Raw genomic sequence first — 72089 nt, 5'->3', positions numbered from 1 at the left:
AAATGACACAAAGGAGGCTAAGTATATTCCAAATAGAGAAATCACACGTCCCACTTGCTTGACCACTATACCATGTCCTAAGAGAGAATTTAAGGCCCTTTTTGGATCGATATAGCTAGAAATTTCGACCTAAGTATATTTTCCGCTAGTTAAGCCCCATCGAGCCTTTCATTAGCCCTTTCATAAACCACAAATCCTTTACCCTGTTACAAAACAAAACAAAATAAAAAATTCAACCTACCCAATTTAGATAAGTCCGATAATAGAATAAGGAAGAAAGAAGAAGAGAAAACACGTAAAACAAAAAGTTAGTTAATTGCTTCAAAAAATAAAGAAAAGAAGTTTCCATCCAAAGAAAAGAAAAATAAAAATAGAAATAAAAAAAAACTCCAAAAAAATAGAATAAAAGGAGTCAAAAGCCAAAGAAAAAGAAAAAAAAATATGGCCAAGGATGGATCAAAGTGTAGAAGCAAAAGTAAATAACAAGGTTTTCTCTAGTTACATAATATGAAGACTCTATTATCTCAGACTTGTCTTTTTGAATATCCGTTTCCTTCATTCTTAAACCATCTCCTAATCCCCGCAACACCTAATAAAGACCTCTAGCTCAATTAGGAATAGGCTAGTGGGATAGTAAGTGGTAGATGTGTTTGATCAATTTCGGCTTCCTTGTGTGTCATGGAGATTGTAAGGTAAAGTATGCCCACTGCACACTGGAGTAGCAAAACTTGAGTGGAAAAATCAGAGTGATTTTTGTCTTGACTTTTATGTGAGAACCTACTTAAGGGCCGCTTATTCCAAAGTTTGAAACGGACTGTTACTGCATTTCATAGCATTACTCATTGTATATATGTTTATTCGTAGATGATTGATTATTATGCATATATTAGCTTAGGTTTCAACATGATTATTCTGTATTCATTGCTAGTAAGATGTATAGATAATTGAGACATAAATAAGGAAACAATAGTTTTATTTCTTAGTCGTTGTAGTATAGATGAAGTTTGTGAGTACCTTCACTGGAAAACTCTCACGAGGCTATAACTCGTCCACTAGAGAATTCCTAGTGGTTTAAGGCCTTGTTGCATATGGTCAATCCAATCGCACTCAGCGAAACGAGAGTAGATATAACTCCATTTTTGGTCACTTATTCTAATTTCTCATTTTTGCTTGAGGACAAGCAAAATGCTGTTTGGGGGTGGTTTGATAAGAGCCCAAAACTGTAGTTTTAACCCCTTAACAATCGTGACTTTTTAGACCAATTATGTGAATAATAAGTAAGAGTTAATATTGATTACGTGTTTTTATGCATTTCAGGCTTCAAAGTCCATTATGTGCAGAAATGTGCCACTTTAGCGAGATAAAGGAGCAAAGGTCGGTTGCTAAGGAGTTCTGTTATTAAAGGCAAATTTTCAAGAAGACAAAGCCTTTGTAAATCCCGGTCAAAAGCTGAAAAGTCAAAGTCCACGCGGGCAGAAACAGTGCACAAAGTCAGTAGAACTTCCGAAGACCATATCTTTGGACTCAGACCTCAGAATTGGGCCTACCTTATGTCAAAATGACCGGATCAAAAAGAGCTTTCCAATGGTCCAAGCCTTGGCTTAATCAGAGGAGCAGAAATGGACGAAACATCTGTCGAAGCTAACTACAGCTGAATAGCCCATTTTGGACTAAAGAAATTGGGTTTTGGGCCCAATTTTCCGGCCCAAAACATGGCTCCAAGCCCATGCACGATTTTTGGATCTAAAAGTATAAAAACAAAAGCTTGACTTTTTGTTAGGTAGTTAGGTTAGGAAGCTAATGTTAATGGAGTTTAGGGTTAGAAAAAGATAGATCTAGATCTAGTCTTTTTATATCATTCAATTAGTTAGTTTAGAATCATATTTTAGTTTTTAGAAGAAAATATTAGTTCTTCATTTCAATTTAGATTATTGCTTAAATTCTTATTTAGATTTAGTTGTCTTAAATTCATAATTAGTTATTCACAATCTTAGTTCTAAATTAGTTTTAATTTCAGTTTAATTTAATTATGTCTTATTGTTATTATTGTTCTTGTGTTGGGATTGCTAGTATAGAAATTTCACATCCAATCATTACTCTCACCATTGTTCCTTTTGGGTTTGATTAGTTGAATTCGATTTAAGTCTAGAGAGTTAAGAGTGGACGAATCCTTACTCATTATATTGCATGATTATGTTTTGAGAGTAAGAAGAATTGATTTAAATGTAAGAACGGTAAGATTATGTATTAGTGTTGTTAACATTAATATTTAGGATTCTACTATTTTTACGGTTATCAGGGGCATAGAAACACGTGTAATTAAGGCATCTGCTAGGATATAGATATGTATAATATGCATTTGTTTTTTAGTTAAAATTTCAAAATTTCAAAAATATAAATAAATAAGTTCATGCTATACACTTAGGAATATTGGTATTGTTTTCCTTCTCTATGCTCTTAACAATCTAAAAGTCTTACGTAGCTTTTGCATCAGAATAATTGTTAGGAACTTAGGTTAATATGTAGGTAATAATATTTGCATCTATCTATAAATATATTACATGAGTATCTATGATTGTTAGCAGTAAGTTTCTGAAATCTAGGCTAGAGTACTTATTCTACAAATCCTGTGAGAATATAGCCTAAAGCCTTATATGAGCGAAACATTTGAGAAATGACACAAGGGAGAAGTAAAATCCGGATAGAGAAATCACACGTCCACTTGCTTGATCACTATGCCATATCCTAAGCGAGAATTTAGGCCCTCTTTGGATCGATATAGCCAGAAATTCAAACCTATAAATTATTTTCCGCTAGTCGCCCCTCTGAGCCTTTCTTTAGCCTTTCATAAACCACAAATCCTTTACCCTGTTACAAAACAAAACAAAATAAAAAATTCAACCTACCCAATTTAGATAAGTCTGAAAATAGAATGAGGAAGAAAGAAGAAGAGAAAAACTTGTGTAAACAAAAGTTAGTTAATGGCTTCAGAAAATAAAGAAAAGAAGTTTCCATCCAAAGAAAAGAAAAATAGAATAAAAGGGAGTCAAAAGCCAAAGAAAAGAAAAAAAAAAAAATGGCTAAGGATGGAAACAAAGTGTAGAAGCAAAAGTAAATAACAAGGTTTTCTCTAGTTACATAATCTGAAGACTCTATTATCTCAGACTTGTCCTTTTTGAATATCCATTTCCTTCCTTCTTAAACCATCTCCTAATCCCCGCAACACCTAATAAAGACCTCTAGCTCAATTAGGAATAGGCTAGTGTGTGGGATAGTAGTAAGTGGCAGATGTGTTTGATCAACTCCGGTTCCTTGTTGTCATTGAGATTTTAAGGTAAAGTGTGCCCATCGCACAATCGGAGTAGCAAAACTTGAGTGGAAAAATAAAGTGATTTTGTCTTGACTTTATTGTGAGAACCTACTTAAGGACGCTATTCCAAAGTTTTAAAACGGAACCCGCTAGGCATTTCATAGCATTACTCATTGTATATATGTTTATTGTAGATGATTGATTATTATGCATATATTAGCTTAGGTTTCAACATGATTACTCTATATTCATTACTAGTGAGATGTATAGATAATTTAGACATGAATAAGGAAACAATAGTTTTATTTCTTAGTCGCTTGTAGTATAGATGAAGTTTGTGAGTACCTTCACGAAAACTCTCACGAGGGGCTATAACTTCGTCCACTAGGGAATTTCTAGTGGTTTAAGGCCTTGTTGCATATGGTCAATCCAATCGCACTCAAATAAACGCGAGTAGATAGAACTCCATTTTTGGTCACTTATTCTAATTTCTCATCTTTGCTTGAGGACAAGCAAAATGCTGTTTGGGGTGGTTTGATAAGAGCCCAAAACTGTAGTTTTAACCAGAATAACTTACCATACTATTAGACCAATTATGTGAGTAATAATTAAGAGTTAACACTGATTACGTGTTTTTATGCATTTCAGGTTTCAAAGTCCATTATGTGCAGAAATGTGCCACTTTAGCGAAATAAAGGAGCAAAGGTCGGTTACTAAGGAGTTCCGTGATTAAAGGCCAAGATTCAAGAAGACAAAGCCTTTCTAAAGCCCGGTCAAAAGCTGAAAAGTCGTCGCGGGCAGAAACAAAACACAAAGTCAGCATAACTTCCGAAGGCCATATCTTTGGACTCAAACCTTGGAATGGGGCCTACCTTATGTCAAAACGACCGTCTCGGAAAGAGCTTTCCAATGGTCTAAGCCTTGATCCAATCAGAGGAGCAAAATTAGACGAAAAGTCTATTGAAGCCAACTGCAGCTGAAGAGGCCTTTTTGAATTTGAAAAAAGAATGGGTTTTGGGCCTGATTCTCTGGCCCAAAACATGGCTCCAAGCCCATGCACGATTTTTGGATCTGAAAGCATAAAAACCAAAGCTTAGCTCTTTGTTAATGGTAGATTTTTTTAGTAGAGAATGGTAGATTTTTTTAGTAGAGAATGGTAGATAGAAAGTAGCTTAAAATAGAAAGTAGCCATTAGAATTGCTTCTAGATCTAGATTTAATTATTTTAATTAAGTTTAGTTTCAAATCCAATTCTTGTTTTAGATTAAACTCTTAGAATCATTACTCTTAATTAGTTTGATTAATAAAATAGCTAGTTTGTTAATTTCGATTCTTGTCATTTACATTTGTGTTAGATCTGATTTCATTTATTACTTGTTATTCAATTCTTAGTTATTAATTAGATTTTATTTATTGTTTAATTTAGATTAGTAAATTTCAATTCTTTATATCATGTTTAGTTTAAATTTAATCAGAAATGATTGCGTAATGATTCTCGGCTAAACCTCCATTAGAGGGGGTTTAGAAGGCTTGATGAAAGCTTGATTCCGATTATCGTAGAGTCGTTAAGTAATTTCCTTTCCACTCTAGAAACGATTAGTTCACCATGAGGATGGGTTTAATCGTTCACATGCTAGTTATGAATTGGTAGGAATGCCATGTGTAATTAGGGATTAGGAAGAACCAATTGTTTGATTCAATTCCCGATTCTGACGATTAAATCGTTAATAGGATTAAGTTGAGTTAAGTTGGAATCAATCCCCCTCTAACTCCTTTATAATCGAATCAACGTAGCATTCCCATAGTTATTTTGATAACCGACTAGTTGCATCTTGTGGGTAGTTGCATCGTAGTCTAGTTGCCACTTCGTAAATCTCTCATTAGACTTAGAGTAGAGTAATTAGACTAGAAAACACAGCATGCGGAAGGACTAGGAGTGGAACGAACTTCCTACTCCACTATATCTCATAGGAATGAGAGTAGAATCTTTGATAAAAAATAGACACGTAGATAGTTTTAGTTTACTTACGTTTTGAGTTCATCGTTCATTTCGTAGGTAAACTATTCAATTTTATCTTTTATCATTAGTGTGATAGTGAGTGGCAGATGTGTTTGATCGACTCAAGCTTCCTTGTTGTCATTGAGATTGTAAGGTAAAGTGTGCCCACTGCACACTGGAGTAGCGAAACTTGAGTGGAAAAATCAGAGTGTTGTATCTTGACTATTATTGTGAGAACCTACTTAAGGACTCTATTCCGAGTTTCAAAAACGAACCTGCTAGGCATTTCATAGTATTACTCATTGTATATATGTTTATTGTAGATGATTGATTATTATGCATATATTATCTTAGGTTTCGACTTGATTACTCTATATGCATTGCTAGTGAGAGGTATAGTTAATTTAGAGCATGAATAAGGAAACAATAGTTTTATTTCTTTGTCGTTGTAGTATAGATGAAGTTTGTGAGTACCTTCACTGGAAAACTCTCACGAGACTATAACTCGTCCACTAGGGAATTCCTAGTGGTTTAAGGCCTTGTTGCATATGGTCAATGCAATCGCACTCAACGAAATGAGAGTGGATAAAACTCCATTTTTGGTCACTTATTCTAATTTCTCATCTTTGCTTGAGGACAAGCAAAATGCTGTTTGGGGGTGGTTTGATAAGAGCCCAAAACTGTAGTTTTAACCCTGGAACAGTCATACTTTTAGACTAATTATGTGAGTAATAATAATTAAGTTAACAACGATTCATTTGTTTTTTATGCATTTCAGGCTTCAAAGTCCATTATGTGCAGAAATGTGAAACTTTAGCGAGATAAAGGAGCAAAGGTCGGTTACTAAGGAGTTCCGTGATTAAAGGCTAAGATTCAAGAAGACAAAGCCTTTCTAAAGCTCGGTCAAAAGCTGAAAAGTCGACACGGGCAGAAACAACACACAAGTCAGCAGAACTTCCGAAGGCCATATCTTTGGGCTCAGACCTCAGAATGGGGCCTACCTTATGTCAAAACTACCGGCTCAGAAAGAGCTTTCCAATGGTCTAAGTCTTGATCCAATCAGAGGAGCAGAAGTGGACGAAAAGTCTGTTGAAGCCAACTGCAGTTGAAGAGGCCTTTTTGGACTGAAAGAATTGGGTTTTGGGCCTGATTCTCTAGCCCAAAATATGGCTCCAAGCCCATGCACGATTTTTGGATCTGAAAGTATAAAAACCAAGGCTTAACTCTTTGTTAATGGTAGCTAATTAGACCTAAAAATATAGATAATTCTAGATCTAGATTTAATTGTTTTTAATTTAGTTTAGCTTCAATTCAATTCTTGTTTTAGATTAAACTCTTAGAATCATTGTTCTTAATTAGTTTGATAAATAAAATAGCTATTTGTCAATTTTGATTCTTGTCATTTACAATTGTTTAGATCTAAATTCCCTTATTACGTAGATAGTTAGACCTAGATTAGTTAGATTATTAATTTAGTATTTGAATCATTGTTTTATTATTCATTAGATTAATAAAATAGTGTTCTCCATAAGTTAGTTTCATTTCCATTAATTGTTCAGTTTCAATTAAGTAGATTCAATTAATTGTCATTATTAGTTTAATTCAATTATTGCATTAGTAGTTTTGAATTGAGTTTAAACAAGCAAAGTTTCAATCTTTATATCATGTCTTGTTTGAATTCCTTTGGGAATGATAGTGTGATGATTCTCGGCTAAACCCCCATTAGAGGGGGTTGAGAAGCCTTGATGAAAGCTTGATTCCGATTATCGTAGAGTCATCGTAATTTCCTTTCCACTCTAGAAATGATTAGTTCACCATGAGAATGGGTGTAATCGTTCACATGCTAGTTATGAATTGGTAGAAATGCCATGTGTAATTAGGGATTAGGAGTAACCAGATTGTTCTGCAAAGCAGTTCAATTCGGATTACGACGATTCATCGTTAGTAGGATTAAGTCGAGTTAAGGTGGAATCAACCCCCCTCTAACTCCTTATCATAGAATCGATGTAGCATTCCCATAGTTGTTCTAATAGTCGACTAGTTGCATCTTGTTGCTTTTTCGTAAATCTCTCATTAGACTTAGAGTAGATTACTTATACGTAGAGAACACAGCATGCGGAAGGACTAGGAGTGGAACGAATCATCTACTCCACTATATCTCATAGGATTGAGAGTAGAATCTTTGATAAAATATAGGCACATAAAATAGTTTAGTTTACTTATGTTTTGAGTTTTATCGTTCATTTCGTAGGTAAACTATCAATTTTATGGTTTATCAGAATGTGAGGAAGCGTTTCAAGAGTTGAAGAGGTATTTGGGCAAGGCTCCATTGCTGTCATGGCCAGAGTAGGGGGAGAAGTTGTATCTATATTTGGGGGCCACCGAGTATGCGGTCAGTTCAGTTCTCGCCCGGCTAGTGGATCGAGTGGAGAAGCTAGTGTATTTTCAGAGCAAAACATTGTTGGACACTGAGACGCGGTACAACAGAATGGAGAAGTATTCCCTTGCTTTAATCTTTTCAGCCATGAAACTGAAACCATACTTTGAGTCACATTCGGTGGTGGTGGTGGTGACGAACCTGCCTCTTAAACAAGCATTAAGGATAGAAAAGTCAGGCAGCGGAGAAGGTGTAGATAGTCGCAGAGTTTCTGGCAGAGTTCCCCACCGAGGACCCTACATGGGGAGAGGAGATGGTCAAGGAATCAGAGAAGGACGTGGAACCCGATTTACTAGACCCTTGGGATAAGAAGAACGGGTGGAGAGTATTCGCAGATGGATCTACCACGGACACATGAAGTGGCATAGGGGTTGTGGTGGTTACACCTGACAATAACAGAATAAAACTGACCATGAAACTAGGATTCGCATCATCTAGTAACGAAGCAGAGTACGAGGCTGTTATAGCGGGATTGAGAATGGCGGAGGACTTGGGAGTAAAAGAATTGACTGTGTAGTCAGATTTGAACTTGGTGGTATGCCAGGCAAATGGTGGGTTCACTGCTCGATGTTCGCGAATGGCGAGGTACTTGAAAGTAGTGCACCAAAGGGCCATCAAGTTACGAAGCTTCAGTTTGTACACTTGGGGCGCGGTGAGAATAGACACACAGACGCTCTGGCGTACATGGCCGCAACCATGCCCGGGTTAGAGGAAAGAACAATACGGGTAGAAAGACTAGAGAAGCCAAGCACAGAGGAGGTGATAGAGGTGTGCCAGGTTACAGAAGAAGAAGGGGGATGGATGGAGCCCATTAAACATTTTCTAGAGGGAAAGGAGGTGACCGATAAGAAAGAAAGAAGAAGGTTAAAACAGGCTTCTCAGAGATACGTTTTGTTGGAGGGGGAGCTGGACCGAAAGAACTGCAATAGGCCGTTGCTGAAGTGCTTAGGGCCGCAGTTAGCCTTAGAGGTATTTGCAGAATTACACGAGGGGGATTGTGGAAGTCATTTGGCGGGGAGAACCACTACACACCGATTATTGACACAGGGTTATTTCTGGCCCAACATGAAATGGAATGCAGTGGAATTCGCTAAGAAGTGTGACAAGTGTTAGAAATTTTCACAACTGATATTCGCACCCGCGGAGCCTTTGCATAATGTCTAAAGTCCGTGGCCTTTTGCCATGTGGGCGATGGATATCGTGGGTCCATTGCCCATGGCTAGCAGGAAAAGGAGGTATATGTTGGCGGCCATGGACTACTTCACCAAGTGGATAGAAGCTGTACTGTTGCAATAGGGGAAGGAGGCATATGTGATTAAATTTCTATGGGAGAACATCATATGTCGGTTTGGGCTGCCATATGCAATCATTGTGGACAATGGGACACAGTTCACGAGAGCAAAGGTGATCGAGCTTTTGTAGGCATATAAGGTGAAATAAGGGTTCTCTGCTCCCTACAACCCCAAGGACAATTGCCAGGCATAATCTTCCAACAAAACAATAATGAACAATCTGAAAAGGAAGCTGGAAGACAAGAAGGGCGTGTGGGCAGACGACTTAAACCATGTTCTCTAGGCTTATCGCACCACACTTCGGACAACCACCAAGGAGACCCCATTTGCCTTAGCATACGACGTCGAGGCCATGATCCCCTCAGAGATGGTGGCTGCTACTAGGAGAACCAAGGCTGTGGAGGACAGATCGAATTGGTGCATCTTGGCAGGAGATTTGAATTTGGCAGAGGAGAGTAGGCATTTAGCTCACATTCGATTGGAGGAATATCACCGGCAGTTACAGAGGCAATACAACAAGCGGGTCAGACCGCGGCAATTCAAGATAGGAGATTTGGTGCTTCGCCAGGTTACTCTAAGCACGAAGGAAGAAAAAGATGGGAAGCTGGGTCCCAATTGGGAAGGGTCGTACACTGTGGTGGAAGTAGGTGGGTTTGGTACTTACAAGCTGTGAACAAGGGAGGGCAAACTGATAGAAAAGCCTTGGAATGTAAGAATGTTGAAAAAAATTTATAATTGAAATGTAATGAAGTTACAAAACAATGTAAGGAAGATCCAGCGCAGAGTACTCGAGCTGTTTGTAATTATATAAAACCACAACACTTTTGGGAAATGAAATTTGTTTGTTATGAATGATGTCTAAATGAGAATGTGACCCGTGGAGGGGATGAACCCTTCGCAGGCACTGGAGCTGGAGCTGGAGTTGGCCTTGAACAAGATGAGTTGTTCCACAGGCTTCACGGCTTGACCAGGCCCGCGGAGTGGGATGAGCCCTCCGCAGATTAGAGGATACATGGGGCAAGGAGAGTGACTTCAAAAGGCTTCCACGTCTATCATAAAGAGAAGTCGTGGAGGGGATGATCCCTTTGCTGGCGCTGGAACAGGAGTGAGCCTGGAACAAGATGAGTTGTTCCAGCGGGCTTCACGGCTTGATCGCGCCCACGTAGTGGTATGAGCCCTCAGCGGATCAGAGATACAGAAGATACATGGGGTAAGGAGAGTGACTCCAACAGGCTTCCACGCCTATCAGAGGGAGAAGCATCGGAGGGGATGGGCCCTTCGCTGACGTTGGAGCTGGAGTGAGCCTAGAACAAGAGGAGTTGTTCTAGCAAGCTTCAAGGCCTGATCAGGCTAGCAGAGTGGGATGAGCCCTCTGCGGATCGGAAGATACATGGGGCAAGGAGAGTGACTCAAAAAGGCTTCCACGCCTATCATAAGGAGAAGCCGCGGAGGGAATCCTTGGCACTGGAGCCGGAGTAAGCCTGGAACAAGATGAGCTGTTCTAGCGGGCTTCATGGCCTGATCGGGCCCGCAGAGTGGGGTGAGCCCTCCGCAGATCAGAGAGGCAGAAGATACATAGGGCAAGGAGAGTGACTCTAACATGCTTCCACACCTATCAGAGGGAGAAACTTTGGAAGGGATGAGCCCTTCACTGACGCTGGAGCTAGAATGAGCCTGGAACAAGATGAGTTGTTCCAGCAGGCTTCATGGCCTGATCAGGCCCGTGGAGTGGGATGAGCCCTCCACAGATCAGAAGATACATGGGGCAATGAGAGTGATTTCAAGAGGCTTCCAAGCCTATCATAAAGAGAAGCCGCAGAGGGGATGAGCCCTTCGCTGGCACTGGAGCCAGAGTGAGCCTCGAACAAGATGAGTTGTTTTAACAGGCTTCACGGCCTGATCACGCCTGCGAAGTGGGATGAGCCCTCTGCGGATCGGAGATGCTGAAGATACATGGGGCAATGAGAGTGACTCCAACAGGCTTTCACGCCTATCAGAGGGAGAAGCAGTGGAAGGGATGAGCCCTTCGCTGACAATAGAGTTGGAGTGAGGCTGGAACAAGATGAGTTGTTCCAGCAGGCTTCACGACCTGATCGAGCTCACGGAGTGGGATGAGCCTTCCGTGGATCAGAGATGTAGAAGATATAGGGGACAAGGAGAGTGATTCTAATAAGCTTTCATGCCTATCAGAGGGAGAGGCAGCGGAGAGGATGAGCCCTTCGCTGACGCTAGAGCTGGAGCGAGCTTGGAACAAGATGAGCTGGTCCATCAGGCTTCACGGCCTGAGTGAGTCCACGGAGTGGGATGAGCCTTCCGCGGATTAGAGATACAATAGGCATAAAGAGCAAAGGAATTTGCCTTCATCGAAATGCGCCTGAAGGAAGTGTTGAAAGCTTCAGAGGGAAAATTTTAAGAGTATACTAAGGAGAGGGCTAAGAGCTGACCAGAGACTGGGAACATTACATGAGGGTGTGCTTTGCAAGTTAGACAATTAGATAAAGTTTAAAGATAAGAAAGATAACAGGCACATAAAACAGAATTTAACATCATAATCATCAAACATAGAACAAAACAAGTATCAAGTTTGTAGCAGTATTGTAATACAAAGATGTCTAGGGAATTCCTTAGGTGGACTCACCATCATTCATATTGTCGCGGTTGCCACGGGGTCATAATCAGTGACTGCCATGGGGGAGGGATTTTCCTCTTGTTCTTCCAATACTGGGTGCTCTGGGATTACTTCAGTGGCCGAAACAACTTCCTTTGCAACCTCAGGGGATTCAATCATCGGGTGGCAAGCCTTTCAGGGAGAAGTCGGCCCTCCTAAGTGAGTCGCGAAAGCTCTTCCTAGATCTTATTGGCCACCCTCTTGATCGGCTAAGGCCTAGAATTGGTCGCGAAGAACAGTCATGTCAGCTTGGTGCTGCTGTAGCTGTTGGGCAGTGGCCTCCTGATGTTTCTGACTAAGGGCATCCACGACCTCCTGGTGTTGTTGGGTAAGGGCGTCCAGGTTAAGCTGGTGATGGTGGAGAAGCACTTCCCTCTGATGACTCAGGCGCTCATTGACTTTATCCATGTATTGCGCATGAGATGATTCCACGGACCTTAGCTCATCCTGTGCCTTAACTTTAGCTAAATTGGCAGCTTCGAGATCTGCTTGGAGACCAGCATTGACAACTCTTAAGCCAGCAGGGCCGTTGAGTTCTTGCTCCAGGGATGTCACCTTATTTTTTGTGCTGAAAAGGTGGCGGATCATAAAGAAGATGTCTAGGCTCACCTGAGATTAAAAAAAAAAGGAAGAGAGAGAGTGTCACCCTTTCCCAATTGGTGTACAGTGAAGTACGATGCTAATCAAACGAACCCACGTCTGCATATGCTATGTCCTTGGGCAAATGAGAGTTATAAAACAAAGAGGAGGCTATGGCGGTGTTGTCCAGAGCGGAATCCACTGTATTCAATCGATGGTCCAACACCTTGAAGATTGGACAGAAGTCCTTGACCATGGCAAGTTCGGGTGCCGGGGCGGTGGGTGGCATTGGTTCTTTGCTAGCCCGGCGTGTGCGGGGCGAGGAGACAGCAGAGCGAGAGGGTGAAGAGGTAGGGACTGGTTCCATAGAGGTAGATGCCTGCTGAGTGGTGGGGGTAGGCTCATTAGATACCTCAGTCCGCTGCCTCTTGGAGGGAGGATGATCAACATGAGTTTCCACTTCACTGGAGGGAACTTCCATCACCTCGTCCTCATTGGAGTCACTATCGAACAACTTCTGTTTATGAACATCCATGTCAATGGAAGGTGAGTGAGGAGAAGTATATTGGTCATCCTAGGTAGAGATAGATCGGTATGATGGGATGCGTTCAGGGGGAGAAGAATGGGGAAAATCTGGAGAATCAAGAGAGGCGGGGGAGTGAGGAGAAGGTTGGAGAGGTTGGCGGCGCAAGGTATGGGGGCGAGGCCTATGCTTGTGAGAAGGGGAGGCTCAGGGCTTACGCTCCTTGGGAGGGGGAGGACGGTAGAAAGGTGCAGATAGACCACCTATATGTTGCAGATTGGGGATGGGCAGTAAGGAAGTCCGTCACGGTAGTGTGATGAATACCCAGTTGAACCGCCTGAGCAGAACCAAGGTCGCAAAGTCGTTGGAAGATAGGGCAAGAGATCCCAGTGTAAATTTGGGATTTTGAGTCCTGTCGCCAACCTGGAAATAAGAGAAGTTGTGGATTAGTGGATAACTTGTAAAGTGCAATAGGAAAAGGGAAAGATCTAGGATACTCACCATCGGTGATGAAGGTGAGATGATTTAGTGTTAAGGCAGAAGGAAGGTCCGCGGATAGAAAGTTGCCCGATACATATAGCAGGTAGTGATGCCACACCTTGTCAGAGGTAGTGACACGGAGGACGAATGATTGCTTCGAAGGATGTACACAGAAGGACTGGTACCCGACACCTACATCTTTGGTACTCTTCTTGATGTAGTATTGAGAAAAAATATCACGGCAAGTTATCTTGGGTTCGCCGGTTTTGTTATATGAATTCGCGGCATACATAATCCTCTAAAAATTGCCGATGCCTTGGCAGGGGGGGATGTTGAAATGATTACACACCTCAACTTCAAGGAGTGTGAGTGGAAGCCGCAGACCGGCGACAATTTGGCCTACAGTAACAACAAGATACCCCGGGCGGCGGGGAAGCAAGTGAGGGTAGTGAGTGACGGAAGGCACGTGTTCCAACTCTATGTTGGTTGGGATCCCATATGTCGCCCTAATTGTTGTCAAATTAGGTCTACGAAACTAGGATGGGGGTGGTCGTAGAGTGCCCTGGCGGCCCGAGGTGGATGGGGCCGCATCAGGAGCCAGAGGGGGTGGAGATGCTACCTCAGTAGAATGGGAAGAGGAGGAGGCACCGGAACCGGGGTCCAACATCGGAAAGGGAGATGAACCAACTCTAGCTAGATGCAGAGGTAACTCAAATACAGTACAACTTAAAGAGGATAAAGCCTAGGAAACTTACTGAGCAAAGGGGAGAATGAGGTGACGAGCCTGGAGGAAGAACCCGAATGAGGAAAAGGCTACTAGAAAGATCACAACGGAAGGGATCACTGTGGAGGTGCAAGTAAACCAAAGAAAAATTGTGAAGAGAAGGTAAAATGGAAAATAAGGCAAAAAGAGAGGGAGAAATAGATAACAAAGTAAGGGAGGAAGGAGAAGGAGCGAAGTTTAAATAGGCTGAGGGAAAAAGGCTAAATTCCAGGGGGTGATAAAATCGAAGGGTCGGCTGTAGCTCCAGCCAAAGGTTGACACGTGGAGGTTCGAGAAACGAGGGGTTGTAGAAAACATGCGTGATGATTACCCATCCCATCGCACACGTCTCGAGAAAAGCTGACCTCAAAATAGAGAAATGAGACGGTCGGAATTCTCGACCCTGGACCAATTAACCGGTCGCGGAGTCGAGAAGGGGCATTTGTAGTAGCCTAATAATGAATAATGGACTAGGTCAGTGGAAAAGGCAGTGGGGGCAACATAATAAGGGCGTCGGGGAGTATGGGATCATGTCAGCGGAATCCTAATCAGCGGATGGGGCACGTGTACGGTTGAAAGATGAACCGAGGGATAGGGGAAGAGACGGATGACCTAGCTGGGAGTGACCCAACATGGGGATGGACACCAAGTCAGCAGGACAAAGATTGGAAGGCAGGTTAATAAAATAACCTGGGGGCAGGAGAACAAAGCCGCGGAACCCTAGGTTGCGGACGTGGCCTAGGTACGGCAAAAGGGGGTGCCATCCGATGAGAGGACAGGTGGACGATCCAGAAAAGAAGTGAAGGGGTATAAAAAGAAGAAGATAAGGAGAGAAAAATAGGAGGCCGCACAGTGAGAAGAAGAGGGGAAAAAGAAAAAGAGAAAAAGAGAGAAAAGATAGGGAGTTTGAGGGTGTAAGTGAATTTTTTTATCAATTTAGGTTTTTAAGTAATTAGGTTCTTACAGGATATATTATTATGGAATAAGTATTATGCAGTATGCACCACCTCTATACTTAGTTAGCAATTTTGTGTAATTAATATTTGATTCAACCTATGGATTGTGACAGTGGGCGAATAGTCTTTGCCAAGGAGCTACTATACCGCTTCCTATGTCATTGAAGGTATCTGCTATCACAAATATATTTTCTTGATATAAATGTATTTCCCTTAATTAGACAAAAAATATATCCATGAGATATCCTATGAAATCAGTGTTCTCACTTCTCAGTGATGGGCTGTAACGCCTCTAGATCCAACATACATCTCAAGGACCTGAAGACGTATCTTGAGGCATTGAGTGTCATCATAATTTTATAAAAATTCGACAGAGTTTCCTCTGTAATTTCAATATTTCAAATACCTAAACCCTGTCATAACCTGAAAATCAAAATAATAAAATCCTCATAGATCAACCCTTCCAAGTGATAAAAGTAAAATAATTAGTCTACTCACGAAATGAACGATGAACTCAAAACGTAAGTAAACTAAACTAATCTTAAAATGCCTATATTTATCAAAGATTCTACTCTCAAGTCTATGAGATATAGTGGAGTAGAGTGATTCGTTCCACTCTTAGTCCTTCCGCATGCTATGTTCTCAAGTGTAAGTACTCTAAACTTAAAGTCTAATGAGAGATTTACGAAAAAGGTAACTAGACTACGATGCAACTACCCACGAAATGCAACTAGTCGACGATGGGAATAACTAAGGGAATGCTACGTTGATTCTATGATAAGGAGTTAGAGGGGGATTGATTCCACCTTAACTCGACTTAATCCTATTAACGACGAATCGTCGTAATCCGAATTGAATCGCCAGAACAATTTAGTTCTTCCTAATCCCTAATTACACATGGCATTCCTACCAATTCATAACTAGCATGTGAACGATTAAACCCATTCTCATGGTGAACTAATCGTTTCTAGAGTGGAAAGGAAATTACGATGATTCTACGATATTCGGAATCAAGCTTTCATCAAGGCTTCTCAACCCCCTCTAATGGAGGTTTAGCCGAGAATCATTATGAAATCATTTCCGATTACATTTAAACTAAACATGATATAAAGAATTAAAATTTACTTAATTAAACAATAAAGAAATCTAATTTAATGACTCAAATGAAATAAAGACAGGAATTAAAATCAGATCTATAAATTGAAATGACACAATTCGAAATTGAGAAAACAACTATTTTATTTATCTAATCAATCAAGAACAATGATTCAAAGACTTAATCTAAAACAAGAATTGAAAATGGAACTAAAGCTTAATTTAATTAATGAAAACAGATCTAGAATTCATTAATGGAGGCTACTAATCTACTCTATTTCTAGGTCTAACTATCTACCATTAACTATCTACCATTAATAAAGAGCTAAGCTTTTGTTTTTATACATTCAGATCCAAAAATCGTGCATGGGCTTGGATCCATGTTTTGGGCGAAAAAACCCAATCTTTCAAATCAAAAGGCCCTCTTCAGCTACAGTTGGCTTCAACAGACTTTCCGTCCACTTTTGCTCCTCTGATTTGGACCAAGTCTTAGACCATTAGAAAGCTCTTTCCGAGCGGTCGTTTTGACATAAGGTAGGCCCCATTCGAGATCTGAGTCCAAAGATATGTCCTTCGAAGTTCTCACGACTTTGTGTCTTTGTTTAGGCCCGCGTCGACTTTTCAGCTTTTGACCGGGCTTTTAGAAAGGCTTTGTCTTCTCAAAAACTTGGCCTTTAATCATGGAACTCCTTAGTAACCGACCTTTGCTCCTTTATCTCGCTAAAGTGGCACATTTATACACATAATGGACTTTGAAGCCCTGAAATGCATAAAACACACGAATCGGTGTTAACTCTTAATTATTACTCACATAATTGGTCTAAAAGTATGACTATTAAAGGGTTAAAACTACAATTTTGGGCTCTTATCAAACCACCCCAAACAGCATTTTGCTTGTCCTCAAGCAAAGATGAGAAATTAACATAAGTGACAAAAATGGAGTTCTATCTACTTCTCGTTTTAGAGTCGCGATTGCATCGACCATATGCAACAAGGCCTTAAACCACTAGAAATTCCTAGTGGACGAAGTTATAGCCTCGTGAGAGTTTTCCAGTGAAGGTACTCACAAACTTCATCTATACTACAACGACTAAGAAATAAAACTATTGTTTCCTTATTCATGCTCCAAACTATCTATACATCTCACTAGCTATGAACAAGAATAACCAAGTCAAAACCTAAGCTAATATATGCATAATAATCAATCATCTATAATAAACATATATACAATGAGTAATACTATGAAATGTCTAGCAGGTCCGTTTTCTCAAACTTCGAATAAATCCTTAAGTAGGTTCTCACAATAATAGTCAAGATACAACACTCTGATTTTTCCACTCAAGTTTAGCTACTCTAGTCTTGTGGGGCACTTTTACCTTACAATCTCAATGACAACAAGGAAGCGGAGTCGATCAAACACATCTGCCACTTACTATCACACTAGCCTATTCCTAATTGAGCTAGAGGTCTTTATTAGGTGTTCGCGGGGATTAGGAGATGGTTTAAGAAGGAAGGAAATGGATATTCAAAAAAGACAAGTCCGAGATAATAGAGTCTTCATATTATGTAACTAGAAAACCTTGTTATTTACTTTTTGCTTCTACACTTTGTTTCCATCCTTAGCCATATATATATATATATATATATATATATATATTTTTTTTTTTTTTTGACTCCCTTTTATTCTATTTTTGGAGTTTTTATTTTATTTTTATTTTTATTTTTCTTTTCATTGGATGGAAACTTTTTTTCTTTATTTTCTAAAGCAATTAACTAACTTTTGTTTACACAGGTTTTTCTCTTCTTCTTTCTTCCTCATTCTATTCTCAAACTTATTCTAAATTGGGTAGGTTGATTTATTTATTTATTTATTTATTTTGTTTTTGTTTTTGTAACAGGGTAAAGGGATTGTGGTTTATGAAAGGCTAAAGAAAGGCTCAGAGGGGCGACTAGCGGAAAATAATTCATAGGTTTGAATTTCTGGCTATATCGATCCAAAGAGGGCCTAAATTCTCGCTTAGGATATGGCATAGTGATCAAGCAAGTGGACGTGTGATATCTCTATCCGGATTTTACTTCTCCCTTGTGTCATTTCTCAAATGTTTAAGCTCATATAAGGCTTTTAGGCTATATTCTCCACAGGATTTGTAGAATAAGTACTCTAGCCTAGATTTCCGAACTTACTACTAATAATCATAGATACTCATGTAATATAGTTAAAGATAGATGCAAAGATTATTACCTACATATTAACCTAAGTTTCTAACAATTATTCTGATGCAAAAGCTACGTGAGACTTCTAGATTGTTAAGAGCATAGAGAAAGAAAACAATACCAATATTCCTAAGTGTATAGCATAAACTTATTTATTTATATTTTTGAAATTTTTAACTTGAAAACAAATGCATATTATACATATCTATATCCTAACAGATGCCTTAATTACACGTATTTCTATGCCCCCCAAACAAGAAGCATGCTTTGTCCTCAAAGCATTTAAATAAAGAGGGTAGGAAAAATACCATTGAAGCGCGTGAAATTTAGGAACATCTGTAAAACAAGGTTAGAACGTGCTTAAATATAGGAAATAAAACTCGACACAACTCTATAACGAAGTTCTACCCATTATGGGGTTAACAAGAATGAAATTGCTTGGGACATAAGCGGACACTAACTAGAATGAAACTTACCTTATCCCCGCGTTACTCGTCATCTTCCTCATTCTCTTCTTCCATAAAGATGTGAGGTTCCTTCAAGGCCCCTGCCATGCCATGATAATTTGCCGGGCTTCCCGCCATTTATCATCTATGATTGCTAACCTATTAAGAGCCACTTGGTCCGGACGGGGTGTAGGGTGCAACCAGGATGAGGTTGTATCCTCCACCCTTGCCAAGTCATTGCACGGAAAGATCGAATAATACTATTGGTGGGTCGCGTGCGGTTATCGTAATCCAATCCGTGAAGCGTGTACAAAAACAGGAAAGAAACATAGCATAATACGAGAAACTAGAACGGGCATAAGAAGGTACTTATGCCTCATGCTATGGGATCGAGCTAAACTAGACATCAAGGTTCGGGAAGGTCATGACACATACGTCCCCGTGGCTAAAGCAAGGAAGACGGCCGCAAGTGGCATCATTCACGTAACAAAAATGCCATTCCCTAAAATGTTTAGCATGATCCAAAACATAACAGTTCCTATGTTCATGGACGAGGCTACCAAAGGTGACATTATATTCCCCTTGGTCCTCAATACGAAAAATGCCCGCCATACCTACGACTCATGCAAAACTCATAAGTGTAGACATACATATTATCGACCCAATAGCACCATGGGTCTTGTATTTCAAATGGGCATAGCCATCCAAGAACAAATGCTAGCAAGAACCTCGTAATTTCCATTGGTTCATTATCAATGTTGATGGAGAACACTTGTTCTCCATCCGGTCTTTCAAAGAAAATGCAGTTATCGTAAAAATAAGATGCTAGAGTCGGAGAATAAAGTGCATCCGGTCTTACCATGTTTACTCCCAAATTAACGAATGTGATAAACCCACAAAACCAAGCACCATAAGTAGTGCTTTGGAACAAATCTTCGAAAAGACTGTTCCAAAGATCAATGTTGGAGATGTCATCTCAAAATTACGCTTTGGAATAGCTGCGAATGATCCGGATACTACGCTAAAAACCGGAAATTTTCTGGTCCACGGAAGTCGGTGAAAGTGCTCCAGATAGAAGCTGAAGGCCTTCTGAAGAAATTGAAATTTCCAGTGTTTGAGCGGTGGTCGCTTAAGCTTTGAAAAGCGCCCTCGACAAAAACTCGAGAAAAAAATATCTGAAAGAGCGCCTCAGAAAAGCGAGCCGAGTTGCGTAAACTCGGAAAATGAGCCAAAACGAGGGAATCGCGGGAGTGAAAGGTGAGTGATGGAGTTTAGGTGTAGTGTGAGTTGTGAGGATAGATTGTATCAAGTTTATATAGGTTTAAAGTTGCTAAAATGGATCGGAAGTTGCCAAAACTAATTACGGCAGTTTCCGGAAATCCTAAAATTTCCAAACCCGAAAATGGAAACAACTCATATCCTTGATTCTAATTCAAACCCAAAGATCTTTTAGGTTGATTTTATGATAGAATGTACCTATTTAATCTAGATTTCATCCTACAATGATACTAAATCATAGATATGCCTAAATGGCCATATTTTCAACTTGACTCCGCAATAAATTCTAACATGAGGGTTATCAAAATAATGCTTGAATTGATAAAACCACCCCCAAACAAGTTGGGAAGGTGGGATCAATATGAAACAACCACGCATACTGAAAATAACCCCTTATATTAAAATTTTCATTCGGAGTACATTACACTACAAAATTCAAATTACGGAAATAAACTTGCATTAAAATAAATAACAATAATGAAATTACAAATAAAACATAAAACATCAAACTATACTATCCCTAGCTACTCCGGAACTGGTGGCGGAGGGAACATGCTCCGGAGACTGCTCCTGAGCTCCTGAAGAGCCAGCACCATTCGTCCTTCGGCGACGACGCTCGTGCCTGGATGGTGTGTCCTCGGCGAGAGTCCCCGTGGAGGTGGGAATCGTCGTCGATCTCGCCCGAATCGGGCCGCCGAAGCTTCTAGCTCGGCGCTCATCTGTTCCCACCTCTCGTCCTCTCTCTGGGTACGGAGCTCGAAGTTGTGATGCATCGTTGCCTGTCGAGTCCGGAGGTCTTCACAGATAGTGTTAAGCGAACGCATGCCTCGATGGATCACAGCCATGCGTTCTGCATCTGTCCAGCACCTCTCCAAGGCATCCGCGTCAAAACAGGTCAAGTCCTCCTCATCCTCGGAGGCATCCTGATGTCCCCCAGCCTCCTCGGCATTCTCAGCTCCTCCATCCTTTTCTTCTTCTTCTCTATCCTCAGCCAATCTCCAAACCCGTTGGACACACTCCTTATAGATGCGAGGGTTATGGTGGAGAGTGATGTATGTCCGATCAGTCGCCTGAGCTGCTCTCAACTTGAGCATGATCTTTGTTATCAACACAGGGAGAGGGGCAACAGACCTCCCTACTCCCTTAATCATTCTCAGTAAAAACTCTAAGATGCAGAAGTCATACTTCCGCTCTCGGAGTATCCATAAGATATGGAGGCGATTCAGGCCGATATCGCCGACCTTCCCTTCCCTCGATCGCCCGACCAATCCACCGGGTCAGAGCCACCGGTTGGTCCTAAGGGAAGCCCGCCGAACATAATGCGATCTTGCATTGTAGTCCCTCCAATAACTGTCTCGTGCATCAATGGCTCTACCCCATTATGCCGGGACTCCTACGGGTGACATCGGTGATGGATTCTAGGCGAAATGCCTAGAATCTCAGCCAACAACCCACCGTCACTTCCTTCCCCTTCTTCGCCACAACAACAAAAATCCTAGTCCCTTTCAACTCCCTCAGATCATAGAACCGCCGGACTAAGTCCTCGTGGTAATAGGCTTCACCGAAAGTACCACAAGCTATTCCAGCCTCGACCGATCATCTCATCACCGTAAAACGGCGCGAAGTGGTAGGCGGTAAAAGCTTGCTCCGGCAAAATTCGGCGTTGTTGAGCCAATGGAAGTTTGGAATGTAGTGGGGGTTTAAATGTGATGTGGTGGTTGGATTTTAATAGACCGGTTGAAGCAAACCGTGGTGGTGGTGGAGTCGTGGCGTGGCAGCACCAAAATTTGGTATTTTGGTGGATTTTTGGTGATGTAATTCGGTAGTGGTGGTGGTCGGTGGTGTTTGGAATCGATTTGGGTTGGGATTTGATTTGGGGCGTGGGTTAATTTTAGTTTTCTTTTTATTTTGATTTTGTTTTTTTAGGTTTTTGGAGCTTGGCGTTAATGGCGGATGGAGAAGAAGATCGCGAGTGCTGCTAAAGGTAAGGGCGCGGTCGCGCTGTCGGTGGGCGCGGGTTGGGCCCAAGCCCAAAATCGAAATTTGTGATATTTTTCGATTTTTCGCGAAACTTCAAATCAAAATTGCCGCTTCGTTTCCGGTCCGATTTTTGCGAACGAGATATGGAAATGATCAGGAGAGAATTTCCAATCCAATGATCCATAAAACACTCTATTCCGACCGTGGATGACATATAAGATAGTGGAAAACGCCTCGAAGTGCGTGCATGACTTACGTTATGCGAACAATTGAACTCTAAATTCATGGATTATGTCAACCCAAATCGTAATACAATAAAACGGCCTAAGAAACTCTAATGGGACATAAATATTTAGTACGGAAACACGAACACCCCACCCCCAAACAAATTTTTACAACGAAGCTTAGAAAATTTGTTTTTAGCAGTGGGTCTTTTAAAGTCAGATTCCCGAGACTTCCTAGGTTACTATGCTTATTCTTTAATATATATATATATATTTTTAATTTTAAAAATAAAAACAATAAACAATAAAGACATAATTCACCCCATAGAGAAATATGACTCAAAAAAATCCGAGAAAACATGCAAGAGTGGAAAACGTGAATTATGTTTAAACGTGGACTTAGGATCCGGTACTTACAGCCACACAATCCATAGGGAGGGCCCGGTTACCTTAATGGTGCACTCACCAATATATAGAAATGAAAGAAAATACACCAACCACAAAAGTTGAGTCGTTTATAGTCAGATACTCGAGACTTTATCTAGACGTATGTATGAACATGCAGTTTATCATATATCAACAACCGAAATAATTGTGGATCATTCCATAAATAAATATCCCAGAAAATATATCCAAACACAATCAAGCACCAAGATTTCCTATGAGTCAACCTAGTGAAATGAAAGTGAAGTTGGATAACCCTATTATGTAACCTATCATGCACCTTATTTTTCATTTTTGAATGAGTGGGTGTTCTAGTAAATAAGTGTGGAAAAGTGAATGGTTGTGAAGAATATGGTGGATATGGATAAGTTGTAGAAAGACAGCCTGTTAACAATGAGGATGTGGTTTTAGCACAAAACTCATTCATTGTGTGTGTAGGGACTGTCTCAATTCTGAACATGAAGGTGTCAAATGGTTTGTCCTTCTGAAGTAGTTGTTTACTAGGTGGATTTAAAAAATTATGGAGCATGGGAGAAAGAAAAGGATCGAGTGCAAACTCGAGATTCCTTTGAAAGGGTGGAAGGAGGGGAGTCGAGGGGGATGTTGTGTAAAGTAGTTCTTGATAGGGTGATTCATCACTTGCTCGAAGAAACTCATCGAATTGCTCATCTAGATTGGTCATATCCTCGTTACTATGATAGTCCTCTACATCTTTGAGAAAGTCATCTATCTCATCCTCATCCGTAATATGTGTATCGACTAGTGTAGGGATGGAAATGTTGGAGTCTTAACTTCCAAAGGAAAGAAATTTGGGCATATGATTATCAGAGAACGTGTTGTTGAAATAATCTCGAGCAACGCTCTCGCTCATGTTAACCTCTCCATCCATAGATCTAATCGGGTAACCGTGTCTTTGTTTTAAAACATTGACTTCAACGTAAAGATGGCCAAAAGACATGGACATTAAACCATCACGGCAATTAATGAGCGCATTGGCGGTTGCGAAAAAGGACGCTAAGATGATCGGGACAGTCGTTAATCCACTTCGCGGTCGAGGATGACAAAATCGGCCGGATAGTAAAAATCCTAAATTTTTACCGTAACATTTTCGACGACACCCTTAGGATACTTAATAGACCGATCAGCTAATTGCAACGCCATTCTAGTAGGTTGCATCTCGCCTAGACCTATTTGTCTATACAAATAAAACGGAGTAAGTTTACACTAGCCCCCAAGTCTAATAACGCTGTCGTCAGATAGGAATCTCCTAAGGTGCATTGTACAAAGAGGGATGACCAGGTGGTCCTTGTACTTAACAATTCCATTATGTTCGGATAGAGTTGGGAATTGTTACGTTAAAAGGCATCTTTTGGTATATTGGTCTTACGCCTAGTAGTACACAATTCCTTAAGAAACTTAGCATGGTGTGGTAGCTTTTTTATAGCTTCGAGGAAGGGAAGGTTTATAGTTAGGTTCTTAAAAACATCCCTAATCTCCTCGTAATTTGTATCCCTAGTTAACATGGCTAATTTTTGTGGAAACGGTGGTTTCTGTCTATATTTAGCAATGGTATTACCTGGGTGTTTAACCATGGCATCCTGTTTCTTAGGTTTTGTTGTAACTAGTACCTCTACAGTGGTAGGCTCTTCAGTTTCTATTTCGGTATCTAGTAATATAGCAGGTGTAGGGGCTACTAGTGTGGTAACTATAGGCATAGTTACTTTGTTATCAACCACTCTGCCAGAACGGAGAGTGGTGATGGCCTTTAGCTCACCTACATTTTCATATTCACTACTAGTATTATCGGTTACCTCAAAGGCTGTATTTGTTGTTTTAGGATTAGGTATTTCGCTACACTGAAACACACCTTTGGGTTGGGCTTTATCTTGAGCCAACTATTTGGTTAAATTATTAACGGATTGTAGAAGCCGTTGGTTAGATTGAGCCATGGTTTGGGAAAGTTTTTGGCTCACTTGTATGAAGGTGTCAAGACGATCCGGTTGTGTGGGTGTAGTAGTCACGGGTGGTGTGGACCGAACTATTTCAAGTGAATTATTTATGGGTGGATTTGGGTAGTTATTATTTACCTAACGATACCTCTACTAGCATTATAATTATTATAACTACTTTGACCTTGTGCTTGACCTTGTCGAGGTTGCACTTGGTTGTTATAATTATTAAAATTCCCCCAACCCCGCCCTTGTCGTAGAGGGGCTTGGTTAAAGCCGCATGTAGGCCTAACATATTGATTATTATACCCTTGAGGTGTGACGCTTTTGGTTATTTCTCCAACCGGTTGGGATTTTGTCTCCAAGGGGGGCGTAGGTTCACTATTAATGGAACAAGCCTGCTCATAGGAAATAGGACGATTAATGAGTCGGGATGCTCGTGGCTCCAACAGAAACTACATGGATTTGAATTTACATTCATGACGGGGATTGGCTTTTGTTGTACGTAAATGGCATCTACCTTTTTGTGAGGGATTCAATTAGAGTTTTAAGCTCGGGATCTGATTTAACCTCAAACATACCGGGTAGCCTTAACTATTGAAGAAGAACTAGCGGAGCGGAGTAATTGTCACTACCCCCCAGCTTGTTATTTCGCTTTAGTTTGGTCCTCTAAAATTTATAAGCCTCCTCAAGCTCCTTTGCTTAAGAAACTACCCCCATTCATTATGTCAAGGACTTCTTTATGGTGGTGTAGAAGTCCTTTGAAAAGGCACGAACTAACGTCTTCTTTCGCTAAGTTATGATGTGGACACTCTATAAGGAGATCGGTGAACGATTCTAAGCCTCCTCAAAATGTTTCATGAGGATTTTGTCGAAAAGAAATGAATCTTGGAAAGCATCTCATCCGCCTTTAGGGGTGGGTAAAAATGTTCCATAAACAAATGAACAAGTTTAGCCCACGAGTCCACGAATTAGGCATTTGGGCGCTTAACCAAGACGCGCCTTATCGGCTAAGGTGAAAGGGAATACCCTTAATTTAATTTGTTCCATACCAACCGTAGGATGGTGGAATGTTGTTAGGACTTGTTCAATCCCACGATGTAGATAAGGTTTTTCATGGTCTAATCCATGAAAAACGGTAACAAATTAAAATATTTGGGGATTCGAAATCCCGGTGGTCCGCTAGAATGATGCAAGATTTGGGGCTATCGCCAAGGCTTTGTAGAAGTCGAGAGAGGCCTCTCTTCTTCGGGGCATTGTGTCGTGATGTGTGTGAAATAGTAGCTAGAGGTGTAGTGGGTGGTATACTAGATAGACTTGTTTGTTGACGCGTTGTTTTGTAATTACGTTTGGTGTTTTTTGTTCGCCGGACCTTAATCTCATACAAGGCTAAAACCAAACTTAGCTAAACACATCAACACTCCAAACAATTCGATATACTAGTATAAACCTCTAACAGGAGAGCGAGGTGTGGAAGAAAGGAATACCTGATTGCATCCTTGCTTCGCTTATGAATAGCGTCTTGTTTACGTTTGTTCAGTGTATATAGGAGGTTAGAACACTGAAAAATATGAAAAATCAAAGTTCGAATCAAAACTGTCGAAATCCGGAAAAATTAACAAAGGGCGCGCTTCGCCGGATAGAAGCGGGATCAGCTTCGGTAATTTTCAAATTATAGTGTTTTTAGAGCGGGTCGCGCTCCACATGGGGGCGGGTCGTGCTCTTGCTCCAGGCTATAGGGCGCAGGTGCGCACTACTAGGGCGCGGTCGCGCTCAGTTTAATTTTTCCCGGAATTTTCCAACGTTGAATCGGATAACCACAGTATGAATCAAACACGGGTGGGTAGGTGAAATGGGACTTTAAGAAAAGTACTAACACTACGAAAACAATGCGAAAGTGAAACTAAGACGGCAGCGGCGCCATTTGATAAAAGTAAAATAATTAGTCTACTCACGAAATGAACGATGAAATCAAAACGTAAGTAAACTAAAACTATCTTAAAATGCCTATATTTATCAAAGATTCTACTCTCAAGTCTATGAGATATAGTGGAGTAGAGTGATTCGTTCCACTCTTAGTCCTTCCGCATGCTATGTTCTCAAGTGTAAGTACTCTAAACTTAAAGTCTAATGAGAGATTTACGAAAAAGGCAACTAGACTACGATGCAACTACCCACGAAATGCAACTAGTCGATGATGGGAATAACTAAGGGAATGCTACGTTGATTCTATGATAAGGAGTTAGAGGGGGATTGATTCCACCTTAACTCGACTTAATCCTATTAACGGCCAATTTAATCGTCAATCCGAATTGAATCGCTTCAAGAGTAACAATTGGTTCTTCCTAATCCCTAATTACACATGGCATTCCTACCAATTCATAACTAGCATGTGAACGATTAAACCCATTCTCATGGTGAACTAATCGTTTCTAGAGTGGAAAGGAAATTACGACGATTCTACGATATTCGGAATCAAGCTTTCATCAAGGCTTCTCAACCCCCTCTAATGGAGGTTTAGCCGAGAATCATTACACAATCATTTCCGATTACATTTAAACTAAACATGATATAAATAATTGAAATTTACTTAATTAAACAATAATGAAATCTAATTTAATGACTCAAATGAAATAAAGACAGGAATTAAAATCAGATCTATAAATTGAAATGACACAATTCGAAATTGAGAAAACAACTATTTTATTTATCTAATCAATCAAGAACAATGATTCAAAGACTTAATCTAAAACAAGAATTGCAAATGGAACTAAAGCTTAATTTAATTAATGAAAACAGATCTAGAATTCATTAATGGAGGCTACTAATCTACTCTATTTCTAGGTCTAACTATCTACCATTAACTATCTACCATTAACAAAGAACTAAGCTTTTGTTTTTATACATTCAGATCCAAAAATCGTGCATGGGCTTGGAGCCATGTTTTGGGCCAGAGAATCAGGCCCAAAACCCAATTCTTTCAGTCCAAAAAGTCCTCTTCAGCTGCAGTTGGATTCAACAGAATTTCCGTCCACTTTTGCTCCTCTGATTGGGTCAAGACTTAGACCATTGGAAATCTCTTTCCGAGCCGGTCGTTTTGACATAAGGTAGGCCCCATTCCGAGGTCCGAGTCCAAAGATATGTCCTTCGAAGTTCTCACGACTTTGTGTGTCAAGTTTCGCCCGCATCGACTTTTCAGCTTTTGACCGGGCTTTTAGAAAGGCTTTGTCTTCTCGAAACTTGGCCTTTAATCACGGAACTCCTTAGTAACCGACCTTTGCCCCTTTATCTCGCTAAAGTAGCACATTTCTGCACATAATGGACTTTGAAGCCTGGAATGCATAAAAATACGTAATCAGTGTTAACTCTTAATTATTACTCACATAATTGGTCTAAAAGTATGACTGTTAAAGGGTTAAAACTACAGTTTTGGGCTCTTATCACCAAGCTATATATCTAACTAACTTTATACATGACAGTGATAACGTATATATACAAGACTATTTTAGTGTGAACTATTATACATATACATTATGTGTTACAACAAAATAAACTGGACTCTCTCTCATCAAGCATAGTGAAAACCACCCAAGTCACTATAACCATCATCACTAGCAATAGTGATAGTCTCCTCCATAATAGGTTCATCTGAAAGATGTTATTGTAGGATGAGCAAAACAACTATGCCCAGCAGAAACGTACATAGTCAATAAATATTCTACTTATAGCAAAACCATTTAAAACATGAAGGGTTTCTATCATAATAATCAAAATATCGTGACTATATAATAAGTCACTAACTAGCATAAATCATATCAGCATGCTTCTTTAATAATCAAAATAAGATTTTTCACAATCATCATATATCTATTGTGGCTGTTGCATCCTGTTACGACTGGTACTCCATCCTAGTCCCAGGCAATTTCTCATGGTTCAGTACTTATTGATAAGAGTCCAAAACTGTAGTTTTAACCCCTAAACAATAATACTTTTAGACCAATTATGCGAGTAATAAATAAGAGTTAATACTGATTACGTGCTTTTATGTATTTAAGGCATTGAAGTCAATTATGTGCAGAAATGTGCCATTTTGGCGAGATAAAGGAGCAAGGGTTGGTTGATAAGAAGTTCTGTAATTAAAGGCCAAGAATCAAGGAGAAAAAGCCTTTGACAAGCCCGGTCAAAAGCTGAAAAGTCAAAGTCAATGCGAGCAGAAACATCACACAAAAGTCAACAGAACTTCCGAAGACCGTATCTTTGGACTCAGGCCTCAGAATTGGGTGTACCTTATGTCAAAATGACCGGATCGGAAAGAGATTTCTAATATTCCAAACCTTAACCTAATCAGAGAAGTAAAAGTGGACAAAACATCTGTTAAAGTCAAAGCCAGCTGAAAAGGGCTCTGTGGATTAAAGAAATTGGGCTTTGGGCTCGATTTTCCGGCCCAAACATGGCTCCTCAGCCAATGTACGAAAATGTGATCTGGTCTCCTCCATTTCCATACACAAGACTTAGCTCTTAAGGATCACTTAGCTTAGGATAGAAAGTACCCATTAGAGAATAATCTAGATCTAGTTTTGAGTTTTGAATTAGTTAATTAATTAGTTTTCATTCCATTAATTAGTTTCATTCCTTGTTTTAGATTAGTTATTGGAATCATTGTTTATCATTCATTAGATAAATAAAATAGTTAGTTCTTGTAATTTCGATTTTGTTATTTAAATTTGCTTAGATCTAATTTCAATTCTTGTTTGTTAATGATTTCTTAGTTGTTAATTTAGATTTCAATTATTGTTTAGTTAAATTTAATAAAGTTAGAATCTTTATATTATGTCTTATTCAATTTCATATGGAAATGATAGTTTGATGAATCAAGGCTAAACCTCCATTAGAGGGGTTTGATGAAGCCTTGATGAAAACTTGATTGTGTAGTGTAGAATCGTTGTAAGAGTCTATTCCACTCTAGAAGGTCATTGATTCGCCATGAGAATGTGTTGGACTTCCTCACATGCTAGTCATTATTTGGTAGAGATTGCCATGATTGATTAGGGATTAGAACGACCAATTCTTACCGTAAGAACGTAAGAATTGGATTACAACAATTTATGCTAGTTTAATAAGTTGGATTCAAGGTGGATTCAATCCCCCCTAATTCTTTATCTAGATTCAAACCTTAGTATTCCGTAGCATTTCGTAGTATGAGTTAGCGTATCTTGCTCTTAGAATTTACATCGTAGTATAATTCCTTCGTAAAACTCTCATTGACTTTGGTAGGATTAATAGTCGTAGAAAACATTGGATGGTAAAGAACTAGGAGTGGAACGAATCTTCTATTCCAACTCTATTTCAATAGTATCGAGAGTAGAAATCTTTGATAAGCATAGTATTCGTAAAAGTTTTAGTTTTACTTGCGTTTGAATTTCAACATTTATTCGTGAGTAGAACTATTCAAATTTTATCATTTATCAAATGGCACCACTGCCATCTTAGTTCCCTTTAGTATTGTTTTGTTTAGAATTGTTAGTTTTCCAAAGTCCCATAACCCACCCACCCATGTTTGATTCTCACTGTGGTTGTCCGTTTCAGCACTGAAAATTTTCTTCGCAGAATTACACGGAGCGCGACCTGCGCCCTGGGCAAGCTAAATTGGAATGCCACCCACGCCCAAATGCTTGGAACTCCACTTTTTGGCTGAGTGCGACCCGCGCCCTGCCAAGGCAAAACATGAGCGCCCCGCGCGCTGAAGCGCTTTGGACCTTGAGTTTTTCCCTGAGCGCGACCCGCACCCAAACACCTGGAACTCCAGCTTGACCTAAATGCGACTTGCGCCCTACTTAGGCCTATTCTGAGCGCGACCTGCGCCCTTTGTTGAAACTGCCCGATTTCCACAGGTTTGTTTCAAATTTCCATTTCTTCATAGTTTTCAGTGTTCTAACTTGTTATACACATTGAGCACGCGTAAACAAGACGCTATTCATAAGCGAAGCAAGGAGGCATTCGGTACTCTTTTCTTCCACACCTCGCATCTCCTATTAGAAGTTCATACTAGCATATAAGGATTGTTTGGAGTGTTGTTGTGTTTCGTTAAGATTTGCTTAGCCTTGCATGAGATTAAGGTCAGGCTGAAGAAAAACGCCTAACGTAATCAACCGGCAACGTCAACAAACACGCCTTTCTAGCATACCACTCACTACACCTCTAGCTAATATACCACACACACCACCTGAAATAATGGCTAAAGAAAGAGAGTCTCCTCTCTCTGACTTTTACAAAGCCTTGAATGATAGCACTAAATCTTGCATCGTTCTATCAGACCCAATGGGGATTTCTGAATCCCCCCAAATATATTTAATTTGTTACCCGTTTTTCATGGGTTAGACCATGAAAAGCCAAATCAGCACATGCGTAGGATTGACCAAGTCCTTACTACATTCCACCATCCTACGGTTGGTGCTGAACAAATTAAACTAATTGTATTTCCTTTCACTTTAACCAATAAGGCGGCGTCTTGGTTAACTGCCCAAGCGCCTAATTCTGTGGACTCGTGGGCTAAAATTGTTTACCCACCACTAAAGACCGATGAAATGCTTTCCAAGATTCATTTCTTTCGACAGAATCCTCATGAATCATTTTCAGAGGCTTGAAATCATTTCACCGATCTTCTTATAGAGTGTCCACACCATAACCTTGCGGAAGACACGCTAGTTCGTGCCTTTTTCAAAGGACTTCTACACCACCATAAAGAAGTCCTTGACATAATGAATGGGGGTAGTTTCCTAAGTAAAGGAGCCTCAGAGACTTATAAATTTTTATAATATCAAACTAAGCGTAATAATAATTAGGGGGTAGTGACGATTTCTCCCGTTCTGCTAGTTCTTCTACAACAGTTAAAGCCACCGGTATGCTTGAGATGAAACCCGATCCGGAACTTAAAAATTTAATCGAATCTCTAACTAAAAAGGTAGAGGCTATTTCTGTTCAACAAACGCCTATCCCCGTCATGAATGTCAACTCTAATCCATGTAATTTATGTTTGAGTCCAGAGCATCCCGACTCCTATTGTCCCTCGCCTATGAACAATAACAATTACAACAAGATAATGTTTGTTCCATTAATAGCGAACCTAACGAAGCTTGGCGACAAAACCCCAACGTTGGTTGGCAAAATAATCAACAACCTCCAAGGTTGTTAAACCCAAATGTTAGGCCAACAAACAATTACAACCAAGGTCCACCAAGGCAAGGACAAGGTCATGGTAATTATAATTATAACAACCAAGCTCAACCACGACAAGGACAAGGTTAGGGTAATTATAATAATTATAACAATAATAATTATAATACTAATAGAGGTATCATTCTGGTAAATAATAACTACCAAAATCCACCCATTAATAATCAACGTGATATAGTTCCCGTCACACAACCAGTAGCAAATACTACTCCACAATCGGATCATTTTGATACCTTTATGCAATCTCAACAATAGATTTTACAAGCCATCCAACTTTCTTTACAGCAGTTAGCTCAAGAGAAAGTATAACCCAAAGGTGTGTTTCCAGGACAAGCGATACCTAATCCTAAAACACCAAACACAGCCTTTGAGGTAAATGACCTTGCCTCTTTTTGTGTGTGAGATGGTATATGGATGATGTAGATAGATGAAGGTCGTTGAACAAAATAGAAGCATATCAAAACCTAATTATCCCTCAATAAGTAAAGGATGAGTAGGGTATCGTTCCACTTTTAAGTGTATGTTTATATGAAGGACGGGATGGAAAGGGGGTTGAAGGATTAAAAACTATGATTATAGATATTGTAGATTCTAATGCTAAACTAAACTAAACTATTGAGAATTTATATGAGAAGGAATTCAAGAGATTAGAATCCACTAATACTTTTGATTCAATGACCTTTTGCTTCATGGTTGTTCTCATAAGTAGACTACAATTAGGCAATGAGTCCCAGACGCGTAAGCCGATTTTGTCACTTCTGCTCTATCTTTCTATCCTTTTTTGTGGGATTTGGTCCAAGCAACTAATCCTTTGGCCTTAGGCTTCCAAATAGGCTTTAAAATAGGTCCAAGTCGTATCTTTAATAGCTCCAATTCCTTGGCCTTCTCCATGATTGTCCACGGGCTTCCCATGTGATTCTTAATGTTCCAAATTGCTATGTTTTACCCCTTTTTCTCTAATATTTCACAAAACTCTCTCTTTCACCTGTAGAATCATAAAACATAACTTATAAACACTATTAGTCCACTAAGATAGCTAAACAAGAGGCATAATCGAGGGTTAAATAACACTTTTTGAGCACTTATCATAACTCCCAACTAGCCTTTTGCTAGTCTCTTAGCAAATAAGATAAAAAAATAGATAAGTGATCAAAATCACATCCTAATAACAAAAATAAAATTCTAACTTATTTTCGCAGGCATCGTGATTACATTTACCACATGCAACAAGGCTTTAAACTTTTAAGTTCCCCAAAAAGGACGAGTTATAGTCTCATGAGGGTTTTCAGGTGATATACCCACAAAATCAATCAATAGCATGTTCAAAATGATAGTATTTTTCAGAGAGAGAAATTCCTTACCCACTCAGTGCTTACTCCAACAGACAGTCTCCATTGCTAACTACATTGCTGCAAAGACTCATAAATTATGATGGGAGATAGTAAAAATTGACAAATTTCTTAATCAAGGCTTATGTGTGTACTTAGTCAATCTCTTATACTCTCCTATCCAAGAAACGGAATCCCTAGTTTGCCATAGGTAGATAATCTCGACTTTCAATCCTCACCGGTCATACTCTCAGAAAAGAATCTCTCAGAAGATGGTCTACTATTTTACCTCATGTATGTGGGGAAAAGAATAATGCATATGAACATTTAATATACTACCTTGAAAAACAGACTTCTGAATAGAAGTAGTCTCAAGGAAAGAATGTCAATCACATATGAAGTGTCGGGTCCTTCACTTTAGCATCTTCTCACCTATTCTAGACTTTGTACCATACTGTAGTGATAAGTCATGGGTTGTAACTTGGCTTGGGTATTGGTTTATGAAGGAAAGGTAAAAATGATTCTAAGGTTGTTTCTGAAAACACTAAAGGTTTTCTTTCATTCTTTGGAAGATTTCTTCAAATTCTATATTGCAGAGAAAGTTCTTCCTTTGTCTTAGCTTTTCCATCCATTCTGTTCAAAACATTTTTTTTTTAGCTCAGTGATATATCCTTGATTAATATTGGATATGCTTGTTTTCCACTATCTTCTTTCACTTAGAATAGAATGATGGTCTTCATTGTATCTCTCTGGTATTTCCTTGTAATCTTCTTTTTGTGCTATTTCTTCCTCTTTGTGCCCTTCGTATTCTCAGAAACATATGGGTATGGCTGATAAAGATTTTGGCTATACTCCTTGTCTGGAGTTAGGTAAAGGGTAAAGGGTAAAGGGTTTTATGAAAGAAAATGGCTTATTGTAAGGCTCAACATGATGGTCCACCTAGGTGGGATAAAGGCTGAATAGGTCACTACTTGACTTATCAGTATGATACTCTATTTCGAATAGACTACAAGACCTAATGGCTATCTCCCCAGTTGATATCACTTCGTGATTAACCAAATCAACAAAATAATGAGACTATATTATAACGACATAAAGAACTGAAAGATGTTGAGTCACTAAGACTCGGATTTTTCGTAAGAACTCTCCAAAGAATGGATATAAAGCTCAAGTCTTACGGGCTAACTCAAAAAATTCTACTTCTAGTTTACTAGGGGTTTAAATCTCTCTCCTAGCAAAAGTACACACAACTGTCCAAGTACTATGGTGGTGCCTTGATAAAGAATTCTATCAACAAGAACTATGTCCGAGCATAATAAATAGTTTAACCGGTAATGAAATCAATAATATCAACTATCTATCAAACTCAACACTAAGCAGTATAGAATCTATATCCCAGACTCATCATTAAAATTCATTTTTCTCATGCTACTGATATAGAAACAAAAATATTTTTGTTTTTGAAAATTAATTTTTGAAATTCATTTCTCAAGTACACCCTCCCCTAACTTAGCATATGCATTGTCCTCAATGTATAGAAATTAAGTAAATGAAATGAATGAGAAAAAGGGAAGATGTTACCCTTAATGCCGAATATCAAAATTAATCCCAAAAATAAGAACATTTCCTTTTACCAAGATTTTTTTTTTTTTGTTAGGTCTTTTTTAGTTAGATCCCTAAGACTATATATCATGCATTATCACTTTGGAGTGAGGAGATCAGATTTTCTTACCTAAATCTGACGAATGTTTGGAGGATGAGGAGGTCTCGTGGGTTGTCAAAAATACTCCTTGAGATGCTAGAAAGATTGCTGGTGAAGTTGCTTCTCTACCTTTAACTATTTTAAGTCTGATGATTGTGTGATAGGCCTTGTGGTTCCTCTGTGTAGAAGATTGACAAAAATCTTTCTTTTTAACAGGACAATAGTATCTGATGTGCCCTTTACCACCACAGTAATGATAATGGATGTCTGGCTGACTACACTCAAGGTGGGCGGTAGACTGGTTCACATACTTCTCTCGTTCAGACAATGATGGTGTAGAAGAGGCTTCAACAGTTCAATGCTTCTTATCAATATGGTCCACTTTCTGCTTCAGAAGACTCATTTCAGTTTCTAGATTCTGTTGTTTTTCCAAAACTTCTTTAAGCTGATTATCTAGTAACTGATTTTTCTGGGCAAAAGTCTGTTGTTCATCCTAAAATGTATAGTTCATCTTCTCAAGGTATGAGACTCTCTCTATTAATTTTCCATTATGCTCACTTAAATCTTGAATTTTCTGCAGAGATTCCAAGAACATGGCTAGCAACGCCTCTGTGGTGGGGTTCTCAGGTTCATCACAGTTTTATGTAGATTGAGCACTCTCAATTGTATCTTCGAATGGGAATGATTCTTGTATCATGTTATCAAGGAAGAACACCTCTCCACCTTCAGCGTCATCACAATCCTTATGCAACAGGTGAAAGATATTTATGTCCATGGACATCTTACCAAAGTTGATCTTCATTTCACCGTTGTGACAATTTATCAAAGCTTTTGCGGTAGCGAGGAAAGGTCGGCCTAGAATAATTGGAATTTTATCAAAGGCCGCCTTGGTGTCTATCACAATGAAATCCACAGGATAGTAGAAATCGGCTACTTAAATAAGAACATCCTCAACTATGCCTCTGGGAATCTTGGTAGAACGGTCAGCTAACTTCAATTTGACTTTTGTAGGCTTTAGGTTCTCCAGGCCCAACGCTTGGTACACATGATATGGCAAGAGATTAACACTAGCACCAAGGTCTAAAAGAGCATTACTCGTGAATTTTTCTCCTATCTTGCATGATATTGTTGGACTTCCTAGATCTTTAAGCTTGACTGGAGCTTGCTAATGGATAATAGATGGTGTTTGTCCAGCTAGAAACGCTCGCTTTGGAACATGAGTATTTCTCTTTATGTTTCATGCATCCTTCAAGAATTTGGCATATGATGGGAACTGCTTGATCGCTTTGAGAAAGGGGATATTGATGTTATCTTTCTCAAATGCCTCCTTCATCTCTAAAAACTGCTTGTCCTTTTTGCTTTGAGCAAAAAACATAGGAAAAGGTGCCTTTGGTACAAACACATCAGCATATGTCTGCTCTTCTTTCTCTTAGGCATTCTTGCGTATCTTGTCTTGGTTATCTTCACAAATGGGAGTTGAAAGGATTTCTCCCACTTCCTTTCAAACTTTATTTAAAATCTTGACTGATTGCTCTGTAGCAATGTCATCATGAGAAGGTAAGTCAACCTTGTTGTCTATCTTCAATCCTGATTTGAGAGTAGTAACTGAGTTGACATGATCATAGAGTTGATCAGTACTAGAAGTTGCCCCAATGTGGTATACATCTTCACTCTTCAATATTGGTTCCAATAAGCTAGGTTTAATGGCTTGTGTCTTTACAGACAAAGCAGTAGTGAGTTGGTCGACCTTAGCCTCTGGAGACTCCATTCTAGAACATTGACTTGCCTGAGATTGCTGGAGATTGAGCTGAGACTGTGCAAGAAGCTCTAGAACAATTTCAAACTTTTGATTTTTCTGTGATATCAAAGTAATTGCATTCTCCAGGTTGGCAGGTGTGGCATAATTTCTCCTAGGATCAGGCACTAACTATCCACTTGTATTGGAATTTTGTTGAGAGTATAATTGTTGTTATGGAACCAACTGTGAAGCTTGACTTGTCTATGGAATATAACTTTGATCTTGCGAACCTGGGGGTCCAGCATTCTATCTCCAATAATTACCTTGAAAGTTATTACCACCTTGGTTGGGCCTCTGAAATGAGTTCACATTGTACTCTCCAACTGATGCATTTTGATAGTAACCAGGACATTCTAGAGTTGCATGGGAAGTGTCTGAACAAACTTCACAGTATCGGCTAGCTTGCATGATTGGGAGAGATTTAGCTTGAGACTTGTTGATTTTGGAGGGATTCATAGAGAACTGGTTGAATTTCTTACTCAAAGTTTCAATACTGGTGGCCAGGCTGGCCAATATAGACTTCAGTTCTTGATCTGATTGTTCATGTGCTTGGTAACCAAATTTCTTTGGCTCCCCCTCCATGCTAGCGACATCCTCATTGCTAGTAGTCTATTGTTGTGTTTCTTCAGCTAAATTCTCAAGAAAGTTGTAATCTTCCTCTCCATCCATTGATGTAAACTTGCCTTTATGCATTGACTGTATCATCTGCTTGTTCATCATCGAGAGTCCTCGATAGAAAAAATAAGCAAGTGTGCTCTTATCATAACCATGATGTGGACATGAGGCTAGCATATTGTTGAATTTCTCCTTGCTTTGATGATATTCTTCAATCACCTTTCCTTTGAAATTGCTGATAGCTTACTGCATGGCATCTGTCTTCTGGGGTGGGTAGAACTTGTTCATATACTTTGTTCTCAACTTCTCCCAGTTTTCTATTGAATTGATCGGCTGTGCAGTTAACCTTTCAGAGGCTTTACCTTCGAGTGAGAGAGGAAAAAGAATCAACTTGATACTCTTATCTTTGATATTCTGGTTCTTGAAAGTTCAGAAGACTGATAGAAATTTGTTCATGTGAACATATGGCTAAACATTGTCTAAACCATTAAACTTTGGAAGCATAGAGATTACTAATGCTCTAAGTTCAAACTGGTTAGCTTCTGTCTCTGGAAAAACAATACTGTTGGGTGGGTCTCCAATGATTGGCGAATAGAAATCGCTCAGCTTCTTCCTCTGCTGTGCTTGTATGGGTGGGATAGCTTTAGGATTATTGGTGTCCTGCTATGCTTGAATGCAATTAAACTAATATGCAACTATTCTAAATTATACTAATATGCAAAACTACTTTCCTTCAACTGGGTTGGGCTTTGCAGCTAGTATCTCGCCCATTGTCTAAAGATGTCTCTCCTAGGGTTATGGTTAATCACTTGGATTGCTTAAGTACCACGGCCCACAGACGATAGTCTGTTTGCCAAGATTCAGACAAGAAACATTAGAGTTTGATGTTTCACTCTGTTGGCTTACAACTTCAATTCTTGAAAAGGTCCTAAATGCAATTATACTAGTAAAAGCATAAAACTAAACTATGATGCAACTATACTAAGAATGAAATAAAAAGAATGAAGATTCGACTAACCTTGATGGTAGATCTTGTCTTCGAGATGTCCTTCAAGTTTCTTTCTTTCTTAAAAGGATGAATGATGAGGCTAAAATTATCTCAAGATCCAGAATTCTAATCTTGAAAGAAAACGTTAAACATAAACAACTTAAAACGGCAGCGGCACCATTTGACCTTCGCTCCTAGGGCTACAATTAATTATATCCCCTGCAGCGGCGCCATTTGACCTTGCCTCTTTTTGTGTGTGAGATTGTCACACCCCGAATTTCGACAGAATTTGGAAAAACATTATTTGTTCCCCGACTCTTCGATCTCCGAGGTGTGACGCACTCTCCACTTCCAAAAGCCCATAAACAGTTTAAAATATGCGGATAATTAAAACCAATAAAAATTTTAACTTAAACAAAGTCCTCTTCATTATAAAACAATTTACAAATGAAAATGCAAATAATATTATCTCAACTGAAAATCTATATCACCTCAAGGGAAAACAAAACACAACCTGAGATGCAATGCTAACGCAAACCACAAGCAGCAACCAATCTTCTTCATCACTAAACCTGTCAAGACTTATCAACTATGTTCATTTAATGAACACACCCGATAAGCAAACATGCAAATCGGGTCAGCATTATAAACAATGCTGGTGTGAGTAGCCCTAAAAACAACATATACTTATACAAATATAAACACCATCCATAAGGCAGTTAGTTCCTCTACCGAGGCGCCTTAACTTTCAACGACAAATACAACATCCTAAAGAATAATAATTAAGGCAGGTAGTTCCTCCACTGAGGCGCCTTAACTTCCCACTAACCACACAACAAACTATACACATGATAAATAAGGCATGTAGTTCCTCCATCGAGGCGCCTTAGGTTCAACTAAACAAATAACCAACCAAACATATTATATACGTACCTCATTTCATGCTCAATCACAGAGTGGGTCGTCTCTGCCCAAGTAATTAGTTTGACCCACCCTTCTGCAAAACCATATATAATCATCTATCTACAGATACATCATTAACAAATATATTACCATAATTATATTAATTAAGGTTTTCTTTGCGTGTCCCTAAAATCACGTCGTATCTATGTCTTACCTAGTTTCCCTGGCTACCACAATCGCTACCCAACGCCGAACATGTACATCCACATGCCTCCCCTTACATAATGAACCACTCGCGGCGTAACTACCCCCGAAATGGATGCCGCGACACCGTAAATCCTCACACGGAAGCAATTATGTAAGTCGCGCCACTATTATTCGCATAAAATATTATGCATCATCGCTCTATTTTTGCGAACGGAATAATCAAGCCAATTATTCGCTACGCCGGGAGGGCCGCCTCGGGCCATTCAGATTAATCAAACGCCGTAAGGCCCCAATCACATGAGTTAATGGTAGTCGTTCTCTAGGATTTTCGTTCGTAATTTATTCAGTGTCATAATGCTAATGACTCATAATCATTTCTACTATATCAATGCAGGTCAATTACCTTATTGCACTAAGCCACCATATATAGAAACATCTCAATTATATCTCATAACCAAATTTCATTCTTTCACGTGCCAATATATTATTGCACTACACCACACTCCCCGTAGCAAATATTCACCGATACTATATTAGCATCTCACATATAAAATAATGGAGGGTATATACATCTCTCCAAGATATTGCATTAATATAACTATCCCAGCATATTATATCATGTCACAATGCTTCAACGTATCACATACATTATAACGTATTAGGAATATAATATCTCCTAATATCTCAATATCGTCACGTGTCAAAAATACACAACATCAAGGTCAAATCTTTCTTAGATAATGACAACCAAAGTTATACAAGCTTCCACAGCATTTTATTACTACATATGTCCATATAATATACAACATAAAACGTAGTACAATTAAACAGTCCACAGTCCACAATCAAAGCCCAATATGCTTTACACACTACTCACGTCAAATCTAAATTAGATAATTTACCAACCAAGTTATACAATATCCGACAGTATTTTATTACTATATATATCCATATAAACAAACATATGAAAAACCGAAAAGTCAACGGTCAAAGTCAATCATCAACGGGCCAAAGGTCAACACCTCATGGTCAAGGTCAAACTCAACATGTCATGGTCAAAACCAAACTGTCTATCGCCAAAGTCAAAGGTGAAAGTCAACCGCCCATGGTCAAAGGTCAAAGTCAACCATCAAAGTCAACGGTTCGATGGTCAAAGTCAAACCGTCCTAGTCAAAGTCAAACCGTCCAAGTCAAAGTCAAACCGCGTTTTAAAATTCGACAAGGTTCATGGTCATAGCCATGGTTCATGGCTAAGGTCAAAGGTGCATGGCTCATGGGCTCGTGGACTAAGGTCATGGTTCGACCCTAACCGGGCTAAGCCCAAACCTTAACCCGAAAGTCTAAACATGTAAAGACCGAGAAAGATCTATTTTAAGTCCAATGGACTGGCCCCAAGTAATATCATAAACGGGCCCAAAACAGATGGGAGAAGGCCCAAACAAAACAAACTAAAATCGGACCCAAAACAAAACAAATGAATAGAAATGGCCTAACATAACTAATGTGGGTCCGCCCTTAACAACTTAACAAAAAACTGAAATTTCGCCCCACCCACTATTGAAATTTCGGCCAAAACAACTTAAAATCAATTGGGCCCAACCAAAACAAAACATTTCGCCCAAAGTAACCAACCAAACAAGGCCCATGAGAAACCGACCCAAAGCCCAAGCCCAAATGGCCACCTCCTTCCTCCGGCAGACCGCCACCAACCACCCAAAAATCCGCCACCACAATTCCAATCGCCCACCTAATTAACCTAATCGGTTTTAATCCTTGCAAAACCCCCTACAACTTTACTAAAAGCTAAAACCCCAACTCCTAACCCACCATCTTCTCCAAACTAGATCCGAGAAATCTATGGCCGCCATTAATGGCTTCCCCAAGCTTCCAAATGTTCCCCACATCCACCTTCCAACATACCCACATACATCAGCCACCCACCAAAACAAACAAAAAAGCCCAAACGATTTTAAACAAACGAAAACCCTAAGTCCCAAAGAATGGCAAGAACGCCATTAACGCCCAACCAAGCTTTGGCAGCCCCTACTCGACCGCCTACACCCACTCAAACACACCCCTCTTCAACCAACCTTTGGGGTGTAATCAACACCCAACCCGAACCTCCAAGCCCTCAATCGCCGACGCCATTGACGTCTCCTCCAAGTTCCACAACCCACCCAATCGCCAAAACAACCATCCATCATCCAATACAAGATACCCAACACTTCAACAATAGGAGTTTACAACCCAAACAAGGAGTTAAATTATGCCAAACGATTTACGTGGTCGACGCCATTATCGTCATTTAAGCTTCGACAGAGCCTCTCGAAAGCCCGACATCAACCAACTAATTTCAACCAACAAAACGCCAGAAACGCGTCTTCAAACCATACAACAAACAACAATGATAATCCACTCATAGAGGTTTATTGGCGAAGTTATCGATGCCGCCATTAAAACCTCCTCCTGAGTTCGAACGGTTTACCCAATTAACAAACAAAGTCTCGACCGGTTTAATAACAAAAATCCGAATATAACAAAGTTTAATAATACGAAGGGCACGAAGTCCCATACAACAGTATAATGAACAGTATAAAAACGAAACAATATACGCCGATGTGTGTAAACTACAAATCCGGTGAAATAGCAAAATGGCTACTCACCTGAATTAAAACCCGACGAATCCTCCGTAGTCCGAACCGTCGTGCTCCACCTCTCCAGCAAACCAGCTTCTCTCTCTGCCTCCATTTTCATTATTTTATTATTTCTCTGAACCCTATTTTCCAGAACAATGTGTTTATATACTTGGGTCCGAAACCCAAGCCCAACACCGACTCGGGCCCAAAACCAGGCCCACGTATCCCGAGTCCAATCCGACGAATTTTGAAAATAAATAATTAAATTAATTAATAAAAAAATAGAAAAATACGTATTTAAAAATACGGGCGTTACAGAGATGGTATATAAATGATGTAGATAGATGATGGTCGTTGAACAAAATAAAAGCGTATCAAAACCTAATTATCCCTCAATAAGTAAAGGATGAGTAGGGTATCGTTCCACTTTTAACTGTATGTTTATATAAAGGACATGACTGGAAAGGGGGTTGAGGGATTAAAAACTATGATTATAGATATTGTAGATTCTAATGCTAAACTAAATTAAACTAAACTATTGAGAATTTATAAGAGAGGGAATTCAAGAGATTAGAATCCACCAATACTTTTGATTCAATGACCTTTTGCTTCATGGTTGTTCTCACAAGTATACTACAATTAGGCAATCGAGCGAGTGCCGATGCCCTCTTGGACGAAACATCGTTAACGAATAACTCTACTTAAGGTTGTTCCTATGTTCATGTTACTAGTAACTTCTTTCCTTTTATGTGAGTTTGGGTAGCTATTCAATGAATCACCATCTAAGACAAACACAAGGAATAGTTCCCTTACTCTAAAACAATACACAACTAGAAGAAAAGTAAAGAATAATAGTATAATATTCAATTACAATAAATAAAACCCTATTCTAGTATTATATTCAATTACAATAAATAAAAGCATGTTACTAGCAAATATTCAATTGCAATAAATAAAACCCTAAACTAGCATGATATTCGATTGTAATAAATAAAAACCTTAATCTATACTTCCATCCCCTGGTCTGGGCAATGGAACTAATAACTAAAAACATAAAGAACTAACATGATTGGAGAATACCATGAACCAAAAGAATCAACGAACCCTAAGAACCAGCTTCATCTTCTCCCTTGAAGGAGAAGATTAGCCTTCCATAAAGAAGGAAGAACACGAAGAACGAGAAGAAGAAGAGTCAAAGAACATAAGACTAGAAAGACTAATTTATTAAGGCTCATCTAGTTAAAACCGATATTTTATTATTAATCTCTCTCTGCCTCAAGTTCTGGAGACAAGAATATAAGTGAATTGGAAAATTACGTGAGGAACTTAGGTCCTCTATTTATAGAGGTTACAATGAGCTCTAGAAGCATTCCAAACCGTCATTTGTTTCCTAATACAAATAGACTTCTTTCAGAGTTCAACTTCGTCTCCAAAACTGAGAAGAAATTGGCTATAGTGTCAATCCATGCGTCTGGACGCACTATTCATGCATCTCAGACGTGATCAATACGTCTGGACCCTCGATCCATGCGTCCCAGACGAGTAAGCCGATTTTGTCTCTTCTGCTCTATCCTTCTATCCTCTTTTGCGGGCTTTGGTCCAAGCAACGAATCCTTTGGCCTTGGGCTTCCAAATAAGCTTTAAAATAGGTCCAAGTCGCATCTTTAATAGCTCCAATTCCTTGGCCTTCTCTATGATTGTCCACGGGCTTCCCATGTGATCCTTAATGCTCTGAATTGCTCTGTTTTACCCCTTTTTCTCTAATATTCCACAAAACTCTCTCTTTCACCTGTAGAATCATAAAACATAACTTACAAACACTATTAGTCTGCTAAGATGGCTAAACAAGAGGCATAATTGAGGGTTAAATAGCACTTATCAGTAAATGGTAATACTAGTAACGAAAATACAAACGTAGGTGAGATAAATTCCTTCACCACTCTCCATTCAGGCAAAGTGGTGGATAACAAAGTAACTATGTTTATAGTTACCCCACCAATAGTCCCTACACCAGATATTACACTAGATACCGAAACAGAAACTGAAGATCCTACCCCTGTAGAGGTACCAGTTAAACCATAGCCTAAGAAACAGAAAAGCAAGGTTAACTGATAAGAGTGAAATGAATAGTCTACCTACGAAATGAACTACGAATCCAAAACGTAAGTAAACTAAACTTACACTGGTGGTGATTTTGTTTATCAAAGAATTATTCTACTCTCAACCAATTGAGATATAGGGGAGTAGATAGAGTTCGTTCCACTCCTAGTGCTCTAGCATGGATGTTTTCTAATCTAACTAGTCGTTTTTAAGTCTATGAGAGTTTTACACGAAAGGAATTATACTACGATGCAACTACCCACAAGATGCAACTAGTTAGGTTATCGGAATACTAAGGGAATGCTACGTTGATTCTATGATAAGGAGTTAGAGGGGTTGATTCCACCTTAACTCAACTTAATCCACTAACGGCATTTTAATCGTCAGATCCGAATTGAATCGGCTTAAACAATTGGTTATTCCTCATCCCTAATTATACATGGCATTTCTACCAATTCATAACTAGCATGTGAACAATTAAACCCATTCTCATGGTGAACTAATCATTTCTAGAGTGGAATAGAAAATACGACGATTCTACGATAATCGGAATCAAGCTTTCATCAAGGCTTCACAACCCCTCTAATGGAGGTTTAGCCTTGAATCATTCCATAATCATTTCCATTTATATTAAAACTAAACATAATATAAAGCATTGAAATTTATTTAATTAAACAATAATGAAATCTAATTTAATGACTAAATTGAACTAAGGACATGAATTGAAATTAGATCTAAAATTGGAATTGACAAAATCGAAATGGATAAAGAATACTACTTTATTGATCTAATCAAATGAAGAACAAGATTCAAAGGTTTAATCTAATAAGGGATTTGAAACTAATTAAAGAAAACAATTAAATCTAGATCTAGAAGCTATTTTAATGGCTACTTTCTATTCTAAGCTATGAACCCTAATTCTCTACTAATTAATCTACCATTATCTATCTACCATTAACAAAGACTTAAGCTTTTGTTCTTATACATTCAGATCCAAAATTCGTGCATGGGCTTGGAGCCGAGTTTGGGCGAGAGAATCGGGCCCCAAACCCAATTCTTTCAGTCCAAAAAGGCCTCTTCAGCTGCAGTTGACTTCCACAGACTTTTCGTCCACTTCTGCTCCTCTGATTGGGTCAAGGCTTGGACCATTACAAAGCTCTTTCCGAGCCGGTCGTTTTGACATAAGGTATGCCCAATTCGAGGTCTGAGTCCAAAGATACGGCTTTTTGGAAGTTCTCTGGCGACTTTTGCTCCTCAGATCTCGCTAAAGTGGTACATTTCGCACATAATGGACTTTGAAGCCTGAAATGCATAAAACGCGTAATCAGTGTTAACTCTTACTTATTATTCACATAATTGGTCTAACAGTAGATGATTATTAAGGGGTTAAAACTACAGTTTTGGGCTCTTATCAAACCACCCCCTAACAAAGATTTTGCTTGTCCTCAAGCAAATATGAGAAATTAGAATAAGTGACCAAAATGGAGTTCTAACTACTCGTTTATTTGAGTGCGATTGCATTGACCATATGCAACAAGGCCTTAAACCACTAGGAATTCCCTAGTGGACGAGTTATAACCTCGTGAGAGTTTTTCAAACAAGGTACTCACAAACTTCATCTATACTACAACGACTAAGAAAATAAAACTATTGTTTCCTTATTCATGCCCAACTATCTATAGATCTCTAGCAATTATATAAGAATAACCAGTCAAAACCCTAAGTTAATATATGCATAATAATCAATCATCTACAATAAACATATATACAATGAGTAGTACTATCAAATGTTTAGCGGGTTTGTTTCTAGAACTTCGGAATAAGCGCCCTTAAGTAGGTTCTCACAATAATAGTCAAGAAACAACACTCTCGATTTTTGCACTCAAGTTTAAGCTACTCCATTAATGCGGTGGGCACACTTTACCTTACAATCTCAATGACAACAAGGAAGCCGGGGTCAATCAAACACATCTGCCACTTACTATCACACTAACCTATTCCTAATTGAGCTAGAGGTCTTTTATTAGGTGTTACAGGATTAGGAGATGGTTTAAGAAGGAAGGAAATGGATATTCAAAAGACAAGTCCGAGATAATAGAGTCTTCAGATTATGTAACTTAGAAAAACCTTGTTATTTTCTTTTGCTTCTATACTTTGTTTCCATCCTTAGCCATATTTTTCTTTTTCTTTTCTTTGGCTTTTGACTCCTTTTTTTATTCTATTTTTTTTGGTTTTTTATTTTATTTCTATTTTTCTTTTCTTTGGATGGAAACTTCTTTTCTTTATTTTTTACGAAGCAAGTAACAATTTTTTGTTTACACAGTTTTTCTCTTCTTCTTTCTTCACTCATTCTATTCTCGGACTTATTCTAAATTGGGTAGGTTGATTTATTCTCTTTTTTTTTTTTTTTTTTTTTAATTTTTTTTTTTTTGTAACAGGGTAAAGGAATTGTGGTGTATGGAAGGCTAAAGAACAGGCTCGTGAGTGGTGACTAGCGGAAAATAATTCATAGGTTTGAATTTCTCGCTATATCGATCCAAAGAAATGGCTAAATTCTCACTTAGGATATGGTTTAGTGATCAAAGCAAATTGGACGTGTGATTTCTCTATCCGGATTTTACTTCTCCCTTGTGTCATTTCTCAAATGTTTTAAAACATATAAGGCTTTAGGCTATATTCTCCAGGATTTGTAGAATAAGTACTCTAGCCTAGATTTCTAAACTTACCGCTAACAATCATAGATACTCACGTAATATATTTATAGATAGATGCAAAGATTATTACCTACGTATTAACCTAAGTTTCTAACAATTATTACGATGCAACAACTATGTGAGACTTCTAGATTGTTAAGAGCATGGAGAAAGAAAACAATACCAATATTCCTAAGTGTATAGCATAAACTTATTTATTTATATTTTTAAATTTTGAAATTTTAACTAGAAAACAAATGCATATTATATATATCTATATCCTAACAGATGTCTTAATTACATTGATTCTATGCCCCCAAAACAAGAAGCATGATTTGTCCTCAAAGCATTGTAAATAAAGAGGGTAGGAAAAATACCATTGAAGCTGCCGTGAAATTCAGAAACATCTGCAAAAACAATGTTAGAACGTGCTAATATAGGAAATAAAACCGACACAACTCTATAAGAGTTCTACCCATTATGGGGTTAACATAATTAAATTGCTTGGGACATAAGCGGATACACTAACGAGAAAATAAAACTTACCTCCACTCCCGTTGTTATTCGTCATCTTCGGCCATCCTCTACTTCTATAAAGAAGTGAGGTTCCTTCGATCTGCCATGCTATGATAATTTGCCGGGCTTCACGCCATTTATCATCTATGGTTGCTAACCTATTAAGTGCCACTTGTCTTGATGGGGTGTAGGGTGCAACCTTGGTGAGGTTGTATCCGCCACCCATGCCAAGTCATTGCACGGAAAGATCGAATAATACTATTGGTGGGTCGCGACCGTGTCTACCTTAATCCAATCCGTGAAACGTGTACAAAAAGGGGAAAGAAACATAGCATAATACGTGAAATTAGAACGGGCATAAGAAGGTACTTATGCCTCATAGTATAGGCTCGTGCTAAACTAGACATCAAAGTTCTCCGAAGGTCATAGAACCCGCAGCCCATTGGCTAAAGCAAGGAAAACGCCGCAAGTGGCGTCATTCACGTAAGAAAAAACGCCATTCCCCTAAAATGTTTAGCATTATCCAAAACATAACAGTTCCTTATGTTCATGGACCCGGGCTACCAAGGGAACGCGTTATAGTCCCCTTGGTCCTCAATACGGGAAAATGCCTGCCCCATAAGCCTTGTGCAAAGACTCATAAGTGTAGACATGCATATTATCGACCCAATAGCACCATGGGTCTTGTATCTCAAAATGGGCATAGCAAGTCCAAGAACAAATGCTAGCAAGAACACGGTAATCTCCATTGGTTCATCGTCAATGTTGATGGAGAACACTTGTTCTCCATCCGGTCTCTCAAAGAAAATGCAGTTATTATAAAAATAATATGCAAGTCTTTGGAGAATAAAGTTCAGCCCGGTCTTTACCATAAGAGGTTCCCGACCAACATATGTGATCACCTCATGAAACCAAGCACCGTAAGTAGTGCTTTGGAACAAATCTTCGAAAGACTGTTCGGTATCGGTATTGGAGATGTCATCTCAAAATTACGCTTTGGAATAGCTACTTAATGATCCGAAACTACACGCGAAAAACCGGAAAATTTCTGGTCCGGAGAAGTCGCGGCATGGCCTTCAACTTAGAGGCGCTGGCTCTTTGTATTTTTGATTTCCAAAGAACTTAGCTGGTCGCTGGCCGACTAGAAGCGGGCGCCGCCGACCAAATTTTTTTTTCGACAGAATTTTAGGGCGCTGAAGCCGCCAACTAGGCCGCTGGCGCTCCCGAAGTTCTGAAGCAAGTGCGAAAATGAAGTCGAAACGCGGGAATCGCGGGTTTGAAGGGTGAGTGATGGAGTTTAGGTGTAGTGTGAGTTGTGAGGATAGATTGTATCAAGTTTATATAGGTTTAAAGTTGCTAGAATGGATCGGAAAGTTGCCAAAACTAATTTCGGCAGCTTTCGAAATCCTAAAATCTCCAAACTTCAAAACGGAAACAACTCATATCCTCGGATTCTAATTCAAGCCCAGATCTCTCATTTGGATTTTATGACCTAATGTACCTATTTAATCTAGATTTCATCCTACAATGATTCTCAATCACGATATGCCTAAACTACCATATTTTCACCTTACTCCGGCAAAGAAATTCTAACACTAGGGTTTTTATTAAGAATACTGACTTGAAATAATCAAACCACCCCCAAACAAGTTTGGAAGGTGTGGTCAATATGAAATAAACACACAATATGAAAATAAACCCTTATATTAAAAAATTTCATTCGAGTATTACTACAAAAATTCAAATTACTAAAATAAAAGTTACATTACAATAAAGACAACAAAAGTAAATAACACAACAACTACTAAACATAAATAACTACCACTATCACTCCTCATCCTCTCTAAACACCTCGCGCCATCGTGGTGGGAGGGCACAGACTCGAAAGTGGTGGCTCCGGCTCCGTAAGGTCCAAAGAGCCGCCTTCGGCCGACGACGCCATGCCTAGTAGGTTGTGTCCTCGGCAGAGTCCGTCTGAGGTGGGAAGCGTCTAGCATATCCACTTAAATCGGGCGGGCTTCCATCTCAGCCCGCCGCTCCCATCTCTCTCATCCTCCCTCCGGGTGGAGCTCGGGTTGTGGTGAATGGTGGCCCGTCGAGTCCGGAGGTTCCGCACAGAGGTGTTGAGTGAACGCGATGCCCCTATGTAGCATAGTCATGCTCGCCATCAGACGACAACACCTCTCGAAGGCATCCATATCAAAGCAAGTGCCATCCTCCTCTTCCTCCTCCGAATCATCCCTAGCCGTCCCCGGCCTCCTCCTCCTCACCTGCTCCCTATCCTCCGGCAATTTCCGGACTTGTTGGACACACTCCCTATAAATACGCGGGTTCCCGCAAGGTAATGTAAATCCTCTCCGGAAGGCGAGTTGCCTTCATCTTCAACATGATCTTAGTGATAAGCACGGAAGAGGTGCCAACGACCGTCCGAACCTCCCCGATCATGTTCAAGAAAAACTCCGTGATACGTAAATCGCATTCCGCCCCTCGAGTATCCATAGGACGGGAGGCAGGTCGACCGATGTCACTGAAGCTTGTCCTTGCCTAGGACATTCCGAGACCAATCCACCGGGCAGAAGCCACTGGTTTGGTCCTCGTATAGAAGCCCGGGCGACACAATGGGAGTTTGGATTGTAGCTCCCATTGATGACATGAACGCCCATCAACGGCTCAACCCGTCAAACCGGGATCCTAGAAAACGGCATCAGATTGATTCTAGGCGAATGCCTAGAATCTCACCCAACAAACCGTGAAGTCAACTCCTCCTCTTCTTCACCAAAACAAAAATCCGACTCCCTCCAACTCCCCGGTGTTGTACCGCCGTCCACCAAGTCTTCATGGTAGAAGTCTTCGGTCGAGTACCGAGACTATTCCAGTCTCTACTAGCCATTTCTGTCACCGTAAAAACGGCGAAATGGTCGGCGTGAAAATCTGCTCCGGTATAATACGGCGTTGAGCCATTTAGAGTTTGATTACGGTTTTGGGGTTTAAATAAGATGTGGTGGTGGTGGTTTTACTTGACCGACTTGAAGAACAGTGGAGGTGGTGGAGTGGTGGCGGCAAAGACCAATTTTTTGATTTTTCGGTGGTTTTCGAAGTTTTAAATTGGTGGAGTTTGTTTTGATTGGTGTTTGCAAACAAAAATGGGTTGGATTTGCTTTTTGGCGTGGGTTTTTTTTTAGTTTCTTTTTATTTTTTTGCTTTTCTAGGTTTGGAGGTTGTTAATGGCGGTGGAAGATGAAAGAGATGAACTGTTGCGTGAGAATGTAAAAGCCTTGAAGCCTCCATGGGCGCTGGTGGGCATGAAGTTGGGCCCAAAATCGAAATTTTCGATTTTTCGATTTTTTTCGCGAATTTCAAATCAAAATTCCCGCTTCGTTACATGTCCGATTTTTGCGAATGAGATATGGAAATGATCAGGAGAGAATTTCCTATCCAATGATCCATAAAACACTCTATTCCGACTTCGGATGACATATTGGGATAGTGGAAAACGCCTCCTCGGCGTGCGTGCATGACGTAAGTTATGCGACGAATGAACTCTAAATTAATAGATCATGTCAATCCGAATCGTAATACAATAAAACGGCCTAAGCAACTCTGAGTGGGACATAAAACATTTAGTATGGAAACACGAACACCCCCCAAACAAATTTTTACAAGAATTTTAGAAAATTTGTTTTTAGCGATATGGGTTTTTAAAGTCGGATTCGAGACTTCATAGATTACTATGTTTATTTTATTTTTTATTTTTTATTTTAGTTTTAGAAGGAAAAACAATAAGCAATAAAGACATAACTCACACCATAGAGAAACATGACTCAAAAAAACCGGTGAAAAACATGCAAGAGTGGAAAAGCGTGAATTATGTGAACCGTGGACTTAGGATCCGGTACTTACAGCCACACACTCCATAGGAGGGCCCGTTACCTTAATGGTGCACTCACCAATATATTGGAATGAAAGGAAATGCACCAACACGTAAATTGAGTCGTTTATAGTCGCACTCAAGACTTTATCTAAGACATATGTATGAACATGCGGTTGATCATATATCAACAACCCGAAATAGTTGTGGATCATTCCATAAATAAATATCACAGCAAACATATCCAAATACAATGAAACACCAAGATTTCCTCTGACTCAAATTTAGTGGAATCCAAACGAAGTTGGGTAACCCTATTGTGTAACCTATCATGCACCTTCTTTTTCATTTTTGAATGAGTGGGTGTTCTAGTAAATAAGTGTGGAAAAGTGAATGGTTGTGGAGAATATGGTAGATATGGATAAGTTCTAGAAAGACAGCCTGTACACAATGAGGATTTGGTTTTATGCTTGAACTCATTCATTGTTGTGTGTAGGACCAAGCTTTCATTGAAAATGAAGGTGTCAAATAGTTTGTCCTTCCTGGAAGTATCTTTTGCTAGGAGGATTTAAAAATTATAGAGCGTAATGAAAACAACAACGATCGATCGGAGTGCAAACTTCGGGGTTCCTTTGAAAAGGGTGGAAGGAGGGGAATCGAGGTGGATGTTGTGCTAGTTAGTTCTTGATAGGGTGAATTGTCACCTACTCGAAGAAACTCATCAAATTCCTCATCTAGATTGGTCATATCCACATTACTATGGTAGTCCTCTACATCTTTGAGAAAGTCATCTATCCCTGGCCCTCATCAATAACATGTGTATCCACTAGTGTAGGAATGAAAATGTTGGAGTCGACTTTTCCAAAGGAAAGAATATTGGGCATATGACTATCGAAGAGCGATGTTGTTGAAATAATCTCGAAAGCAAAGCTCGATCATGCTAACCTCTCCATCCATAGGCGAATCGAGTAACCGTGTCCTTGTTTTAAAACATTGACTTCAACAGCAAGATGGCCAAAAGACATGGACATTGAACCATCACGGCAATTAATGAAGCGCGTGGCGGGTTGCGAAAGGGGCGCCCTAAAATGATCGGGGAGTCGTTAGCGACTTTCTCGTATCGAGGGACTACAAAATCAGCCGGATAGTAGAAATCCAGAACTTTTACCAACACATTTTTTATTCACCCTTAGGATACTTAATAGACCGATCGACTAATTGCAGCGTCATTTTAGTGGGTTGCATCTTGTCTAGACCTATTTGTCTATACAAATAAAATGGGAGTAAGTTAACACTAGCCCCCGTGTCTAATAAAGCGGTCGTGATATGGAATCTCTAAGGTGCATTATCTGATGGGGCGACCGAGGTCCTTGTACTTAACAATTCCATTATGTTGAGATAAGGTTGGGAATTGTTACGTTAAAAAAGGCGTCTTTTGGTATATTTGTCTTCGCTAGTAGTACACAATTCCTTAAGAAACTTAGCATGATGTGGTAGCTTTTTAATAGCTTCGAGGAAGGAAGGTTTATAGTTAGATTCTTAAAAACATCCACTAATCTCCTCATAATTTGTATCCTTAGTTAACATGGCTAATTTTGTGGAAACGGTGGTTTTACGCCTATATTTAGCAATGGTATCACTGGATGTTTTACCGTAGCTTTCTACGTTTCTTTGGTTGTGTTTTTTGTAAATCGGTACCTCTACAGTGGTAGGCTCTTGAGTTTCTATTTAGGTATCTAGTAATATAAAGGTGTGTAGGGGCCTCTTGGTGGGGGTAACTATAGGCATAGTTACCTTGTTATCAACCACTCTGCCAGAAGGAGAGTGGTGATTGCATTTATCTCACCTACATTTTCATATTCATTACTAGTATTATCCGTTACCTCAAAAAATTTTGTGTTTGTTGTTTTTTAGGATTAGGTATTAAAGTTACAGGCACACCTTTGGTTTGGGCTTTATCTTGAGCCAAACTGTTGGGTTAAATTAGTTCACGGATTGTAGAAATTGTTGGTTGGATTGAGCCATGGTTTGGAAAAGTTTTTGGCTAATGATAATTTGCCATAAGCCGCCATTTATCATCTATTATTGCTAACCTCATTAAGAGCCACTTGGTCTCGACGGGGTTTAGGTGCAACTCCGACGAGGTCAGATACTCCACCCTTGCCAAGTCATTACACCCGAAGATCTAATACTATCAGCGGGTCGTGACAGTGTCTAATCGTAATCCAATCCGGTGGAACGCAGTAGAAAACGTGAAAGAAACATAGCATAATACGGAGGGCTCAGGAACGTAGCATGCTAAGGTACTTATGCCTCATGCTACGGATCGAAGCTAAATCCAGGACATTCCGTTTCATCTCCCCGGGCGCCGAAGCTTCTAGCTCTACTCTCATCTGTTCCCACCGCCCTCCCTCCTCGGGTACGGATCCCTCGGGTTATGGTGGATAGTTGCCCGGCCGAGTCTGGAGGTTAGCCGCCAAATGAGTGTTGAGTGAGCGCGTGCCACGATGAATCACGATACATGGATTACGCAAGATCCGACCAACACCTCTCCCGGGCATCAGCGTCAAAACAAGTCAAGTCCCTCCTCCGTCTCAGCATTCTCATTTCCACCATCCTCCTTGTCCTCTACCCCATCCTCGGGCAACCTCCAAACTCGTTGGACACAATCCTTATAGATCGACGATTTCGGTGTAGGGTGATGTAAGAAGACTCCATCGGGCGGAGCTACTTCAACTTCGACATGATCTTGGTTATCAACTTACGAGGGAGAGGTCTTGGACTTCCCTACTCCCCTAATCATGCTAAGCAAAACTCCAAGATCTGAGAACTTCATTATACGCTCCCTGGAGTATCCATAAAATGTGGGAGGCGGTTAGGGCGGACCGATGTCGGTGACGCTTCTCCTTCCCTAGGGCGTTCAGACCAATCCAGCGTAGTGAACCCGACTAGTTTGTTACGAGGGATGCACGGCGAACCATCGCGATCTCGCGATTGTAGTTCCCCTTCGATGTATCCGCGTTCAAAGCGGCTCTACCCCATTATATTGGGACTCGTGAGCGTGACATCTAGATGGATTCTAGGCGGAATGCCTAGAATCTCGGCTTAACAACCCAGAGTAGTTACTTCCTTCCTCCTCTTACGCCACCATAACAAAAATTCTAGTCCCCTCCACCTCCCTTCCACGATTTGTAAACCGTCGGACTAAGTCTTTGTGGTAAAAGGCTTCGGTCGAAAGTACCACAAGCTATTCAAATCTCTACTTGATCATTTTGTCACCATAAAAGCGGTAGCGAAGTGGGCCGCCGATAAATGCTTGCTCCGGCAAGATTCGGCGTTCTTGAGCCATTGGAGTGTTAGGAATTTTGTGGGGGTGTAAATGGGATGTGGTGTTGGAATTTGAGTCGATCGAATGACACAACTAGTGGTGGTGGTAGGGTGGTGGTATGACAGTTCACAATTTGAAATTTTTCGGTGGTTTTGGTTTTAACTTTGGTGGGTGGTGGTGGAAGGATTTAGAAGATTTGAAGTGGATTTTTGATGGTTGGTTAAGGTTAGTTTAGGTTTCTTATTATTTTTTTTAGGTTTTGAAGCTTTGGTGGTCGTTAATGGCGGATTAGAAGTGAAGAAGCCAATTTGTTGGTGCAAAAATAAAGAGCTGAGGGTCGCGGCTACTTAGGTGTCTTGTGAGGTTGGGCTTGGCCCATTCGAAATTTTTGAATTTTTCGATTTTTATTTGTAACTTCAAACTAAAATTCTTTGCCGTTCTTGGTCCGATTTTTGCTAATGAGATATGGAAATGATCAAGAGAATTTCCAATCAATGATCCATAAAACAATCTATTCGACCGTGGATGACATATAAGATAGTGGAAAACACCTCGAAGTGCGTGCATGACATACGTTATGCGAACGAATGAACTATAAATTCATAGAATATGTCAATCCAAATCGAATTACAATTAAATGGCCTAAACAACACTAATGGGACATAAAACATTCTATGGACGGAAACACAAACACCCCCAAACAAATTTTTTTTTTACAATAAAGTTTAGAAAATTTGTTTTTTTTTTAATGGGTCTTTTAAAGTCAGATTCCCGAGACTTCCTAGATTACTATGTTTATTATTTAATATGTATACATATTTTTTTTTATTATTATTTTTTTATTTTTTTATAAATCACGGTTAATATATAGAAAAACAATAAGCAATAAGGACATAATTCACCCCATAGTAGAAACATGACTCAAAAAAATCCGAGAAAAACATGCAAGAGTGGAAAGCGTGAATTATGTTAAGCGTGGACTTAGGATCCGGTACTTACAGCCACACACTCCATAGGGAGGGTCCGGTTACCTTAATGGTGCACTCACTGATATATGGAAATGAAAGAAAAAATGCACCAAACACAAAAGTTGAGTCGTTTATAGTCAGGATACACGGAGACTTTATCTAAACATATGTCTGAACATGCGGTTTATCATATATCAACAATCAAAATAGTTGTGAATCATTCCATAAATAAATATCACGAAAACATATCAAACACAATCAAGTACCAAGATTTCCTATGACGAACCTGATGGAACCGACAAAATAAGTCGGATAAACCTATAACGTAAGCTAGCATGCACCTTCTTTTTTCAACTTTGGTAGGAGGGTGTCCTAGTGAATAAGTGTAGAAAAGTGAATGGTTGTGGAAGATATGGTGGATACGGATAAGTTGTAGAAGGAAAGAATGTAAACAATGAGGATGTGGGTTTAGCACAAAACTCATTCATGGTATAGGTAGGGACTGTTTCAAGTCTGAAAATGAAGGTGTCAAATGCTTGGTTCTTCTGAAGTATTTGTTTTCTAGGTGGATTTAAAAATTATGAATCACGAGGAAGAAACAAAAAGGATCGAGTGCAAACTCGAGATTCCTTTGAAAAGGGTGGAAGGGGAGTCGAGGTGGATGTTGTGCAAAGTAGTTCTTGATAGGGTGAATCATTTTTGCTCTAAGAAACTCACCGAATTTCCTCATCTAGATTGGTCATATCCACGTTACTATGATAGTCCTCTATATCTTTGACAAAGTCATCTATCTCATCCTCATCCGTAATATGTGTATCGACTAGTGTAGGGATGAAAATGTTGAGTCCGAACTTCAAAGGAAAGAAATTTGGGCATATGATTATCGGGGAACGCGTGTTGTTGAAATAATCTCGAGCAAAGCTCTCGATCATGCTAACCTCTCCATCCATAGGCGAATCGGTAAATGTGTCTTTGTTTAAAAACATTTACTTCAACAAGAAGATGGCCAAAAGACATGGACATCGAACCATCGCGACAATTAATGGCGCGTTGGCGGGTTGCGAGGAAAGGGCCTACTAAGATGATCGGGACAGTGTCGTTAGCTTACGTATCGAGGATGACAAAATCAATAGGATAGTAAAAATCGAACTTTACCAAAGACATTTTCGACCACACCCTTAGGATACTTAATAGACCGATCAGCTAATTGCAACGTCATTTTAGTGGGTTACATCTGCGCCTAGACCTATTTGTCTATACAAATAAAATGGGAGTAAGTTAACGCTTAGCCCCGTGTCTAATAACACGGTCGTCATTATAAGAATCTCCTAAGGTGCATTATAATAGATGGGGGATTGTGGTCCTTGTAATTTAACAATTCCATTATGTTGGGATAGAGTTGGGAATTGTTACGTTTAAAAAAGATCTTTTGGTATATTGGTCTTACGGCAGCTTAGTAGTACACAACTCCTTAGAAACTTAGCATGGTGTGGTAGCTTTTAATAGGCGAGGAAGGGAAGGTTTATAGTTATATTCTTGGCGTCCTAATCTCCTCATAATTAATATCCCTAGTTAACACATGTACTAATTTTTGTGGAAAGCGGTGGTTTCTTTCTATATTTAGCAATGGTATCACTGGATGCTTAACCGTGGCTTCTGTTTCTTAGGTTGTGTTGTAACGGGTACCTCTATTGGTAGGCTCTTCAGTTTCTATTTGGTATCTAGTAAAATAGCGGTGTAGGAGACTCTTGGTAAAAGTAACTATAGGCATAGTTACTTTGTTATCAACCACTCTGCCAACGGAGAGTGGTGGATGGCCCTTAGCTCACCTACATTTTCATATTCAATACTAGTATTATCGGTTACCTCAAAGGTTGTGTTTGTTGTTTTAGGATTAGGTATTAGTGACACGAAACACACCTTTGGATTGGGCTTTATCTTGGGCCATTGTTGTTGGCTTAAATTATTAACGGATTGTAGAAAGTTGTTGGTTAGATTGAGCCATGGTTTGGAAAAGTTTTGGCTCACTTGTATGAAGGCCGTGTCAAGAGCGATCCGGTTGTGTGGGTATAGTAGTCCGAAAGTGGTGTAGTACCAACTATTTTCGTGAATTATTTATGGGTGGATTTTGATAATTATTATTTACAGGAACGATACCTCTATTAACATTATAATTATTATAACTACCTTGACCTTGTGCTTGACCTTGTCGAGGTTGCACTTGGTTGTTATAATTATTAAAATTACCCCGACCTATCCTTGTCGTGGTGGAACTTGGTTAAAAGCGTGGATTGGCCTAACATATTGATTATTGTACCACGGAGGTGTGGCGTGTTGGTTATTTCTCCAACCGAAGTTGGGATTTTGTCTCCAAGGGGTTAGGTTCACTATTAATGGAACAAGCCTGTTCATAGGCTATAGGATAGTGGAAGTCGGGATGCTTTCGGGCTCAACGAAACTACATGGATTTGAATTTACATTCATGGCCGGGGATAGGCTTTTGTTGAACGTAAATGGCCTCTACCTTTTTAGTGAGTGATTCGATTAGAGTTTTAAGCTCGGGATCGTGTTTAATTTCAAACATACCGGTGGCCTTAGCGTATTTGATGAACTAGCGGGCGGTGGATATCGTCACTACCCCCGGTTGTTATTTAAGCTTAGTTTGATCCTCTAAAATTTATAAGCCTCGAGGCACCTTTGCTTAAGAAACTACCCCATTCATTATGTCCAGGACTTCTTTATGGTGGTGTAGAAGTCCTTTGAAAAAAGGCCGAACTAACGTGTCTTTTCGCTAAGTTATGATGTGGACCTCTATAAGGAGATCGGTGAAAGCGATTCCAAGCCTCGAAAATGATTCATGAGGATTTTGTCGAAAGAAATGAATCTTGGAAAGCATCTCATCCGTCTTTAGGGGTGGGTAAAATGTTCCATAAGCAGTTGAACAAGTTTAGCCCAACGAGTCCGAAAATTAGGCGTTTGGGCAGTTAACCAAGGCAGCTGCCTTATCGGCTAAGGTGAAAGGGAATACCACGAGTTTAATTTGTTCACCAACCGTAGGATGGTGGAATGTTGTTAGGACTTGTTCAATCCTACGCATGTCGTGATAAGGGTTTTCATGGTCTAAACCGTGAAAAACGGGTAACAAATTAAAATATTTGGGGATTCGGAAATCCCCCTGGTCTACGCTAGAAACGATGCAAGATTTGGGGCTATCGCTCAAGGCTTTATAAAAAGTCGAGAGAGAGTCTCTAAACCGTCGGGGCATTGCGGGTGGAGAGTATGTGGAATAGTAGCTAGAGGTGCAATGAGTGGTATACTAGATAGGCGTGCTTGTTGATGTTCTTGCGTGTAATTATGCCCGGTGTTTTTGTTAGGCCAGGACCTTAATCTCTCATACAAGGCGGAAGACCAAACTTAGCTAATTCGTCGACAACTTTCCAAACAATCGATATACTAGTATAAACCTCTAACGAGGAGATGCGAGGTGTGGAAGAAAGGAATACCTGATTAGCCCCTTTGCCGCTTATGAATAGCATCTTGTTTCTGGCGTGTTAGGTGTATATAACTAGTTAGAACAACGAAAAACTTGAAAAATCAAAGTTGAATCAAACTGTAGAAATCACGAAAATTTAGCAGGGGGTCAGATGCTAACCAGGCAGTGATGCGCTCCTCCGTGTAACTCAAGTTATAGTGTTTTAGAGGCGGTCGCGACTCAAGATGGCGGTCGCCTAAGGAGTTCAGGCGTTTTGAAGCGCTTCGCTTAGGCAGGAAGGCGATGGGCTCCGTAATTTTTCGGAACTTTTCAGCAGCGAAAGCGGACAACCACAGTATGAATCAAACAAGGGTGGGTGGGTTTAATGGGACTTTAAGAAGAGTTGTTATACTATGAAAACAATGCGAGAAAGTGAAACTAAGGCGGCAGCGGCCATTTGATAAAACATAAAATTGATAGTTTACCTCGACTGAAAATGAGCGATGAAACTTAAAAGCGTGAAGTAAACTAAACTATTTTATGTGCCTATATTTTATCAAAGATTCTACTCTCAATCCATGAGATATAGTGGAGTAGATGATTAGTTCCACTCCTAGTCCTTCCTCATCTTTGTGTTCTCTCTACGTATAAGTAATCTACTCTAAGTCTAATGAGAGATTTCGAAAAGGCAACTAGACTCACGATGCAACTACCCACAAGATGCAACTAGTGGACCATTAGAACAACTATGGGAATGCTCGTCGATTCTATGATAAGGAGTTAGAGGGGGTTGATTCCACCTTAACTAGAATTAATCCTACTAACGATGAATCGTCGTAATCGAATTGAAGCCCTTGAACAATCTGGTTACTCTAATCCCTAATTACACATGGCATTTCTACCAATTCATAACTAGCATGTGAACGATTACACCCATTCTCATGGTGAACTAATCATTTCTAGAGTGGTAAGGAAATTACGACGACTCTGCGATAATCGGAATCAAGCTTTCATCAAGGCTTCTCAACCCCCTATAATGGGGGTTTAGCCGAGAATCATCACGCTATCATTCCCAAAGGAATTCAAACAAGACATGATATAAAGATTGAAACTTTGCTTGTTTAAACTCAATTCAAAGCTACTAATGCAATAATTGAATTAAACTAATAATGACAATTAATTGAATCTACGAATTGAAACTAAACAATTAATGGAAATGAAACTAACTTATGGAGAACACTATTTTATTAATCTAATGAATAATAAAACAATGATTCAAATACTAAATTAATAATCTAACTAATGTAAAAGTCTAGCTATCTACGTAATAAGGAAAATTAGATCTACACAATTATAAATGACAAAAATCGAAATTGACAAACTAACTATTTTATTTATCAAACTAATGAAGAACAATAATTCTAAGAGTTTAATCTAAAACAAAGAATTTAATTTAAACTAAACTTAATTTAATTAATGAAACTAGATCTAGAATTATCTATAGTTTTAGGTCTAACTAGCTACCATTAACAAAGAGTTAAGCTTTGGTTTTATACTTTCAGATCAAAATCGGGCATGGGCTTGGAGCCATGTTTTGGGCCAGAGAATGGGGCCCAAAACCCAGTCTTTCGATCAAAAGGCCTCTTCAGCTGCAGTTGGATTCAACAGACTTTTCGTCCACTTCTGCTTCTCTGATTGGGTCAAGGCTTAGACCATTGGAAAGCTCTTTCCGAGCCGGTCGTTTTGACATAAGGTAGGCCCAATTCAAGGTCGGAGTCCAAAGATACCGCCCGGAAGTTCTCTTGACTTTGTGTGTTGTTTACGCCCAGCGTCGACTTTTCAGCTTTTGACCGGGCTTTAGAAAGGCTTTGTCTTCTTGAATCTTGGCCTTTAATCATAGAACTCCTTAGCAACCGACCTTTGCTTCTTTATCTCGCTAAAGTGGCACATTTCTCGCACATAATGGACTTTGAAGCGAAATGCATAAAAACGTGTGAAGGTGTTAACTTTTAATTATTACTCACATAATTGGTCAAAAAATATGTTATTACGGGGTTAAAACTACTGTTTTGGGCTCTTATCGTGCACGAAGTCTCAAAAGTTATGATGCATGGTAGCCTGCGAGTCGAGGAGATCTTCACAAATAGTATTGAGGAACGTTATGCCACGATGAAGCACCAACATGCATTCTGCATCCGACCTACACCTCTCCAAGGCATCGGCATCAAGACATGCCGTGTACTCCTCATCCTCCGAGTCCTCCTCAACTACCCTCTCTTCAGGGCAACCTCCATGTCTTTTGGATACACTCCGTATAAATAGTAGGATTTCTATGCTCTTTCAGCCAAATCCGGGGCGTCGAGTCGCTCACCAAGGTCATCATGATCTTCGTTATCAAAGCGAGGGGAGAGGTGCAATACTCTTCCTAACTCCCTAATCATATTACTCAAAAACTCCGAATACAAAATTCATACTTTTGCTTATGGAGTATCCATAGAAACGTGAAGGCAGTTCGGACCGATGTCACGACCTTCTCCTTCCGATGACATTCCTACCAATCCATCGAGCTATTTCCCTACTTTGGTTGGTTCTCGAGACGACTAAGCGAACACAATCGCGATCTCGCATTGTAGTTCCCTTCAAAAACAATCGCATTCATCAAAGGTTCAATCCCGATAAATTGGGATTCCTATAATGGCATCGAGATGGCATCTGGCGAGAATGCCTAAAATTGCGCACAACAACCCGGTAGATGCTTCTCTCCTCCTCACGGTCACCTTAACAAAATTCTATTCCCATCCAACTCCCTCGCCCTATAAAACCGTCGGACCAAATTTTCGTGGTAAAAATCATCGTCGAATACCACAAACCATTCCAATCTCTCCTAACCATCGTCCACCGTAAAAGCGGTGTGGAAGTGGTCGGCGAAGAACGCGTGCTCGCAAAATCCTTCGTCTTTAAGCCATTAGAAGTTTGAACTGATTTGAGGGTTTATAGAAGGTGTAGGAAATAATGTGAAACAACCCTACTTAAAAAAACGATGGTGGTGGCGCGGTGGTTGTGCGGCAGTCCAATGTTTTTTTTAATTTTCATAATTTTCAAATTTTTTGGTGGTGGAAATTGGTGGAGATGGTGGTAGGAATGGTTTGGAGACGATTTGGGGTGGGCTTGTATTGTGGGCATACGTGTAGTTAGTTTTTTTTTTATTTTTTTTTTATTTTTATTTTTTTTTATTTTTTTATGTTAGGGTTTGAAAGTTGTTAATGGCGGAAGGGGGAAGAAAACTCACGACTGTTGGTTTGAAGATGGAGACGCACGTGCGCACGAGTTTGGGTCCAACCCAATTTGATTTTTCGAATATTTTTCGATTTTTTGCGCAACTTCAAACTAAATTTGCCGCTTCGTTACCGGTCCAATTTTTGTGAAAGAACTATGGAAATGATCAGGAGAGAATTTCCAATCCAATGATCCGTAAAACACTCTATTCCGACCGTAAGTGACATATAAGAAGATGGAAAATGCCTTGAAGTACGTGTATGACATAAGTTATGCGAACGAATGAAATCTAATTTCATAGATAATGTCAACCAAATCGACATACGATTAAATGACCTAAGCAACACAAATGGAAAGTTGAACAATCCGGATGGAAAATGAATACCCTACCCCAAACAAATTTTTGGCAATGAAGTTTGAAAATTTGTTTTAAAAGTGGGTCTTTTAAAGTCGATTCGAACATGGACTTAGGATCCGATACTTACTGACCACACACTCCATAGGGAGGGCCGATTACCTAAATGGTGCACTTACCAATATATGGAATTGTAAGGAAATACACCAAACAAAATGATCCGTTTATAGTGGATACTTTCGAGACTTTAACAAATAAGCATTATATATATATATATACCCTGCGCAGTTTTCCATATATCAACATGGAATGCACTCCCAAACAGAATCAAGCACCAAGATTCTCTTTACCTTAACTTATTAAAATGAAAGCGAAGTCTGATAGATCTTGAACGAAACCGCGCATGCACCTTCTTCTTCATCATTAAACGAGAGGGTGTCCAAGTGAATGGTCGGGAGAAAATGGATGTTTGTGGAAGATATGTTGGATATGGATATGTTTTAGAAGGAACGAATGGAAAAAATAAGAATGTGGGTACTGTCTCAATTCTAAAAATGAAAGTGTCAAGTGCCTTTCCCTTGGGAATTATTTCTATATTAAGAGAATTTAGAAAATCGTTAAGCACAGAAGAAACAAAAGGGTCAAGCGCAAACTTCAAGTTCCTTTGAAAAAGTGGAATGTGGGGAAAATTGGTGATGGAAAATGAATGAGTGTCAGCTAGAGCTCTCAGGTCTAGATCATTAGAAGCCTTGAGATATGCCAGACATTCCTCAATAGGTGGGTCAAAAGAATCACTGGGATAGAGGGTGAAAAATTCATCTTCCGTCATAGTGTCAATGGATAAATGGATGTTGGTAAGTGGGACTCGCGAGGTGGCAGGGAAAAGTTGCAAAAGAGTTTAAGGAAATCTTTTTCAATTTCATCTACGTCCAAGGAGTCCTTGTCGAAGTTGGAGCTTCCAAAAGAAAGGAATTTGTGCATCTGGTCATCCGGAAATGTGGTTTTGAAATAATCATGAGCTAAGCTCTCGATCATGCTAGCCTCTCCATCGATATTCGTATCAGGAAACTGTTTGATTGTTTTAAAAACATTGACCTCAATGGAAAGATGGCCAAAGGACAAGGACATCGAACCATCGCGGCAGTTTATAAGCGCATTGGTAGTTGCCAAGAAAGGGCGCTCTAAAATGATCGAAACAAAGTCGTTAGCGACTTCTGTATCGAGGATAACAAAATCCACAGGATAGTAGAAATCCTGAACCTTAACCAGCACATTTTCCACTCCACCCTTAGGATACTTGATAGATCTATAAGCTAATTGCAATGTCATTGTTGTAGGTTGCATCTCTTGTAGACCTATTTGTTTGTATAGATAATACGGGAGTAAGTTAGCACTCGCCCCCAGGTCTAGTAAAGCAGTCGTCGTGTGGGAATCTCCTAAGGTGCATTATCTGATGGGGCGTGGTCCTTGTACTTAACGATTCCATTGTGTTCCGTTAAAGTTGGAAACTGTTCAGAAAAGAAAAAGAAAATAAGTTTCCATCCAAAGAAAAGAAAAGAAAAGAAAAGAAAAAGAAAAACTCTAAATATAGAATAAAAAGAGTAAAAAAGCCAAAATAAAAAGGCTAAGAATGGAAACAAGGTGTAGAAGCAAAAACAAAGGTTTCTCTAGTTATATGATATAAAGACCATATTTTCTCGGACTTGTCTTTTTGAACATCTGTTTCCTTCATTCTTAAACCATCTCCCAATCCTTGCAACACCTAATAAAGACCTCTAGCTCAATTAGGAATAGGTTAGTGTGATAGTAAGTGCCGGATGTGTTTGATCGACTTCGGCTTCCTTGTGTGTCATTGAGATTGTAAAGTAAAGTGTGCACTACACAATCGGAGTATGAAACTTGAGCGGGAAAAATCGGAGTGTTTTTGTCTTGACAGTTATGTGAGGACCTACTTAAGGACGTTATTCCAAAGTTTCATAAACGGACCTGTTAGTGCATTCCATAGTATTACTCATTGTATATATGTTTATTCTTAGATGATTGATTATTATGCATATATTAGCTTAGGTTTTCAACTTGATTATCATCAGATTCATTGCTAGTGAGATGTATAGATAATTGAGACATAAATAAGGAAACAATAGCTCTATTTCTTAGTCGTTGTAGTATAGATGAAGTTTGTGAGTACCTTCACTGGAAAACTCTCATGAGGCTATAACTCCTCCACTAGGGAATTCCTAGTGGTTTAAGGCCTTGTTGCATATAGTCAATGCAATCACACTCGGTGAAACGAGATTAGTTAGAACTCCATTTTTGGTCACTTATTCTAATTTCTCATATTTGCTTGAGGACAAGCAAAATGCTGTTTGGGGGTCGTTTGATAAGAGCCCAAAACTGTAGTTTTAACCCCTTAACAATAATACTTTTAAACCGATTATGCGAAAGTAATAAATAAGAGTTAATCTTTGATTCACGCTTTTCTCAGTATTTCGGCATTGGAGTCGAATATGTGCAAAAATGCGCCCCTTTTGCGAGATAAAGGAGCAAGGGTTGGTTGCTAAGAAGTTCTATGATAAAAGGCCAAGATTCAAGGAGAAAAAGCCTTTTTAAAGCCTGGTCAAAGATGAAAAGTCAAAGTCAACGTGGGCAGAAACAGCGCACAAAAGTCAGCAGAACTTTTGAAGGCCGTATCTTTGGACTCAGACCTCGGAGATGGGCCTACCTTATGTCAAAACGACCGTCTCGAAAAGAGCTTTCCAATGGTCAAAGCCTTAACCCAATCATAGGAGCAGAAGTGGACAAAATGGCTGTTAAAGTCATTTCCAACTGAAAACCCCTTTGTAGACATAAGTAATGAGGTTTTGGGCTCGATTTTCCGGCTCAAAACATGGCTCCTCAGCCATACACGAATTTGTGGATCTTGTCTCCTCCATATCAAGAGACAAAAGCTTAGCTATTAAGTTACTTAGTTTTTACTTAGCTTTACTTAGTCTAGATCCAATAGTTAGTTTTAGATCTAGTTAATTAGCATCAAATTAGTGTTTAGAACAAGATTTAGTTTTTAGAATCAATAATTAGTTTGTATTTTAAGTTTTAGTTTCTAATTCAATATTTAATTCATAGATTTAGTTTGTCTTAAATTTATAATTAGTTATTCATAATCTTAGTTCTACATTAGTTTTAATTTCAGTTTTAATTCATGTTGATTCTTAGATTATTTGTTCTATTCGTTTAATCAAGTTTATTTTAATCAAGTTTAGTTTAATTTAATTATGTTTTCCTATTATTGTTTATTGTCAATGAATCCAATGAAACTAAGATAAAAACTCCATTAGAGGAGGTTAAAGAAGCCATGTGAGGATGATTACTTGTTAGAATAGTTGTTATTTAGAATAGAATTTTAAGTTCATTATTATGAGTGTTTAGAGATAAACCTCATAAGCGATGAACTAGAGTTAGAGCCACCATCAAAGAGATTTGTGGTGGAGCTAAACTCTCATGCTAGTGGAACCTTGATTCGAGAGGACTTGGTATTCACTAGGGATCAATATTCGATTCGATGACCAACTAATAGCCAATCGAATTGCATGGTGGAATTTCCCTCCTCGATGTTCTTCCAATTCATTAAATTCACCTTTTAATTGCTTAGTTAAATTAGTTTAATTTATAATTAGTTTTAGTTTAAATAAATGGTTATTTAGTTTTGGGCCCAATTATAATTGGATAATTTGCGTTTGGTCACCAATTGATGGATTTATTAGACATTGGGCCAAAATTGACGGTTGACTTTGCATTGACCCGTGATTTCACCGTTAGTAAAAACAGATTTTGTATAATGACTAAAACACCCTTGCTCGTGTTTATCACGTGAATTTTTAAATTCAACATCAAATCTAAGATTTGATCCAACGGCCCCAATTATATAGTATCAAGAAGTCATCTTCTTCACTATCTATATATTGTCTGCAAGTTCCACCATGAGAGCCTCCATTCACTTCTTCTTCTTTGTTCATTCTCATTAATTGCTACCATAAAAACTTGCATGGATTTAGTTAGTCCCATAGTCAATGTTGTTGTTCGGGTATGAAATTGCACTGCAAGGCATATGAATTACTCCTGTGTGGACTTGAAGAAAATCTGGGAAACTTGAGAACTGAAATTAACGGATTGAAGGATGCTAGGAATGACATCAAGAGATGGGTTGATGTTGAAGAGGTGGCACAACTAATGATTCGCACTATTAATTTGGGTCTTATTATTTGTCGCCAATGTTGGGATTCGATCTGGAAGTATTATGTACATGTTTCATTTGTATTTGCTAATGGGTATCTTCATTGGATAGCCATTGATAATAGTTCTTCCAATCCCAAGTCACGTATTGTGTCCTTTCATCTGGGGGTTGAAGAATTTACTGTTTTCCTAACACCCGATTCCATTAGACAAAATAGTGATGACCCATTGAAATATTGGGCACTCGGGGTACTAGATGATCGTCTTTCGTTGTTGGATTCCTCTTCAAGACAGTATGTTGATGCATGGGTTATTACAAAGGATTGTGATGGGAAGACGTCTTGGAACAAGCTATTTTCTGTGAGGGACCATTTGGTCTCTCATCGATTAGTTAGGCCTATCCAAGTTTATGGTGCAAAGTTTAATATTCTCATGTATGTTATGTCATGGTTGGATTATTTACACACTACAGTTTTGTTTCGGATTAAGTTGTCTTATTACAAAGACCTTTAATGGTGTAATGGTGGTATGACAATAACAGATGGAAAATATGTTACAGCTGGTTATATTATTTCTTGCCATGGGTTTGGATCATCAGATCATGGTGATATGATCATCAAGTTTCGATCGTCATAGTAATGTGAAACTTTAGTACTTTGAATACCAAAACCATGAAATTGTGTCTTTTCTTCATATTGCCGAGTCCGTTCAATGTTCAATTTAATCACCTAAGGATGATTGTGGTTGATAGAATCAAGGGTTTAAAAACCCATTAAAGCTTATGTTCGTTCTTACTCTGATGTGAGGAAGATGATGTGACATCATCACTCGTTAAGATTGTTGGGCTTTAACATCTTAATTTTGTTTCGGATTTTAACATCTTAATCATGTGCAGACGTGCAGCACACGTGTAAGGGTAAATGTGTCAATTTCTAAATTATGGACGGATCACCGTCAATTTTGGCCCAATGTCTAATAAACGATCAATTGGTGACCAAACGCAAAGTATCCCAATTATAATTGGGCCCAAAAGCTAAATACCCCTTAAATAAATCACAACACTACTCTCATTGTTCTCACCATTGTTTCCTTGTGTTTGATTAATTGAATTCACTTATGTCTTGCTAGTTTAAGAGTGGAATGAATTTGTACTACTCTATATATTGCATGAATTTATATGTGAGAGTAGGAAATAAATAATTGATACCGTAAGAATAAGGTTAGAGTAATCTGATTCAAGGAGAAAAAGCTTTTCTTCTTGAATCTTGGCCTTTAATCACAGAACTTCTTAGCAACCAACACTTGCTCCTTTATCTCACCAAAGTGACACATTTCTACACATAATTGACTCTAATGCCTGAAATACATAAAAGCACGTAATGAGCATTAACTCTTATTTATTACTCGCATAATTGGTCTAAAAGTATTATTGTTAAGGGGTTAAAACTACAGTTTTGGGCTCTTATCAGGCACCAAATGTAGTATCCCTAACTATCTCCTCCATTCTCTCTTTTCCTCCTCATTCCTGCCTCCCTTTTCTTTCCTCCCCTATTCATTATATACCCCCTCCCCCTTCATCCTAGCCCTCCACCTATCCCCTCATCCCATGGTCTCCCTTTTCCCACGTGTAGGGCAACAACAACGCACATACGTGTCCGGAAGTATCCAGTGCCATGCGGGTTCAGCGCATACATTACTGCGGTCTCCCCCTTCCCCTGATCCTCTATTCCCTCCTTAGTCTTGCACCCCAGTCAATCCGCCATTCGCTCTTGATGGCCGCTGATCGTGCCACTACAATGCTCTTAGATTAAGATCATGTTTACTACAAAAACTCATCAATTTGTGACAAAATGATAGACTTTTCTTATTACAGCTCATACCATACATTGTATGGATAATTTTTACAAAACTCTGATCCATCTACAAAAAAACAATCGCTAAACACGACCACAAGCTTCAAAGCAGTTAAATTGAATGGTAATAGACTTTACTTTGCAAAACATCATCTCGAGAAGCTTCAACACCTTGTTTTGTTCGTTCGCCCCCACAAATGTGGCCCAATAAAACCCAATTCAATACAAACCCACGGTATATAGCCCATGCTTCGAGAGCCTATCTACAATAAAGCCTTTTCAGGAATCCATGCTCAAAACCTATCTACAATAAAGTACACACTTTCGTGAGCCCATGCTCGAGCATATCTACAATACAACCCACACTCAGAGCCCATGCTCAAAGCCTACATACCTACACGTAAAATATATATCAATTATGCACATGTTAAAAGCTTCCACATTCATTGAATAACTTCCATCACATCACTTTCATCAGATCGTGTGACATTTTTCCATCAGTTCATCCCATGATTGGAGAACGAGGAAGTAACTACACCGATAATATCTATAAAATCAGAACTACGTAGAGACTTGATCCCATCTCATTGTTGTGTATGCAAGCAAATAATTCAAAATCTCAATCTCATCTCTCACAAAACACCAATCTCCTTCGTCAAGCACACAAAAATTACTTCAACTCAATTGGTGTGTTTTGGCAAATCTTGTCAAAACGATCTCAATTCTCAACCATAAATGGTACCATCTGCAAAGTCAGAAAAATTAAACGGTTGAACATTACTAACAACATTTTTGTTGAAGTATACTTACCGATGATTGAAATATACGGTTAAAAAAAATATTGAAAGGGTCCCATATTGAAATGTAGTAAGTGATGCATACCATAAGTTTTGCTTTTGGGATTTTGGGATTTTTAGGACATGTACACTATCATGTCCTTCCTTCAAACACACATGACACTTTCTTTTCTTTTGGTTTTAAGCTATCTCCATTGCACCTTTATATCTTGTATCTTTGTCATCGTTCCTTTTAGCCTCGCCATCTTTCTTTCTTCAATTCATTTTGTTTATGACACATTTGGATCTAGAAGCACTTGAGAAGGCCGACTAGTACAAGGGTTGGTTGGAGCCTCATCATGAACATCATTACTAGGCATAATTTGGGATATCTTTTTACCCGATTTCTCTCATACTATCCATGAATATCTTGTAACCCTCATCTATTTGGTTGGCAACACAAGCCCAATGAGTTGCCTCATGACACATATAAGAAAGTTTCATGGCATCACTTTCTTCGGTGCAAATAGACTCTTCCTTGTCAGTCTTCTTGAACCTGTTAGCCCCCTTCAACCTTCTTTCGTTAATAAAATATTTAGGAATTTCAACGAGATCAAACTTTATGAACATTTTTAGTATGTGGACACAAGGTATCCCAACGAACTCAAAATGGTGACATTCACAAGTTCCCTCAAGGGTTTCTTGATTCATTTTTACTATCCACCTATCATTTCCTCCATGTATGTATTGCACAACATGCACATCAAGTTGAGTGAGACTAAAATCAGATTTGTATAGTTCAACATTAAGAAACTGAGCTCTAAACTTTTCAAATATCTTTCATGTGTAAATCTTTACTGTGTGCTTTAGTATGTAACTCCTTTCAACAACAAGGCGATATTTTTGTTCGGGTTCAAAATCCTCATCACGTTCCCTCCTTTCTATATATTCTCTTCAAAGCTTCATCATACTTAAGAATAAATTCTTTCAAATTAGTGTTAATGTTGAAAAAACCTTTAAAAAATGCATTAACTCCCCTTACTTTGGTAGCATTCATCCCAGCGAAGAAAGTAGTACGATTGTATATTGGAACCCAGGATTCATGAATTTCATATAGGCCTTCAAGCTACTCATTACCTTCCAATTCATATTCGGCTATCAATATGTTCTATCTTCTCTCAAAATCCTCAATTCTGAATGAGCCCCTTTGGCAATGCTTTACCTCCTTATTAAAAACTTGACTTATTGTAGTAAACATAGCCCAACTTTTCTGCAAACTTCTTCTTAATATGCCAGTTGCATAACATATGTCTTGTGGTAGCAGGAAACGCTTAGGTATTCTTTGCTCTCATATCTAAATCTTGATGCGTAATCAACGAATGGAGGAGTTCCCCATTGCTCCTTTCAAGTCTCAAATAGCCACATGAAACTATCTTCAGTCTCATCTTGCAGCAATGCACAACCAAATTGTATTGTTTGGAAATGACAACTTATACTTATTGGTTTTGTAAGTAGTATCAATTGGCACCACCTCTCCAAATTGCTAGTAAGATATACGAGACCTCGCATCCACCCAAAAAAAGTTAACTGCTCTCGCTTGCTCATCACATTGAATTGCGTAGAAGAATCGAAGATTCTCAACTTGCCTTTTCTGAAAGTACTTGTCACACCCTAAATTTCCAGAAATTTTAAAATAGGGAATTATCAAAGATATAGTTACCTCAATTGTCACCCTATTCAATCATCTGAAAACCGAGGATGAAACGAAACCCTAATAACATATTATCAACCACGATATTAAAATCTGAGATCAATTTAAAACCAAAATGAACAATCTTTCACTCACATTATAAAACTACAAAGAAACTAACCAACTCTATTACATCTGTCTCAAAATAAAACAGTACAATTCAGAAAAACATAAACCAGAAAACTCCAAGAGCAAATCCAAATCACGTGTCCTCATCCACTGCACTCCACCATCTATGTTTCCAAGAACACACCCACGTTACAAAACTAAGCAAATATGGGTCAGCAAATTAAATTTGCTGGTATGAGTAAGACTAAAATAAAAACACCATTATGTTCATATCTTTCGAATAAAGAAATATATAATTCAATCATTTCAACTTGGAAGACAAGTTAGTTCCGTTTTCTCAAAACGGCATGTAGTTTCTTCCCAAGTAAGATTTCACCCCAAATATACAATTCCAAGAATCTCATATAACACTACTCATTATTACTTTCCAAAATGACTCACAACATCAATACCATTCACATTCCACTTATTAAATGCACATATGATAACCTAATTAAATATGAGTTTGATACACCTTACTTTTAAGCCAACACTTCGTCTTAAGGTAGGATATTTACGTCCCTGCATAAAAGATTAATAGATCCTACCCACCTGTAAAAAAAGAGTTAGACATCACAATAAAATGATTTATCTCAGCCAGTCAAATTTCCATTCATAATCAAACCTCATTAAGACATTTAAGTCTAATTGATACAACCTGGTTCATCCCACATATTTGGGGAATACCACTTATCATAATATCTATATCAAGGGTAGTCATTCATATGACATTATTACGTCATAAAGTTT

The 72089-nt window shown here is 39.2% G+C and overlaps 1 long non-coding RNA gene across 1 annotated transcript; it reads right to left on the bottom strand.

Annotated features, from left to right (window-relative positions):
* Positions 1-38666: 38666 nt before the first annotated feature.
* LOC147481433 (uncharacterized) lies at positions 38667-42181 on the bottom strand. Its single transcript, XR_015206093.1, has 2 exons — positions 42074-42181; positions 38667-38889 (listed from the first exon to the last, which is right to left on the bottom strand). It is a non-coding gene; the product is annotated as an uncharacterized LOC147481433 (long non-coding RNA).
* Between the last annotated feature and the right edge of the window lie 29908 nt (positions 42182-72089).

Source organism: Coptis chinensis, chromosome 8 (genome assembly GCF_015680905.1).
Source record: "Coptis chinensis isolate HL-2020 chromosome 8, ASM1568090v1, whole genome shotgun sequence".
NCBI lineage: Eukaryota > Viridiplantae > Streptophyta > Magnoliopsida > Ranunculales > Ranunculaceae > Coptis > Coptis chinensis.
The sequence above is the reverse complement of the archived record's forward strand: the minus strand, read 5'-3'. Positions and strand labels throughout refer to the sequence as shown.